This window comes from Drosophila ananassae (assembly GCF_017639315.1).
Source record: "Drosophila ananassae strain 14024-0371.13 chromosome Y unlocalized genomic scaffold, ASM1763931v2 tig00000112, whole genome shotgun sequence".
Lineage (NCBI taxonomy): Eukaryota > Metazoa > Arthropoda > Insecta > Diptera > Drosophilidae > Drosophila > Drosophila ananassae.
In genome coordinates, this window is record NW_025319069.1 from 259507 (window position 1) to 331595 (window position 72089).

Genomic DNA, 72089 nt, shown 5'->3' on the forward strand with positions numbered 1-72089 from the left:
GACCGACTGACCGAAGCAAGCAAAAAGCAGCTATCTAGTCAGCAGACTCAGAGGTGGGTGACCCTGGCATTAACATTAGTTTGAGCACGTCCATAACATTGATCTTCCTTTTATTTAATTATTTATAATTTAGCATCTTATATAAGAATTGTTCTTCTGAAATAAAGATAGTTGCGAAATCAGGAGAATACTTCGAGGAGAGTTTAAAAAAAATAATGCCAAGCTCCATTAGCTAGAACAAAGTCCTGAGAATGAGTATTTCACAAAGGCCAAAGCGCTAGAAGAGCTTGTGAATTAATATGAAGCAATATTTTCGTGGCAATATGCTAATCCTGGTGGGTTGAATCACCACTTTATACCATCAAACTTAATGGCGATCTTATCGTGCTCGATCTTTTTCAGCTCCTCTTGCACGGCTTTTTTCGTGGCTCTGAAGTTCGTACCATTGTCTGAGAATATTTCCGTTGGTGTCCCTCGAATCGCCATAAAATTGGATAGGCACATGATGCATGAACTTGTGTCAAGACTATAGGCGTTCAACAATAACGGGCCAAAATTATCGATGCCTGTGTAGGCGCTTCAGAGCGTTACCGTGGCTCTCTGGCAGTTTGTCGATGCCACCACGCCACGGCAAACCGACTTCGTATTTTCCTGACTTCTCTTGGCACGAGGTCTCTAATATTTTAACTGCCAGCTCATCTTCGGCTGAATATAGCTTACATGGTACGAGCGTCTCGAGGCTGTAATGGTTCTTGATGTCGTCATGAAGCTCCTGCCAATCGCAGTCGCAGTGATACATGACAATGGATCGTTGTGGGTTCGTCGGTCCTTGGATGGTCCATCCTAGCAAACACTTCGATGCTATCGGTTCGTTTCATTTCCCTTCTCGGATCCTGCGAGGGACTACTAGCTTCCAATTATTTGACCCGATTAGCAATGTCGGCTGGGCAGAATAGGACTCTAGCGGTAAGTCTCTCAAATGCTGGAATCTGCTGCGTAGTTCTTTCATCTCGACTGTCTGTTTTGGCAGTGCTAGGTTCTGAACGGTCTGGACGTTATTCAGACAACAAAATCTATTGGAATTGGTTTCCGAGGTTTGGACTGATGCTTTCACGGATTCACTCTCAAATCGGGTTGTTTCTGCGGTCCACAGCAAATATATCGGAGCAGCTTGGCCTTGTCTTTGGAATACAGATGCGTCTTCTAAGGATCCTTCGTCTAGGAATGCATAGATTTCGATCATCCTGCTGCCATTGCGCAGCTTAGCTGAAATGATGCGAAAAAATTTACTTCTGTGGTTGTCGTCTTTATGCGTACTGACGAGACTTTGTGTTCTGCCTTGTTCGATGTATTTTGATGCAGCAGAAACATGCTTTACTCGATGTGATTATCTGCCACCTGTGCTCCGTGTCGAGGTTCAAGAACACCTGACATTGTGGTGGGCGGTGACTGATGCTGCTTGCTGCTGAGCTGCTTCCGTCTGGCTGGTTCACCAATTGTACAATACTCAAAGTAGACCCCGCGTTATCTAACCTACTTCGAGTGGCTTCTGTGTAAACGGATCACAAGTAAAACCCGGGGTTTACCAGTCTACTTCGAATGTTGCTCCCGTGAAACGGACCACGAGTAGGACCGGCCGATACGGAATCAGCCGAACCAGGACTTCAAGTACCCCACATCAACTCCAGCCTGACCACAGCAAGCACCTACCGTTATTACCGCGTGTTCAAGTTTGACGTAGTGGCCGCATAACTCTACGGACGAACATTTGGCGACCCCGACGTGATCCTTTTCTTAAGGATCACAACTTGAACCGCAACGCAATTTAACTCATCGAAAAAAACAAAAAAAAAAGAGACATCGCAACCATAGGATCAGAATCAGACCCCGTAATCCAAATGCTCATTGATGAGCAAATTGAAAACAACATAGCACCCAAAGGCTAATAAGAAACTTCACTAAGGACTCCACAGAGCGAAAACTCAAGGAAGGATACTTCGAGGAGAGACTCCAACAGTTTACCCACTTGTGGACCCAGTTTATAAAAAATGACGCCAAGCTCCATGAGCTACCACTAATGAGAATGAGTATTTAACAAAGGCCAAAGCGCTAGAAGAGCTTGTGAAAAAATATGAAGCTATATTTTCGGATGGAATCCCATCTCACAGTGGTTGCGCCCATAGACCAAAAATAAAAAAAGCCATAACAACAAAAATATAGGAAAAGTAAACAAATCGCATCTAAATTGTCCAAACTTCTTTGTGGCAATTAGGATTGTTTGAAAAATTAACCGTTCTTTCTAAAAATGGAATTGAAGAAAGAGTGCATGTATCGCGGATTTTTCAGAACAAAACCGAACTTTGAAATGGTCAGATAATTTTTAAGTATCCAAATTTAAAAATTTTGTAATGGATTGAAGTTGAAGGTATTTACTAAAATTTGAGATATAATAAAAAATTGTACTTGTTAAACAGTTTTTGTTGTATTAATTTGAAAAAATACATGTTTTTTGTCTATATTTTGAACGTTGTTTTTTATGTTTAGCTAAAGTTTTAGTAGTGACCCCACAAAAATCCACAATTAAGTTGTATACCAATGTGTTCGCCTGGCTCTTAAGGTATTAAACGTGTAAATTTTTTTTGCAGAATTTTGCAGATGTGCTTAAAATTATGAAAATTCTAACACCCTCTTCATTTTTTGAGAGTCAGTTTTGGACTACAAAAATTTGTTTTCGCTCGTGTGATTGTTGTTCTGTTGCTATGTCTTCGTCTTGTCTTCGAAAGTGTCCACACATGTCAGACAACACATGAAGGAGCTATGAAACCCGCAATCGCACCTCCGTTTGCAATACCACCAGTAGAAATTCCAAAGTTTGACGGGGACTACCGACATTGGCTACGATTCTACGAAATTTTTACGGAATGCATCCACAATCAAGACTACAGCGGGTGAAGATTAGGTTTATTGCTTCATGTAACAGGTGAAGCAATAAACCTAATCTCACCGTCAATTGGCGGACAGACCAGTTACCAGGATGCCCGGCAACGACTAAAGAATCGATACCAAAATTAAAGGCTGAGAGCTTTTCGGACACCCCAGAACAAATGGATCAGCGGACCAGCTGCGCAGCTTACATGATACCGTGCTCCGAACGATCGCCACTCTCAACGCACTCAAGGTGTCAACAGATAACTGGGAGCCAATCTTGACACTGGGCAATCGCTACACTGGGAGGAGCAACTAAAAGATCACGAAAAAAGGCTGGTGACCCTATCATCATTAACCACTGACTTCAAAGATCAAATCAACGTCGTTGTACTACCGGAAATAATGCTCAATCAACCATCCCACCCTATTCAAGCGCCAAGAAATATCTCACCTCAGTTGCGCTTAGCCGATCCTGAATTTACGCAGCCCCAGAATATTAATCTGTTCTTGGGCGCCGAAATCATCTCCCAGCGTATGCCAGCCAGGCATATTTAGGAGAAGGACAGCCACTACTAAAAAATACCGCGCTTGGATGGATTGTGATGGGGCCAGTGCGACCGGAATCAGCTCCTAATACCAAGGCAGAACAAGTCGTCGGTAATACGGCGGCTTGGACACTGGAAGCTAACGAGCCACGACAAAGTTTGATTGCATGCATCGGCAAGGAGCAAATAGTAAAATCCGGAAGATTACAAAGCTCCCCACTCATGGCGGATCAACAAGGAGAGCCGCAGACGGACCCCGAACCACAAGCCCAAGGTTTTCATCTCACAACAGAAGAGCACAGAGTGCAAGGGCCAGTAACCAAGGAACTTCAAGGAGTGGAAGTCACGTCCTATTCGGCATGGGTAACATGCATCTCCAAAAGGGAGCCAGAAGCAAGGTCAAGAGAGGACAAAGAGTCCTGTATGCGCATTGACCAATCAGAAAGAAGGCCTAGTACTACATGGTGTAACGAACTGTTTTGCTATGTTTTGCTCGCAACAGACGCCGAACAGACGTTCCACCGAATTTATGAATTCGACGTGATTGCCCGAGCCCAGAAATAACACGTTATTTCTTCTTTTCAAATAAATCCCCTTTATTGTAAAGCTTATCCCAAAGCTTGCGCCCGGCAGGTCGTGCGGTCTTGGTGCCTGGCGCCGAAACGGCTCTCGGTTCCCTTCGTTCGGACTCACGGACTCTGGTTGCGGGGCCTGTGTTCCTGCTTGTCATCTTCTGCTGCCGCTGCCTGGCCGACGCTGCCGCTCCCTCGTCGTCGCTGCTCTACTGTTGCCGCTGCTCCCTCGTCGTCGCTGCTCTACTGTTGCCGCTGCTCCCTCGTCGTCGCTGCTCTACTGTTGCCGCTGCTCCCTCGTCGTTGCTGCTTCTCCGTTTAGGGTGCCGTGGACCTCGGAACCCTTGGCTTGCCTGAATTTGCCCTTTCGCCGTGGCCGGCACCTAACCCGTGTTAACAGACCGAGTGGCTCACCTCCCAGGCATACGCCGGGCAGGATATGCTCCTCGCTGCTTAGCGGCCGGATCAGGGCACGAAGGGCCTTCCTACCATACAGGACACGCCCCAGGTCGCGTTCGCCACTCGCCTCCAAACACCTGCGTGCCTACGCCCCGCAGGATCTATGGTAGGCCCGAGGTTTGGGCGTCGCGTCTCCTTTAACTCCAGGTGATACGCTGCGCATACGCTCCAGCGCCTGGATCAGGATTCTCTTGACTTCCCGGGGTGTCCCTGCCTGGTTTTACTATTGGGCTTGAGTTCCCGGGTTGGCTATCCCTCGCGTTACAGGATCACACCTGGATCGAACGGTCAGGAGCAGACAAGGCGTACGCCAGGCTGACCCGTCGTTGCCGCCACTACACCAGGATACCTGTCGTGTCCGGGAATAACTCCACCCGACTCTTTTAACCTTGGGCCTTAGCTTTGCCGCGGATCCTTGATCCTTTTCCCCTTGCTCCTTGCTCGATTCGCGTACCGCCGCCGGACTTACCCACAGGGGGTCCTTAAGCTATTTGTCGTAGATCCTCGCTCACTCGCTTTAATAGCCCGCACTTAGGACTTTCGGACTTACCCACGGGGGGTCCTTCAGCCTGTACTCCTAACTCTTCCAAGGAAACTTTCCAACTTGAATGGCAGACTTACCCACGGGGGGTCTTTCAATCACTCTCCCAGCTTCCCTAGAAGACTCGGCCTCGATTCGCTCCAGGGGCCCTCCTTATATAGTGCCAGAGGCGCCCGTTAATCCTTGCAAATCTACTTCCTGCCGTTAATCCTCCGCTCATTCACTTTCTCCGTTAGCTTTCTCCAATCCCGCCGTCTTTCTATTGGCGGGCTTTCTTTATTGTCCCTCCTCCGATTGAGCCGCTTGGGCCTCCGATCCGCATTATTTTTGTGCCGGTCATCGGACTTCGTCCCGATACCCCGCGATCCCCCCCTGGACATTCCAAATGCATTTCTGTGTTTTTATGCATTTTGTAAACACAGCTGCGCAGTCGCCGGCCGCTTCGTTCCCCGACGTCCCCGCTGTTTCCTATGACCCTCGAGCGCGGCCGCGGAGGCCCGGCCGGGACCGTTACGTTCCACGGTGATTCCTCCTCCTCCTCCTTCTTTCGTGCGCGACGCCGTGCGAGTTCCTCTTGCCCCCGCTGCTGCCCCCGCATGCCGTCTGTGTCTGCTGCCCCCGCATGCCGTCTGTGCTCGACGCATTTCTCCCTTTCCGTTTTTCTAAACATAGCCGCGCTGGCCCATCCGACGCTGCAGTGCTGACTTGCTTGTTCCTCCCCAGCTGCTGCCCCTCTTGCCACCTGTCTTGCCGTGGGGGAGATCTAATCTCCTCACACTTCCCCCCTTCTTCGGGAACGACAGAAGCTTTGTGGTTCCAGCTTCATGTTTGTTGTTGTTTTGCAAAATTTTTTGTTTTTGATTTTTTTTTTGTTTTTTCCTCCTTTTGCGTGTGGATATTTTTGTGTGTGGATACCCTTATCCACTTCCCCCCTTCTTCGGGTGATTTTAGGGTCGTTCCCCTTCCATTTCCCTATGCTGTTGTGAGTACCGCTTTTTCCTTTTTTTTTGTATATATAATTATATATATGTACTCTTGAACCTTATATATTTTCCACTTTTATCATTTTTTTTTGTATTTTTTCATTTCCCTTTTTTTCAAATATTTTTCCTTCTTTTATATATTTTTAACACATATATTTTTTCTCTTGTTGGTTTTTTCTTGTATTTATTTTCTTTTCATTTTTTTTTAAATTTTTTTTCTTATTTTATATATTTTTACTATGTATATATATTTTTATGTATATATATTTATGTATATGTATATATATTTCCCCTTCCCCCCTTTTTTTCTTGTAAGTGTTTTGTTTTGGAGCTGTTTATTTTATTCTTTTTTTTTTTGTTTATGCTACAGTTTTCGGGTGACGCGTATTCCGTTTTGTCCGCCGCGCACCCGAAAACTCTCTGGCCCGATCTGCCAGACAACACTCCACCTGCCCGGCTTTTCCCTCCTCCTCCGGGCCTCTTCCTCCACCTTTCTTTTCAGTTCCGGCGGCCAATTGTGCTCGGGCAGTGCTCCTCCATCTCCTGCCGATTCTGCTCTTTTGAGCACCGGCCTCGGAGGCCTCTTCTCCGGGCAGGAGACTTGCCTCTCCAGCCCCGGCCTCTCCTTCGGGGCTGGCCACACCCACGGACCTCGCGTCCATGGCTCCTCCTCTGCCTCCTCCTCCTGGCGCTCCTGCGGGTGCGGGGTGGGTGGCCTCGCCGGCTGCCACTTCCGGCTTGGCCATTCCCGTGGCCCCGTCATCCTCCTTATTCGCGCGTCGTGCGCCTCCTTCCTGGCCCAACGGCCCCGCCGGGTGGCCCTGCTCTGCTGGCACCTCCGGCGCGCCGCTCTCTGGAGCATCGCGGCACGCCCTGCCGCTGCCTCCGCCTTCCATTGGCGGACTGCTTCTCCGGCCATCTCCTCGGCCAACCTACTCCTGGCCCTTGCCAGCGCCAGGGTAGCGTCCGCCTTCCGCCGGTCCTGGCTCCTCATCCTCCTCCTTCTCAGCGCTTGAAGTTCCTGGCTCGGCCGGTGGTCCTCCTCCTCCGTCCTGGCTCTGCCCACCGGGATCGCCCTAACTCCATTGGCCCCCCGGGCCATCACCCGGAGGACCCTCCTCGTCGACTGGAGCCGCCGGACGTCCCATCCTGGCAAATCCAGGATCTCCAGGACACTCTCGTCCGAGGAGACCAACGGTGATGCGTGGGATGACGGCGTCTGTGTAGCGTCCATGGTAGTCTTGTAGAAAAAAGAAGAAGGCCGGCCGGTGTCCACCGCTGCCTTTTATAGGCCTGCCGCCTGGAATCGATCCGTTCTTGCGGTTCTTTCGTCTACATCCATGCTCCCGTTGTGGGTCTCCTCCTTTCTCCGGTTGTTCGTGTAATTCCGTGATTGTGTGTGTATTTTCCGTTTTGGAGCTTGACGGGGATTTTTGTTGATCTTTGATTTGTTCTTTTAATACATCTTGATGCATCATTTATGGACTGATCTTTCGGGACGCATTCGTGACAGTTATCAACAATTCCGTAGTTAACTATGTCGGTGATACTTATCAACTCTGAGTTACAGGTACATTTACGGACCGCCAGAGGTCCGTGGATGTGTATGTGTTCTGCAGTTTTTTTTTTTTTTGTGTTTTTTTTTTTTCTCTTGTTGCCCTTATTGGTGATTGCACATTCTCCTTTTCCTTCTGTCCTACGCCTGCGGTGCCGATTCCTCCGCCTGGGCTTTTAGCTCGCTTATGTGGGCTCTCCTCTCTTTCTTTGTGTTCCCGTGACGTAGCACGGCGATCACCAGCGAAATGAAATTCGTTACTACATATGGCCCGTCGTATCTCGGCGGTAGCTTCGCCGCAAAACCTTCGGCCGCTTTAGATAGATGGTCTTCTTTTGCCCACACTGTGTCGCCGATCTTCGGGCTCCACTCCCGCCTCCTCAGATTGTAGTGCCGAGCTTGCTCCTGCGCCGCGCGCTCCATGTTTCTCCGCACCAGCTCGAACACTTCTTGTAATTTTTCCGCATTTTCTGAGGGAGTGGCTTGTGCTTCTCCTGTCCCCAATGCCCCTTGGTCGAAAATTGCTTTCGGCATTCTTGGCTCTCTGCCTTGGGTGATGAAGCACGGAGAGTACCCCGTGGAGTCCGACACGCTCGAGTTCACCGCCAGCATCAATTCCGGCCAGTGCTCGTCCCACGTCCTTTGGTCCTTTCCTGCAAACTGGGCAATCATCGTCTTCACCGTCCGGTTTGCCCTTACCGTCGGGTTTTCCTGAGGCGTGTATGGTGCGGTGAACTGGTGACGAACTCCGAGCTCCTCGAGGAATTTCTTGAAGCTCCGGCTGGTGAACTAGACATCATTTTCTGCCACCATCCCTTTTGGCACCCCGTATCTCGGAATAATCCTTCTCGAATCGCCTTCTGCAGCGTCTCAGATGTGGCCTTCCGCATTCGGACCATTTCTGTCCATTTTGAAAACCGATCGATCATTACCAATAGCATGATATTTCCATGTTTGGACCTCGGCAACGATCCCACGAAGTCACTTCTGTGGGTTTTCTCGCATTTTCCTTTTTAGTGCGTTTATCCAAACGTACTCAACGTCTTTGCTTGCTGTGGCACTCCTTAACTTTTCTACTAACGGCTGGCGGGAAAGTGCATCTGCAACTACATTCAGCTTGCCTTTCCTGTAGCTGATAACATAATCAGATTGTTGCAACTCGAAGACCCATCTCGCGATCCTTCCGAGTGGGCTCTCTATATTATTCATCCACTTCAGCGCCATATGATCCGTGATCACGTCGAACTGGTACCCCTCCAGGTATGACCTCATCTGCCGAATTGCCCATATTATTGGTAGGCATTCTTTCTCGGTTGCCGAGAAATTTTTCTCCGCGCCTATCAGCGTTCGACTGGCGTAGGTGACCACTCGCTCGCCCTCATCAGTGTCCTGCGTCAGAACTGCACCCAAGCCGTAGTCGCTGGCGTCTGTTTGCAGTACAATTTTCATGTCCGTCAAATTAGCGACGCCTAGTTAGCGTCGAAGTGGAACGGTGGAATCGGAACACAGCAACGAATTTTTTTATTTTCAATTATTTTACTGTTTAGCTACTAAATTGATTGAAATAAAGTTTAGAATTGTTAAGAATTGAAGAATTTATAGTATTTTCTTACTTTGGGCGGGATCAGCAACCTTAAAATACCATTAAAATGCATTTGAAAAATTGGCCCCACACTGTTTTGGGTCCTAGCTCAGAAATAAGAGGAGGCCCCAAAAAGCCCGATATTGCAGCTAATAGGTCAAAATATTGAGGGTAATTCCTGAAAGTTTCATAAAAATCGCTCCCTACGTTTTGGAGAAAATCGGATAAAAGTGGGCCAATCTCGTTGACGGCCCATACAAAAATGACCACCAAAAATTGTTTTTAATATTCTGAAGCTCTAAGAGGAGGCCCCCATATGCACGGTAGTTGAGTCGATGTATAACCTTTTCAAGTATATCTGGAGCAAAAATCATTCAAATCGCTCCCTACAATTTTGAGAAAATCGATTTATAGTTCCCCATAGATTTTAATTGATAAGGGAGGCGCCAACTCGTGAACCGGAACCAGTCCACGAACAAGTTCGTTCCACTAGTTCCAAATCTACAGACCGCATGAATATGATTATTGAGTCCTTTACAGAGGATGCCCCATTATGCACGGTATGCCGTTGCAAAGCTAATTTTTCATATAATTTAATAAGACTATTTGCATTAAAATCGCTCCCTACGATTTGACGCAATTTATCTTCAAAAATTTCTGCATTTTCTTAACCAATACTGGACCTTGTTCCCAACACAAATCGCGCCAATGTTAAATTTGAATGGCCCCACATGCTTTCTTTATGGAGGATGCCCCATTTTGCACGGTATACCATTGTAAAGCTAATTTTTTTCTGAATCGAATGAGATTATTTCTATCAGAATCGCTCCCTACAATTCGATGGAATCAAGTCTTGAAAATTTCTGAACCTATTTTACCAATACTGGCCCCATAACCGCTTCACATGTTTTGATGCTGGCCAACATGGCGGCAGCCATGATCGAATTTGAATTTCCCCATTATCTCCCCTTATAGAGGATGCCCCATTTTGCACGGTATATCACGAGAAAGCTAATTTTTTCTTAATCGAATACCGGTCGTTCCATTCAAATCGCTCCCTACGATTCGATGGAATTAAGTATTCAAATTTGTACATGCTTAACAGGTGCTTAACAGCACAATGTTGTAAAAGCTCAACAGCCACATGTGTTGGCCTATTTTCAACACTGAATGGGCGCCATTCCCCATTTCCATTTAACAATTGAGACGATGCCGGTGTACATAAAAAATTGTGTAAGTAGTAATAATACATTATTTAGTATTATTCGATCGCTAATACAATCATACGTTTTAATATATTTTCAGAACGTAGCTTTATACGAATATGTGCCACGCCGTGGTCGCTGGGCCCCGGGACAGGCACGAGGACGGGCCCCGGGAGCCCCACGCGGACGGGCCCCGGGAGCGCCCCGAGGACAGGCCCCGATAGCGTCCCGCGGACGGGCCCCGGGAGCGCCCCGCGGACGGGCCCCGGGAGAGCAAGGAGAACGGGCCCCGGGAGCGCCGCCAGGCCAGCTCCGACGTCGGCCACGGCGGGCCCGCAACCCAGAAGCCACAGAAACAGGAGCAGCAGGTCCAGAAGCAGCCACTGAACCAGCTGCAGCAATGCAAGCAGAAGCAGCAGTGACTGCCGGTCCTGATTCTGAAGATTCTGAAGATTCTGAAAATTAAAATTTCTTAAAAAGTGAAAAGAAAAAATATAAAACAAGATAAAATTAATAATAAACATTTTATTTGTATTTGGGGCGGGCATATTGGAGCGGGTGGGGTTAGAAAAAAATGCGGGAGTGTCAACAGTAGGGATTCCGCCAGAGCGTGGTGCCTCAAGAAGGACTGCAAGGCATTGGCGAAGCTCCGTTGGGCCATGGAATCGGTGACCACCTCGAATTTCTTAGACACGGGTAGAAAGCGCCGGGGTTGCTGGTAGCTCAACTGGCTGGTGCTCACTGCCTCCATGAGCATCTGGAATGAGTACTCTATCTTCTTGCAGATGATCACTGTCTCCGTTTTGAACTCGGCGTCTTTGCTCTTTTCTGGATTCCTCTCCAAAAATAGCCTTCGCAGCAATGGTGCACAGTCCCCAGGGCTTCCCACAGATGCATCGTCTTGATGATGGCTTGCAGGGCGTACTTCGACCGCGTTAGCTTGGCAGTCTTCAGGGTCTCTATTACCGCTTCGTATCCATTCGTTGGCGCTTTCAGAAAATGCGCAATTCCCAGGCGGGTGTCCAGCAGAGCATACACGGCTTTGAGAAGCCGAAGCTTTATGGAGAAGGCTATAAAGGGTTCATGGTACAGCTTGAAGACCGCCTCGAATGGGTCGAATTGGTGCTCCTTAAGTAACTGCTGTAACAGCTCCTCACTGCAGCCTCTGGGCTCTGCCATCCGAGCACCCAGCTTTATATGGCGAATGTTAAAAGCGAGCTGTGGCTGCATGCAGGCCGCTTGGCAGCTTAGAGCGATTTGCACAACATGGGCCGCCTGTCGCAGATGCACTTCATCGTTGCTGAAGAACTGTTGAAGCACAAAGTTGCGTCGCTTGTAGTTTTGTAGAACCTTCGTAGAACTGCAGTGGCTTTTGCCATGGCTCGAAGGCGTTGATGGCGGGAGGAGCTGCAGCCGCCGCTGCTTCCAACTCCCTTTCGTATTCCGCAATCGCCGCTGCGTCCTCTGCATCGTCTTCTTCGTCGTCACCAATGATCTCATCGTCGCTGAGAATGGGCTCGAACTGCTCCTGCGGTGTACACGATCGCTCTTCATCATCCCGATCCCTATCTCCGCAATGAAGCGACTCGGAAGAGTGCCTGTAGTGAGACGCTTGCATTTTATAGTGGAAGCGCGAGTCTTCCTCGTCGTAGTCCATGGTATCAGGAGAGCGTGGTCGCGTAGGTAAATCAATTAAAGCTGGCAGGCGGCGAAGCTGCAAACACTGCGAGCGAGAGCGTTCCGATCGCTTCCTTCGGGACCGATGGCTTCAGTATTCCGGTGATCGTGACCAATCCCTCGAGCCCTTGTCCCGGGAACTGGTTTGAATGACACAGGTTTGAAAGTGATTATAAAGTTATGCTCGTTATATACTCACCATCTTATATATTCCCTATCATTGCTCTCCGAATGGGTGTAAGATTTTCGATCAGGTGGTCATCAGGGCGCCATTCCAGCCGTTGACATCATGATTCTGCAGATAGATAGCTGATGTTGTACACCACCTGGGGTCATAGTCCCGGGAAGTCCCTCTTGATGATGTGATTCAAGAGTTTACAAGAGTTGAATTCTAAAATGAAAGTCACATTAGATGAATTCGAAGTGTAATCTACTAATCTTACCTGACCAAGGTGACCACACGGCAATTTTGTGGAAGGGCGTAATAATGGGCCTCATTCTCCTCCGCTCCGTCGGGACTGGCTCCTTTCGAGATGGCCGTAGCCTGACCTTTACCCGTAGTCCCGTGGCACAGATGTCCAAAGAGCCCGAACTGAGTTTCTATAAGATTACGAGGATTATGATATGAGTTATTTCAAAATTCCATGTGTAGTACTCACCTTATTGGCCAACTCCGCCAGATAGAGCTGACGCAGTGGCTCCTGCAAACTTTGTCTTTCAACGGTAGTGATCCCAGGCAGGTGACATCGAAGCTACAAATGGCGTACTTGGCCACGGCCGTGAAGAGTTGTTCGATCTGGGCCTGCACAATGTTGCTGATCCGCAAGCCACGTCCCCTTGAGCGCCCACTGTAGTGGGATGAAGAATAGTTCGAATCACTGCTACCAATGTGGGATTTCGAGTTGACGGAGCGCTAAGAGCCAGAGAATTCAGCCCAACTGGAGATTGATCCTATGCGCATCAGCTTCTTTTGCCTGCCACATATAATAAATATTTGAAAATCATTTAAAAGTGAATACAAAACACCTTACCTAAAATCAGCAGCTGCTGAGATGCGCGATCCTCGGTTGCGTCGGTTGCTGGCACCTGGAGCTAGTGCTGCCTCCTATCTGGAGGCGTACAGTAGAATCAGTTGCTTAAGGTCACTGACAGCTGCTTCATTTGCCACCGCCTTGTGTTTCTCCATCACGGACAGAATGCGAGTCAGTACTGGTGGTTTGCACAGATCAATTTCCTGGAACTCTAGTAGCTGAGCGTCAAAGATCGAGGATCCGAGGATCAGCGACTCAATGTTGGCGTTTTACTCCACGGTATCGTTATGCAGGATAACCCGCTCCATCTATGCCTGGAACTCTGTGATCTTTGTGATAGAACGTAAAGCAAAATAATAATGGAACTCTGTGATCTTCTGTTTCAGCAGCAGGGCTAGATGGTAGAAGGTAAAGCTGGAAAAATAGTAGAGAAATAAGAATCAACAGTTCTGAGAACACCTACATATGTATAACGAATAGAGAAATTTGTACATGCTTGAAATATACATATGTACATGCTTGGGGAATGGCGCCCATTCAGTGTTGAAAATAGGCCAACACATGTGGCTGTTGAGCTTTTACAACATTGTGCTGTTAAGCACCTGTTAAGCATGTACAAATTTGAATACTTAATTCCATCGAATCGTAGGGAGCGATTTGAATGGAACGACCGGTATTCGATTAAGCAAAAAAATTAGCTTTCTCGTGATATACCGTGCAAAATGGGGCATCCTCTATAAGGGGAGATAATGGGGAAATTCAAATTCGATCATGGCTGCCGCCATGTTGGCCAGCATCAAAACATGTGAACCGGTTATGGGGCCAGTATTGGTAAAATAGGTTCAGAAATTTTGAAGACTTGATTCCATCGAATCGTAGGGAGCGATTCTGATAGAAATAATCTCATTCGATTCAGAAAAAAATTAGCTTTACAATGGTATACCGTGCAAAATGGGGCATCCTCCATAAAGAAAGCATGTGGGGCCATTCAAATTTAACATTGGCGCGATTTGTGTTGGGAACAAGGTCCAGTATTGGTTAAGAAAATGCAGAAATTTTTAAAGATAAATTGCGTCAAATTGTAGGGAGCGATTTTAATGCAAATAGTCTTATTAAATTATATGAAAAATTAGCTTTGCAACGGCATACCGTGCATAATGGGGCATCCTCTGTAAAGGACTCAATAATCATATTCATGCGGTCTGTAGATTTGGAACTAGTGGAACGAACTTGTTGGCGCCTCCCTTATCAATTAAAATCAATGGGGAACTATAAATCGATTTTCTCAAAATTGTAGGGAGCGATTTGAATGATTTTTGCTCCAGATATACTAGAAAAGGTGATACATCGACTCAACTACCGTGCATATGGGGGCCTCCTCTTAGAGCTTCAGAATATTAAAAACAATTTTTGGTGGTCATTTTTGTATGGGCCGTCAACGAGATTGGCCCACTTTTATCCGATTTTCTCCAAAACGTAGGGAGCGATTTTTATGAAACTTTCAGGAATTACCCTCAATATTTCGACCTATTAGCTGCAATATCGGGCTTTTTGGGGCCTCCTCTTATTTCTGAGCTAGGACCCAAAACAGTGTGGGGCCAATTTTTCAAATGCATTTTAATGGTATTTTAAGGTTGCTGATCCCGCCCAAAGTAAGAAACTACTATAAATTCTTCAATTCTTAACAATTCTAAACTTTATTTCAATCAATTTAGTAGCTAAACAGTAAAATAATTGAAAATAAAAAAATTCGTTGCTGTGTTCCGATTCCACCGTTCCACTTCGACGCTAACTAGGCGACGCTAATTTGACGGACATCAAATTTCTTCGAGAAATCCGGACATGCCAGCACTGGATCCTCTGGTAACCGTGACTTTAGCTTCTCAAATGCCTCTTGGTGTCTCGCCGCAGACTCCCACTTTGTTCCCTTCCGAACAAAGAGTCAAAAGACTCAGAGGTGGGTGACCGTGGCATTAACATTAGTTTTAGCACGTCCATAACATTGACCTTACTTAGATTTAATTATGGTCAATTTAGCATCTTATAAAGATAAATAAAGATAGTTGCGAAATCAGAGTGAATTGTCTCTCAGTGTTTGATCCACGGCACTTAAAATCCACCTACTTCGATAGTGTTGCTCCCATGAAACGGACCACAAGTAGACCCCGCGTTATCCAACCTACTTCGAGTGTTGCTCCCGTAAAACTTCCCACAAGTAGTTCCGGCCGATAAGGAATCAGCCGAACCACCATACCATCTGTACTTGAGAAGAACTAGCCCAGGACTTCAAGTACCCCACATCAAGTCCAGCCTGATCACAGCAAGCACCTGGTAAAACCGAGCAGTCTCTTGCAGAAACCAGGTAAATTTAGTCAGAACTTTTCTACGTTCTTTTGACTACGACTCCGAGACCTACCGTTATGCACGCGACTTCAAGTTCGACGTAGTGGCCTCATAACGCTCTACGGACGAACAAACTTCTTGGAGCGGTGGATAGCAGGGGCACTGATGAGACGCAATTGGCCACGTCCTGGCTATCGTGATCGTTGTTTAAGGGGGCATGCGCAGTTGGAGGGCCAAAAAATAGGCATTTTTACCGAATTTTTTTCTCGTAAACTATTGAATTTTTTTTAAATATAGTTTTATTATGTGAAAGTACATTATTTTAACTTAAATTTGAAAAAAAAAAAGTTGAAAATATTTAGGGGTTTCAAGTTATGCCACGTCGAAGTTAGGTCCGTCCGAAAAAGCCAAGTTGCGGTGACCAACACTGTGAAAATGTGGATCGTTTGAAATCAAAAAATGAAACGGATTTATATTTATTAAAAGTTTATCTAGTACTTAATCGAAGGATATAAAAAAAAAAAATATTTGACAAAATGGCGACCTTTCAAAGTTGAAAAATCGTTTTTCGTTAAAAAAAGCGGTAGTTTTTCAGCTGTAAAAAAAAAGTTTTGTATAAAAAAATCAATCCTTCGATTAAGTACTATATTATTATGTAATAAAAGAGCATGCTAAATTTCAAGACAATCGGGTCACTAGTTTTCGAGTAAGAGTGGTCACCGACTTCAAAAACGTAGTTTTGAGAAAAACGTGTTTAAAGGTTCAACTCACCATTACACTTACCGGAGGCCCCTCCCTTTCAACATGTGTAGCTCAGTGTATTTTCACCGGATCATTTCAAAATTTTGTGGACACATTTCTAAATGTATATTCTTTAAGAAAATGCAAAAAAAAAATTCGATTTTTTGAAAATTACAAGTGCGCATGCCCCCTTAAGCTATTAATCTAAACATAAGCTTCTGGTCGCGGTTAATTGGATCATATCAAAAATGTCAGAAGTCAGTCCTATTTGGATCGAGAACACGATCGGTTCATACAAAATATTAGGTGTACAAGTTGAAAACCGCCGTTTTCGACTAAGTGCTGCCATCTTCACAAAACGGTGAGAGATTTTGATCGGGAACGCCAAATGGCGAGCTAAAGTATCGGTTAACAACTCTACATTGCCTCGTTCGTGTATTCTTATTGTCTATCATTTCGTTGGCTCACGAAAATGTAGAAATTCGAAGCGAATAAGCGTCATTTGCGGGAGATTTTGCTTTTCGCGTTCAATTCGAAAAAATCGGCAGCTGAAGCGCGTCGAATGATTATGATGAGTCGTGTATAAGTGAAAGAACGTGTCGAGAATGGTTTGCAAAGTAAAAAAATGGCGAGTATGACGTGGAAGACAAGGATCGACCGGGTCTTGTGAAAAATTTTGAAGACGCGGATTTGGAGGCTCTACTGGATGAAGATTCTTGTCAATCACAACAAAAACTCGCGGATTCCTTGGGTGTGAAACAGCAAAACCTTCGCCTAAAAAGCTTAAAGCCTAAAATTATGAAAAAAACGGCGGTTTTCTACTTGTACACCCAATAATTTAGTACTTAAAAGTGTCTTGTATATTAAGTGCCTTGCATTTATAAAATAAGAGACTAAAGCCAAAGTAAAAAGTTATATATTTTTAATTCATCCAAAAAAACTAAATGTAATTGGCGCCCAAAGTGGGGCCGTGTTAAAAAAAAGGTTTCAAAAATTGTTTAATGAAAAAATAGTTAATTATAAACGGAGCTCACGCGGCCAACAACTTAACATTTTTAGTGAAAAAATTGAAAAATCCACCGACACCGAATCAACGCAACAAAATTACAATGCTGTGACAATGGAAATTAATAAATGAAAAAGGTGAATTTAAAATACTGGTGTGAAATCTTAAACCAAAAAATACAATAACACAAAATAATAAAAAAAAAACGCAACAAAAGTATAAAAATAAAAAATAAAACAAAAAAAAATTAATTAAATATCAAAAATCAGAAATGCATTAAACAAAAGACTTCAATAAGCAAAAAAACAAAAAACAACGTGCTAAAACAGAAACACTAAAGAAGGTAGGAAGGGCAAATCGCCAACAATCTACATTAAATACAGAATGGAAGATCAACACACAACATCACAGGTCTCTTGAGGAATTTGTTTAAAATAAAACAAAATAATAATTATTATCAAAATAATCGTTCAAGTTACTATCGTACAAATCAGAATAGAGAGAAAACTCAAGCCTAAAAAAGTGAACCAGACGGATCAGAAAATCAGCCAGATAATAAAGTAACCACATTAAATAATATCAATGAAGATCATTTTTTAGATCAGAACCTTACAGGGAAATGCCTTATTTAAATAAGATAGACAGAAAAACCAAGGAGCTTCTATTAAAGATTTTAATAGATACTGGGGCCACTGCTTGTTATATAAAAAAGGGAACTTTTGAAAACAAAAATGAGTTATCAATATACAAAAAGGTAACTAAAGTTAATGGGTATTCAATTATTACGAATATTTATGAATATATTTGAAACAAGACAATTATTTTATGAAATCGAAAAAGATTGAGAAAAGCTTGGGAATTAAAAATCCTGGGAATTAAAAATTCCATGTAGAACAGACATAAAGGGTAAAATAAATCTTATTCACGATAGGCCGTATACGAAAAACAATATCCGTATCCTTTACCTGTCATCAATATAATCTTTTATTACATCATAATAATCATTATTAATTATTACATCATAATAATCATTATTATGTAATAAAAGAGGATGCTAAATTTCAAGACAATCGGGTCACTAGTTTTCGAGTAAGAATGGTCACCGACTTCAAAAACGTAGTTTTGCGAAAAACGTGTTTAAAGTTCCAACTCACCATTACACTTACCGGAGGCCCCTCCCTTTCAGCATGTGTAGCTCAGTGTATTTTCACCGAATCATTTCTAAATGTATATACTTTAAGAAAATGCAAAAAAAAATTCGATTTTTTGAATGTTACAAGTGCGCATGCCCCCTTCAGTTTCGTTCGAATTTCAAATCCCGAGAACCCGATTGGATGTCCCGGTCTAGCGGGAAATCCTGACTGCATGAGCGCCGATTTTCCACAGACCATCTTGCACCTTCGTAGCCGCTATGAATGATTCTGTCGAGACGAGGGGAGTGTGCAGGTTCCATTCCCACCTGAATGTCAAAGCGCACATCAGCGACAAGCTGGGAGAACTTCCAGAATAATTCCCAACTCCCAACTTCAACAGATCTCAATCGCTCTAACTCACACTGGAGTGTGGCAAATTTCTTGGGAAAAAAAATTTCCAACGGCTCCAGTACCATGATGGTCAAATCGTACTTCTGCACTGCAGTCTTGACCTTATTATGCAGGGCTTCCAGCTCCTGGTAGGTCACCTCTGCTGTTCGCCGCAAAAGCCTTTCCCTGCTTGCAGGAACCGAGGCACTAACTTGGTCTCCAGACTCCATTATGTAAGTTTTCGTGCAAGGTGCAAGGTAATGGAGAAAACAGGAACAAGTTTTACTTTAAGCATTTTAATGATCAGAAATGAAACCGGCGCGATCACGCCGGGGTCACCAAATGTAGAGCTATCAGCGTTTTGAAAGCGGCCGAATTAATAAGACGAGGTCTAATTTGTATTTCAATGTATTGTAGGTCAATTTAACCCCAAAACAAATGCCGCGGCCGATCCAAAACAATGCCGAGTAACAAGTGCATAAAAACTAAGAGCTTACGCAGAAGCGTATCTCGCGATAATTATTTCGCGAATTGACCTCGGCAACAGTCCCACGAAGTCAGCACATACCGTCCCCCATGCCTCCTCTGGGACCTGTGTCAGCATTTTTTCTGCGGCCTGCATCTGACTTGGTTTATACCGCATGCATGTCTCGCACTTCCTGAGATACTCCCTTATGTCCCTTTGCATCCCTGGCCAGAAGTACCGTGCTACTATTTTCGCAATTGTTTTTCTTCCGCCTAGATGCCCCGCTATCGGCGCGTCGTGGTTCTCCTTCACCTTCTGCTGCCTCATACCCATCGGTACGCACAGCTTTCGTGATGCTACTTCTTCCATTCCAGGGTACACGCGGTGTGCCAGGAAAGACACCTCAGCAACCCATCACCAGAGCACGACATTAACCCAAGGAGAAGAATTCCAGCTGATCGAACAACGAATCGGTCTGGCCATGTTGACAAGGGATGGACATCACAAGAGATTTGAAGTATACGGTCCTGGGACTCTTCAGTAAAAGGCAAACAAGACACAAATAAGAAGGATTTATTAAGTTTAGTTAATCTTAAGAAGCACCACTATCAGTAGAAAGTTTGTCGTTACTGCTCCAAGCCGAACGACGAGTAAGGCGCCGTCGGGCAACGCGGCCAAACGGTCGGAACTGGACGATAATGAGATCGCGATTCGCCATCCCAAGAGAGGCGAGGAAGGATGCGGCCATAATACCAGAAGTTGAGGTCGGAGCTGCTGCAGGATTCTGGAGTCCCGGTCATGACAGGCCCACTCCATACGCCCGTAATAAGGACCAATAATCCGAAAGAAGAGCTTCGACATGATCAACGGAGATACTAATAGTATTGCAAAAATAAAAAATCAGCCCCTATTATTGAGTACCTCAATGGGGGGGGGGAAGAATGTTGGCACCTATTGCCAAGACCTACTACCCAATCAAGATGCATCAGCAGGTCACAATATTCAAGCATCAGACCCACTAGCCTATTGGCACAGCTAGTAATAAATTAGCGATAAGCATAAACCAATATCCAACCTAATAACCCGGCACTAGTCGACGGCACCGGAAGCAGAATCAGCATTATCAGCGGGGAGAATGACCGACTGGCCGAAGCAAGCAAAAACCAGCCAGCTGAGCCGAAATGCTTGTGAAAAGCAGTACATGAACAGACAATCTGAGTCAGCAGATTCAGAGGTGGGTGACCCTGGCATTAAAATTAGTTTTAGCACGTCCATAACATTGACCATTCTTAGATTTAATGATGTATATTTAGCATCTTATATAAGAGTTGATCTTCTGAAATAAAGACAGTTGCGAAATCAGAGTCAATCGTCTCGTTACTCAGTGTTGAAACTACGGCACTTAAAATGGACCTACTTCTTGTGATCCTGTGTAAAACGATTCACGAGGTAGGACCCTCTAAAACTATCTACTTCGCGTGGCCCCAGTATAAACGTACCACAAGTAAAATCCGCGGCATACCAGTCTACTTTAAGTATTGCTCCCGTGAAACGGACCACAAGTAGACCCCGCGTCACTTAACCTACTTCCCGTGTTGCTCCCGTGAAACGGACCACCAGTACACCCCGCGTTACCTAACCTACTTCGAGTGTTGCTCCCGTGAAACGGACCGCCAGTAGGACCGGCCGATAAGGAATCAGCCGATCCACCATACCACCGGTACTTGAGGAAAACCCTACCCAGGACTTCAAGCATCCCACCTCAACTCCAGCCTGATCACAGCAAGCGCCTGGTCAACCCGAGAGGTCTCTTGCAGAATCCAGGTAAATTTAGTCAGACAATTTACGTTCTTTGACTACAACTCCGGGACCTTCCGCTACTCCCTCGAGATCAAGTTATGCGGAACATGTCGGTAAACCAGGCCTGCCTCTTCTACGTACTCTAGACTTCGCTTGCTGTGGCATTCCTCAACTTTTCTACTATCGGCTGGCGGGAAAAAGCATCTGCAACTACATTCAGTTTGCCTTTCCTGTAGCTGATAACATAATCATATTGCTGTAACTCGAAGACCCATCTCGCGATCCTTCCAAGTGGGCTCTCTATATTATTCAGCCACTTTAGCGCCATCCGTGATCACGTCGAACTGGTACCCTTCTAGGTATGGTCTCATCTGCTGAATTGCCCATATTATTGTGCTTAGCAAAAATTTTTCTCAGTTGCCGAATAATATTTCTCCGCGCCTATCAGCGTTCGACTGGCGGAAGCGATCACTCGCTCGCCCTCATCAGTGTCCTGCGTCAGAGCTTCACCCACGTCGTAGTCGATGCCAATTCCCTGACTCGTCATCCAGTGGCCCAGGTATAATAACTCTTCCCTGAAGAAATGGCACTAGTCCGTGTTTATTCTTAAGTTTGCCTCTTTCAGTCTACGGAATACTTCCTTAAAATTCGCCATGTGCACTTCCGTTGTGCGTCCAATCACGATGATGTCATCCTGATACGTAAATGCGTGCGGATCCATATCCGGGCCTATGACCTGCTTTAGAGCCCTTTGGCTGTGTGTCACCCGAACGGCATCACCTTCCACTGGTATAGACCTTGCCGTGTATTTTCTGCTTCCTTCCTCCAGTGGGATTTGCCAATAACCATCTTTAAGGGCGATGCTGCTGAAAAATTTTGCTTCCCTCAATTGTTCCAATATGAAGTTTATCCGTGGCATCGGGTACGCATTCCTTACTGACTTTGCGTTTATTTGACCGAAGCCCACGCACATTCTCCATTTACCCTTCTTTTTCTTTACCATGACGATGGGTAAGCGCTATTTGAAGGCTCGATGCATCCCTTTTCCAGCAGCTCTTCTCCTTTTTCATTGGTCTCCCCTATATCTTGGGGTTCTTTGTACCTTTGCTTTATTGAGATGTCGTCGTTCGAACACCCCTTCTGGTTTGTGAACGCCGCTAGCTCCTCCTCGATTAACCGTTTGTCCCGGTCGCTCTCCCATTACTCCGAGGGTCCAGTTATGGCTATGGACAGCCTATCCTCCAGGCATAAGCTCTATCTTTGTCTTCTCGCGATCGTGACTTGGTGGCCTGCGCAGTTTATTGTTGTGCCGAATTCTGCGAGGAAATCCCATCCAAGCACCGCGCTGTCTCCCATGCCTGGCAACACTAACATATTCAAATTTTGTTCCTTGTTGCCAAAGCTTACTGTTGTCTGGAGTACCATTTGAGACTCTGTGTGGCTCCCGTTGGCCAACTTTACCAGTCTTCTTGTTGTTCTCCGCTCTCCGGCGATTCCCGGATTGTCCACTAGTTTTTCTGAGATGAAACTAGCCGTTACCCCGGTGTCTATCATGGCCTTCACTAATTGCTCCGCCGCCAATTGTTGATCACTAATTGACCGCCGCCAATTGCTGATCGTCCCCTGATAAACCACCTGAGAGGCAGCACCTCGCTATCTCTGCCTTCCTCTCTACGGCTGAGATTGCTGCGCGTTTCCCGCTCTTTTATAGCATTCTGTTCTCCTCAACCCTATTGCGCCGCACATCCTGCAGAACAAAATTCTGAGGTTCCTGCACCCACTGGCCCATGCCTCCGCACCTGTTGCATGCCTGCGCTGGGTTTTTTATATGTTCCTGTGTAGGCATCGCTGCCCACTGCAGATTCGGCTGTCTTTGACTTTGGCTTGCAGTCCATTGTTGATTAGGCTGCTGTTACCTTGGAACTGTCCATTGTTGACTCAGCTGCATCGTTTTATAAATATCTCCTTTATTTCGATAACGTTACAAATGGAGCTCAGCCGCTCGTCCTGCCGTCGATGCCCGATCACCGCTCCGGGTTTGTGCCAATACACACGCCCTCCCAAAGCTTGCGCCCAGCAGGACGTGTGGTCTTGGTGCCTAGCGCCGGATCCGCTCACTCATTGTTGTCGTCGATCTACGGGCGTCGCTGCTCTCTTGTCGTCCCTGCTGCTCCTGTCGTTGGCGCCGCACCTGTTGCTGCTCCCGTTGTCACCTCTGCTCCTGATCCTATCGCTGCTCCTGTTGCTGCTTCCATCGCTGATCCTGTCGCTGCTTCTCCTTTTGCGGGCGCCGTGGACCTTCGGTATCCTTATAACTCCATGTGATATGTCCCAGCGCCTGGATCAGGATTTTATTGACTTTACCGGGGTGTCCCTATTTGGTTTAACAATTGGGCTTGAGTTCCCGTGCTGGCTCTTGTAAAGCTACGCTTTGTCATTCTTCCAATGACAAATTTGAAACCCTCTAACTTGTTTCGCAGGGAATTGCTTAACAAATTACTCGACTTCGGCGAACCATTAACAGGAGTTTGTTTACATTGTGTTCAATGGGATATTGGCACAGAATGTTGCAATAGTTGTGGTTTATCCGTTCGTAATTAATGCTTAACAAATATTTATAAGTAACATCAGAGTAACTTATTCTGCTTAATGTTCAAAGACTCACAATAGTAACGTTTCATGATATTGACAATAAACTTATGCAAATAATATGTTTTAATTCCGATTTAAAATACAAAAAAAAAAAAATTTTAAATTTTATTTTTAAATATCAAGAATGAGTTATAAAGATATTGGGTTGATCATTGATTATAAACTGATTTTACGAATTCAATTTTCTTATAACTATAGCTTTTATCGGTGACAGCGACGGTGGCAGCATAGATGGCAGCATAATTGTTATGCTTACAACTATAAGTATTAGGCTTATAAATACAATCCATTTGTAGACAATATCTTGTTTTTGTTGATTGATTAATGATTCTTTAAGTTTTACAATTGGTGTTGGTTCATTTAGAGTTACATTGGTACTTGACAATATTATTTTATATTCATTTATATTCTTTGAAGTAGTGAATTGAAGCAGAGGAGCAAGCTAACGAACTTATATTAAGTTTCTTGCTCAACCCAGTTTTCTCCTGTTTTGTTTTGCCAGTCTCTTCAGCGGATAGATGCTGTTACCTAAGATTTAATACCTTTTCGAAATCGGACCACAGCGGCAATTCCTCATAATCCAGTGACTCTTCCCATTTTTGCCTGGTCACTGGATCTACTCTTCTCAAAACTAAATATATAATCATAGAGTTTGCAATTTTAGTGTCATCTCCTATGGATAAAAATGATCCATAAATCGATGACACAGTGTCGATGAGACCTCTCAACAACGACGCAGACGACTGGAAAATTTTCGGAAGGCTAAATAATTAACTTATTTGGTTCGCAAAGATGAGACATTCGTTATCATAGACTCTGTTTAGACTAGCGATAGGTTTGTCGTAATTGCTCTCGGTGACTTGGAATGCCTTGATAGTTCCTAAGGCTTCACCAGAGAGGCAAGAAATTAAATGATTAAATTTCTCAATAACAGGACTGTTCACTTCTTTGTGTAACAAGGTCACGAAAAGACTTATAAAATTTTTGAACTACGAGTAATTACCACTGAATTGTGGTAATGCTAAACTGGGAAGTCTAGCCCGAGGTGGGGCTGCAGAAATTGCAGTAGCTGGGTGGGAGTCCTCAGCTTTACTGAAGACATTACATCAGGACATAATCCTTGCCTTGTTTGTGATTGTTAATTCTTCCAACGCGGCTCCAAATTCATCCATTTCGTCTAACTGCTCGATCTGGTCTTGCAACTCATTCGCTTAAGAAACTGTCTCATCTAAAACCTGAAGCCTACATTGTAGCTCGGTTTTTTCTAGAGGAAGTGATCCAGCTTCCAAACGTTTGTCAAGAGAGATGCTGACTTGACAAACTCCACACAATGGCCACAAAATGGTCTTGAGTGTTGCAATAACTGCAAGCTGGTTTGGCGTTAGCTGAGGAGCCAACGAACTTCTATTAAGTTTGTTGCTAAACCCAGTTTTCTCCTGTTTTGTTTTGCCAGTCTCGTCAGCGGATAGATGCTGGTACCTACGATTTAATACCTTTTCGAAATCGGACCACAGCGGCAATTCCTCATAATCCAGTGACTCTTCCCATTTTTGCCTGGTCACTGGATCTACTCTTCTCAAAACTAAATATATAATCATAGAGTTTGCTATTTTAGTGTCATCTGCTATGGATAAAAATGATCCATAAATCGATGACACAGTGTCGATGAGACCTCTCAACAACGACGCAGACGACTGGAAAATTTTCGGAAGGCTAAATAATTAACTTATTTGGTTCGCAAAGATGAGACATTCGTTATCATAGACTCTGTTTAGACTAGCGATAGGTTTGTCGTAATTGCTCTCGGTGACTTGGAATGCCTTGATAGTTCCTAAGGCTTCACCAGAGAGGCAAGAAATTAAATGATTAAATTTCTCAATAACAGGACTGTTCACTTCTTTGTGTAACAAGGTCACGAAAAGACTTATAAAATTTTTGAACTACGAGTAATTACCACTGAATTGTGGTAATGCTAAACTGGGAAGTCTAGCCCGAGGTGGGGCTGCAGAAATTGCAGTAGCTGGGTGGGAGTCCTCAGCTGTACTGAAGACATTACATCAGGACATAATCCTTGCCTTGTTTGTGATTGTTAATTCTTCCAACGCGGCTCCAAATTCATCCATTTCGTCTAACTGCTCGATCTGGTCTTGCAACTCATTCGCTTAAGAAACTGTCTCATCTAAAACCTGAAGCCTACATTGTAGCCCGGTCTTTTCTAGAGGAAGTGATCCAGCTTCCAAACGTTTGTCAAGAGAGATGCTGACTTGACAAACTCCACACAATGGCCACAAAATGGTCTTGAGTGTTGCAATAACTGCAAGCTGGTTTGGCGTTAGCTGAGGAGCCAACGAACTTCTATTAAGTTTGTTGCTAAGCCCAGTTTTCTCCTGTTTTGTTTTGCCAGTCTCGTCAGCGGATAGATGCTGGTACCTACGATTTAATACCTTTTCGAAATCGGACCACAGCGGCAATTCCTCATTATCCAGTGACTGTTCCCATTTTTGCCTGGTCACTGGATCTACTCTACTCAAAACTAAATATATACTCATAGAGTTTGCAATTTTAGTGTCATCTCCTATGGATAATAATGATCCATAAATCGATAACAAAGTGTCGATGAAACCTCACAACGACGACGCAGTCGGCTGGGAAATTTTCGGAAGGCTGAACTAGGCAATCCGCGGGAGGCTGGATTGCCCTAAGCAGAAGAAGAAGAGGGGAATAATCAACGTTCCGTACTCGTTAGGAGAACTCGATTCCCGCTTTGGTCTATTGGGGGAGCAATGCATGGTCAAGGGTTTGGAAGAAGTTGGTGTGCCTTTTTCGCCCTGTGAGTTCTTTATCTTCTTAATGAGCATGCGCTTAAAAAAAGCGCATGCGCTTTTGGGAGCTTGCGTCTTCTTCTTGTTATATTTTGGGAGTTGTCATTGACGGGCCGCTATTTGTTTTATTGCGCGAAATTAGCTCTCAATAAATTGAATATAAAAAATTGAATCTCGTCTTTTTTATTACAGTTTACAGTTTTATCCACCATGTTCATGGACATGGCTTTCTCACTGTTCGGAGGCGGTCAGTGACCAGACCTCTCGAAGACGGCCAGCTATGTTCCCAACAACCCTTAAGGGCTTGTTACAAGGAGGAGTTGGATCACCATCTCCGTGAATCCTCATCACCCGTGGTACCAGAAAAATCCTCTGGTCAGGTTCGTGCAACTAAACGAAGCACTCCCAGTTTTGGCTACCATGAAGCTCGGGGACTGGTAACCCCGGCGGCGGGCGAAAACCCGGCGTACTTTACACACACCTATTCACTCGATCCTGATTCACGCGCCATTCACCCCTAACACATCTCGGCATCTACAAATCAACGCATTTGGGATATGTCAAAGGTGCCCACGGCAAAGAGATTGGAGAGAAATGCCCGGCCTTGAGTCACGTCACTCGCAAGATGGCAGCGCGTTGTACGCCGGAGTATACCACAGTGCGTATGATTGATGTTGTTCAATGCGCTCCTGACAGCACCATTATCTGAGATGTGTGCGCCCGGCGAAAATTTGTGTATGTTTCGAGTGTGTGTGTGCGAGTGTGTAGACAAACAACATCAACAGCAACAATGACAAGAGTCATCAGATCTGCCAATAGTTGAACTGTGCTCCAAGAAAATTGTCTCTACAAAAAGCCAAACCTGTTCGAATCAAAAATATATCCTAATATTGACGTTTGAATTTGCCATTTTTTGTCGTAAGAGGGCACTAAGGCTTAACAAAGCAAGCTGTTGGGCCAAGCAGCCACCAAAGATTGCATATAAAATAATAAGCATGTTTCGTCTCTGTTTTGTCCCCAGTTTCGCATGCGCTTTATTGTTATTTGTAGCGTATGCGCTTTGGGGAGCTTTGGTTGAGCTTCTGCGCAAGCTCTTGGTTTGGCGTTTGTTGTGATTTGGAGTTGATTGGAGCCGCATATATTAGGGTTAAATTGAGCCCAAAATAAATATATTGAAACTATAATTTGAAACGCGTATAGTTATTCGGCTGCTATTAAAAACTATTAATAGCTCAACATTTGGTGACCCCGACGTGATTATCATCCCGTTCAATTCTTGTGATCAGCATTAAAAGTGCCACTAAAACACCGTTGTTGTTTTTGTTGTCGCAAAGTTGCATTTTAATTTAATTGCACAATGGAATCTGGAGCTGAAGCTACTGCATCTGCTGCGTCAAGCCGTGAGAGGATGTTGCGGAGACGCGCAGAGGTAACATGTCAGGAAATGGAGGTACTGCATCGGAAGGTCAAGGCTGCGATGCAGACCGACGATTGAACCATTCTGACCCTCGAGTCTATGGAGAAGCGTCTGCGCGACCGTTTCACCACGCTGCAGGAGGAATTGGAGGAGCTAAACTACAGCGAGATCGGCAGCGATTTATATTGGCGATTCTCTCAGCTGGCTACGGACGTGCACGTTGACATCCAGGTGGAGGTGGCCAAGCGTTCTATGCGGGTTGCTGCTCACTCTACGCTGTTGGATGCTACCAATGGTGCTGGGATTTCAAACGCTCCATATAGGCCTGCTCCCTCTTTGCCCCCGTTGCCAATGCCAACATTTAGCGGCGGCTATGCCGAGTGGCCGGATTTCTGCGCCCTATTTAGGACAACCATTGACAGCCACCCGCACTTGACCAAGATGGAGAAGCTCAGGTGGCTAATTTCCTGCCTGCGGGACTCAGCCCTGGAGACTGTGAGGGCGCTTGAGATTACCGACGCTAACTATGATGTTGCCCTCTACCTTTTGCGCAACCGTTTCAGCAACCGTCGCTTAATCTTCCAGTCTCACATCAACGAGATCCTGCAGTTAAGGGCAGTTGAGCCGGGATCCGTTGCTACTCTTCGAGAATTAGCTGACCGCTTCAATGGACATATGCGGGCCCTTATGAGTTCTGGAACGTCGGCCGAAATTCAAGGATGCCTCCTCATCCAGATCATTTTTCAAAAGCTGGACCCTGCCACAAAGGCCAAATGGGAAGACTCTCTGGCAGGAAACACTGATGGTAGCCTGCCAACTTGGGAGTCTATGGCACGATTCTTAGAGCATAGGTGCCGGACTCTCGAAAGCGTTGACTTTTTTTTTGGCGTATTCATCAGTTAACCAAGTAGGCTGAGGTAGATCCTCCAATAACCGATCCTCGTGCATGGTTATTAACGCCAGTCCTGCTCTATGCGCCCTGTGTGGTGTTTCGGCTCACGAGCTTCCTGCTTGTCCAAAGTTCAGTGCTTTGCCAATTGAGGAACGGTACGACGAAGTGCGGCGTCTGGCTCGCTGTTTTGTTTGTCTGGAGGATGGCCATTTCGCTCGCGGATGATCAGCTTCCCGCTGCTCGACTTGCAATCACCGTCATCATATTCTGTTGCACCCTCGCGGGCAGGTTTCACCCGCACGAGTCTCACGTCCCATCAGTGCAGTTGCTGGTGCGAACCCATCCCGCTCAATTAACACTGTTGTGACCCAGGATCGCAATGCTGAGCTAGTGCTCCTGCCAACAGCAAATGTACTCGTTCGTGGTCGATCTGGAAACTTCCTGCCTTGCCGAGCGTTATTGGATTCCGGTTCACAAGTGCATCTCATCTCGTCGCGGCTGGCGAATGAACTTCAGCTTGGCCGCTCCAAATGCTCCACAACGGTGGCCGGTTTCGGCGGCGCTGGATTTGAAACAGATGGAGCATCCGTTAATGTGTGCTTGAAGTCCCGCCTTAGCACATATTCAGTGGAAATTGAGGCTGTTGTAGCTTCACATATAACGGACTATCAGCCTAGCCAGGACATAGATGCTTCGGGCTGGAAGATTCCTGGCAATATGGACCTAGCTGACCCCAACTTCCACAAAACGCAGCGAGTGGACCTGCTGATTGGAGCCGGCTTATTCTTTGACCTGTAGTCGGCTGGTCAAATCCAGTTAGGTCACGGGCTCCCAATTGCTCAGAACACTCGATTTGGCTGGGTGTTTTCTGGCCACGGTGGACTATCACGGGATGTGTCGGCGCTCTGTGGTAGGGAGGACAACCCATAGAATAACCTCTGCAATAATGTGACTGCTGCCCCTTCCAAAATTCTTATTGAAGGCCCACCCTTCAATGGGGGGAGGATGTTGGGCCAAGCAGCCACCAAAGATTGCATATAAAATAATAATAATATTCTAAGCTGCAGCTGTTGTTATCAGCATGTTTCGTCTCTGTTTTTTGCGCGGTTCCCACTGCATACGTACAGCCCACCTCCCGTCCAGCCGACCGAGGGACGCTGCCGCGTAACGTACGGCTCGAATCGCGGGAATAGATCCGAGATAGATAAGCGAGGATTAGGAGAAAGATATTACGAGGAAGTGTGTTGCATAGATAAGGCGGTTAATATAAGCGATTTAAGATTGTTAGTAGAGCAAAGTGATAAGATGTGGTAGAGACCATTGTAGTCCGAACATAATACCCTGAACGGATCGTGTTGGGCATATGTCGAACTACAATGGCTGAGGAGTAAGAGACAAAAGTTTCTGGTCCTTCTACTAGGAATGTTAAAATTTAAGCGTGTTAGTAAATGCTGGCTGTCTATATTTCCATAAAAAAGATTATATAGAAACATGACACCCAGCATCGTTCTACGATTTGTTAATGATGGTAAATTGATTAGTAAAAGTCTACTATGTTAAGAGGGGAGGTAAAGATTTGCATTCCAATTAATTCCCTAAGAGCAAAAGAAAGGAAGTTTTTTTGTACAGATTCAATGTGATCTTGGTGTACTCCAAGATCTTGAGATCTTGAGATCTGTGATCTTGAGGACTCCAGACACACGATCCATACTCAAGTATCGGACGGACCAGTGATGTATATAACGTTTTAGTTATGTACGGGTCATTAAATTCTTTTGACCATCTTTTAATAAAACCAAGCACACCCATAGCTTTATTAACCATGGTAGATACATGGTCGGTAAATTTAAGTTTCAAATCTAATAGGACACCTAGATCGTTAACCTGAGTTAATCGTTCTAAGGCGTTCCCATAGAGAAAGCCTGGTGAGGACTAGATCGGTAAAAAGACATAAGTTTACATTTCGATCCATTAAGCTTTAGGTTATTTGCTAAACACCAATTTTGAAGTTTATCCAAATCGGATTGAAGTCTAGACTGGGCGCTAGTGAATTTATACTGAAGGCATAGCTTAACGTCATCAGCGTACATAAGTACAAGTGAATTAGTTAAGGCAAGGGGCAAGTCGTTAATAAACAGAGTAAAAAGTAGGTGTCCAAGATGGCTTCCTTGGGGCACCCCCGATGTGGCGCGGACTACACGCGAGGTAACATCTTTAAAGAAAACACGTTGGGTTCTCCCTGATAAGTAGCTCGAAATCCACATAAGAAGATCAGTTGGGAATCCCAAAAGACTGAGTTTACTTATAAGAAGCGAATGGTTAACAGAGTCAAATGCTTTACTAAAGTCAGTGTATATGACGTCTGTTTGTAAGCCATTCCGGAAGCCATCCGTGATAAAAGATGTTAGCTCCAATAAGTTGGTAGTGGTGGAGCGGCGCTTCATGAAGCCATGCTGGCACGGAGTTATTATTGAACTACATAGGTGTTGCAAATGTGGAGTGATAAGTTTTTCAAAAAGCTTTGGAATTGCTGACAATTTAGAGATGCCTCTATAATTAGCAGCGTCGGATTTTTTCCCTTTTTTATGCAGCGGAATAATGAAGGATTCCTTCCACATAAGGGGAAAGATCGAAGTTTCCAGCGATAGATTAAAGAGTTTAACAAGCGGTTTGCACAGTCGGCGCAGTACTTCAGAACACAGCCTGGTACTCCATCAGGGCCTGGCGAATACACGGGCTTAACCTTATGAAGATCCGATAACACACCACTTTGATCGAAAGATGGGCAAAATATAAGGTTGGCTGATTGGATATTATAAGTGTAAGGCTGAGCTAAACTGCTGCTAGGTGAATAGGTAGTTTGAAAAAACTGTGCAAAGAGATCGGCCATTGCCTGATCGGTGTTCGCATAAGAGTTCTCAAACGTAAGCAGTGGGGGAAAAGATACATGTTTACGCTTAGTGTTTACAAAGTTATAAAACTGCTTCGGATCCTGAGTAAACTGAATCCTGCAGCGGCGAATATAACTCCTATAACATTCTGCGTTATGCACAGTGAAATTGGACCGAGCTACTAAGTATCTTGAATAACTAACTGTACAGCCAGATAATCTATGTTTGTTTAAAAGTCTACTCATACTATTCTTTAAATTTATAAGGTGCCTTGTATACCAAGGCGCATTCGTTGAAGCGGACGGATATTTCCACGGCACGCAAGCGTCGAAAAATATGTTCAAAGTGTAATAAAATTTTTGTAATGCGATGTTTATATCCTCGCATGCCAGTAAATCAGACCAATCAAATTCCAAAATTAACTTGTTTAATTTCATAAAGTCAGCCTTACGAAAGAAACGAACTTTCTGAGATTTAACTGTAGACTTAAGGTCAAAAAAGTAATTATTTTCGATTGAAACCTCAAGAGTGGGATGATATGGATCCTCAGGGTTAGAAAGGGGCAAAGTTCTGGAAAGAGTAATTCCATCAGGATCAGAAACAAACATAAGTCCAACAGCCGACCTAAAGAATTTCTAATGTGGTTAATTTGCCCTCAGGGAAGTCATGGTGGGAGTTAAGCTGTAAAGACGGTGAATTATCAACATTTGACCACATAAGTTCTGGGATATTAAAGTCACCCAGAGCTATCAGCTGGTCACCATCAGACAGACGATCGAAAACCGTATTTTGAAAGATGACGTGTGCCTGGTGTAAGAATATTTGAACTTTGTAATATCCACCACCTTTATGTCGGCTTTTGCTTTGGCTTTGATGTAAGCCGAGATATCAATCTCCGAAGTATCAGGGGCAAGCCGGGAAACAAAAATGTGTTTTGATGGTGGGATCACCTGCAAGGGTTTTGGTGCCGCCGTAACTAATACTGCGGCATCAGGTCCGGACGGTTTATTACCCTGTTTGGTGACTGTTACAGGAGTTTGAATTATTGGGTCTGGGATCACTTGAAGCGATACCACAGAGGACGTATCGGACAATTGCTCATTGAGTCCGAGACATTCGGAAGCCGAATTTTTCTCAGGTCCGGCCCTTGGGGTGGCCAGAGATATAAGCGGCTGCATAGTTGTCGGCTGAGCAGGCTGAAGATTATTCGACCCGAGCACATCACTAAAAGCGGATTTCTTACGCTTTGGAGACTCATTTAGTAGTTGAAGACTACTAAACTGTGTATCAAGCGCACAGAGTTGGTCATTGATTTTTCGAAAACCACTAATCAACTCCTTGAAACCGCTTTTAGTCTGCCTCATGAACGACCTCATTTCGTCCTGAACAGCACGACAACCGTCACAGCAAAAGTGAAGTCCAGACCTACGCGAGATTGCATCCGACACTGAGGCCGTGAACCCGGCACACGGCTGGGAAGACGAGATTGTCTTATTGCAAGACTTTAATGCACAGACCAATTTAAAATCCATAATTATTAAAAATTTGAATAATTAATTTATTAAAAATTATTTAAAATTAAATAATTAATTTATTAAAAATTATTAAAAATTTAAAAATTAATTTATTAAAAAAATTAATAATTAATTTAAAAATATTATTTTATTTTATTAATGAGGAACCTTGAACCACTGTACCAAGGAAACGAGAAGGGGAGATTAAAGAGAGCAGTTAGTGCAAGTTAGTAAGATTTAAAGAAATAGAGATAAGAATCTCTATTGAGCGAGAGTAGAAGCAAAAGAATAGCAACAACACCGTAGGAGATGAAGAAGCAGAGCAGGGCTATGTTTGGAAAGTAAGTTAAATAAATTATTATTTTACCTCCAAATATATCACTGCACACGCGAAGCGATACGGATCTAAAAAATTGCAATTTGTTTATATATCAGTAAAGAAATAAACACCGATTGTTTATAGAAAGCTTATTGCAAATTTTACGAAAACGTAGTGCGCACAAAAAAAACACGTCCGTCCGCTTTAAGATAAAGAGAGGATTGTTTTGTCCCCAGTTTCGCATGCGCTTTATTGTTATTTGTAGCGTATGCGCTTTGGGGAGCTTTGGTTGAGCTTCTGCGCAAGCTCTTGGTTTGGCGTTTGTTGTGATTTGGAGTTGATTGGAGCCGCATATATTAGGGTTAAATTGAGCCCAAAATAAATATATTGAAAATATAATTTGAAACGCGTATAATTATTCGGCTGCTATTAAAAACTATTAATAGCTCAACACAAGCCTTGCACTTTTTTAAATGTGAGATTTTAGTATAAATGGAGGCCCCTCGGGCATTCCCAGTCATTCATTTCTGGACTTCAGGTCAATGACATCTCCTCATTTTCTTTATTTATTTTTGTTTTATTTTTTTATTTATTTTTTCTGAAATCTAATATTAATTTTGGATTTTCGGGTTGTGGTATACAAGTTACCGCCCCAAGTCTATTTCTTCTATTTTTTTTTTATCCATCATGATCCCATGGTGGGACTTCTATCTTTTAAATCTTTTTTGTTTTCATTATTTTAGTTACTTTTTCTGAAATCTTATTTAAAATTGTCGATTCTCGTGTTGTGGCATATAAGTTTCCGTCCCAAGTCTATATCTTTTAATTTTATTTTGATTGTGGAACTTCTTCCCTCTTCTTCCTTTAGTTTTCTATCTTCTACTTTTTTTTTATTTATATTATTTTGCTTTTGTTCTTATTGAAAACTGGGCAAGCAATGAGGTTTCTTCTATGATTTTAAACTCATTTTAAACACGTAAGATTTATTTTGAAAGATTTGGCTTATTCTTATTTTTAAGTTTTTCGGGACAATGTGATGAAAACACTGACATATGGCTGAGTGCCTTCTGCCTGGCAACTGGGAAAAGTTCTGCTCCGAACCGGTTTCACCTTCTCCCTGAAGGCCATCTGGGTCCTTGTTTCAATTCCCCTTACCTTTGACAGGCGCCCGACAAAAGTTGAAAAGCGCCTCAAAACAGGAACAGAAAAAGGATACGCTGAAGGGAAAAGGGAACAGGAAAGGAAACACCAAGAGTGCAGGTTGCCCTGCACCATGGCTGCCAAGCTGAGCAAAAAAAAAGTCGAATCGAATGATTATTGCTCTTTTTTCGATACAGTTTTTTGGAAAAATAAATAAATGCCAAATATTATGACATAAAATTATTAAACAAGAATTAATAAACAAATTTAAATCATTACAAACTCTTCCACTTTAGTCAGCATACCCTGTTTAGGAAACTTTCAACTTTCTTTTTCATACACGGGTTGCAGCTCTTCGGAGCATTGCAGCTCGCCCCGAAGCTGCCTCCGCCTTCCAACGTCGGACAGCTTCCTTGGCCATCTCTTGCCAGCGCCAGGGTTGCGTCCGCCTCCCTCCGGTCCTGGCTCCTCCCCCGTCTCCTGCGCAGCGCCAGTAACTCCAAACTGGGCCGGTGGTCCTCCTCCTCCACTCTGTCTTTGCCCACCGGGATTGCTCTTACTCTGTTAGCCCCCTGGGCCATTTTACCCGGAGGACCCTCCTCGTGGCCTGGAGCCGCCGGACGTCCCATCCTGGCAAGTCCAAGATCTCCAGGTCACTCTCATCGGAGGAGACCATCGGCGATGCGTGTGATGACGTCGTGTTTCTAGCGTCCATGGTCATCTTGTAGAAAAAAAAGAAGGCCGGCCGGTGTCCACCGCTGCCTTTTTATAGGCCTGCCGCCTGGAACAGATCCGTTCTTAGGGTTCTTTTGTTCTTAGGGTCATCCTATCTCCGGTTGTTCATGTAATTCCGTGATTGTGTGTGTATTCTGCAGTTTCTTTCTCTTTTCCCATTTTTTTTTTTTTGCTGACATTAGTGTTGTTTGTACATTCTCCTTTTTCTGCCCTACGCCTGTGGTACCGACTCCTCCACTTGGGCTGACTAACGTGTGTCCTCTTCTCGTGCCAACGAGACGTAGCATGGAGATCACCAGCGAAATGAAACTCATAACAGTGTACGGCCCGTCGTATCTCGGCGCTAGTTTCGCCGCGAAACCTTCGACTGCTTTAGACAAATGATGTACCTTTGCCCACACCGTGTCGCCGATCTTCGGGCTCCACTCCCGCTTCCTCAGGTTGTAGTGCCGAGATTGTTCCTGCGACGCGCGCACCATATTCCTTCGCACTACTCGAACCCTTCCTGCAACTTTGCCGCATTCTCTGAGGGAGTGGCTCTCTGCCCTTAAAGCATGGTTACGAAGCATGGCGAGTATCCCGTGGAGTCTGACACGCTTGAGTTCACTGCCAGCATTAATTCGGGCCAGTGTTCGTCCCTTTGGTCGTTGCCTACAAACTGGGCGATCATCGTCTTAACCGTCCTGTTTGCCCTTTCTGTAGGGTTTTCCTGCGGAGTGCATGGTGCGCTTACCTGATGACGTACTCCAGGCTTCTCGAGACATTTTTTGAAGCTCCTACCGGTGAACTAGACATCATTGTCCGTCACCATCACCTTTGGCACCCTGTTTCTAACGATGATCCTTTCGCGAATTGCCTTCTGCAGCGTCTCTGTTGTGGCTTTTCGCATTGGGACCATTTCTGTCCATTTTGAGAATCGATCGATCATCACTAGTAGCATGGTGTTCCCATGCTTGGACCTCGGCAACGGTCCCACGAAGTCTGCACATACCGTCGCCCATGGCTCCTCTGGGACCTGTGTTTACATTTTCCCCGCGGCCTGCATCTGGCTCGGTTTATAGCGCAAGCATGTCTCGCATTTTCTAACATAGTTCCTCACGTCCCTTTGCATCCCTGGCCAGAAGTACCTTGCTGCTACTTTCGCAATCAGTTTCCTTCCGCCTAGATGTCCCGCCGTTGGTGCGTCGTGGTTCTCCTTCAGCACCTGTTGCCTCATGTTCATCGGCACACATAGTTTCCACGATATCACTTCCTCGCTCCCAGCTCTGTGTGGAACATGACGGTAAATCAAACCGGCCTCCTCAACGTACTCCGGGTACTTTTGTGGGTTTTCCCGCATCTTCTTTTTTAATGAGCTTATCCAGATGCATTCCGCATCTTCGCTTGCTGTGGCACTCCGCAGCTTTTCTACTATCGGCTGGCGGGAAAGTGCATCCGCGACTACGTTCAGCTTGCCTTTCCTGTAGCTGATTACGTAATCGTATTGCTGCAACTCGAAGACCCATCTCGCGATCCTTCCCAGTGGGCTCTCTATGTTGTTTAACCACTTCAGCGCCATGTGATCCGTTATCACGTCGAACTGGTACCCCTCCAGGTATGGCCTCATTTGCCGAATTGCCCTACGCCGTAGTCGCTGGCGTCCGTCTGCAGCACAAACTTCTTCGTGAAGTCGGGGCATGCCAGCACCGGGTCCTCTGCTAAACGTGACTTTAACTTCTCGAACGCTTCTTGTTGTCTCGACGTCCACTCCCACTTTTTTCCCTTTCGCAGGAGATCGTTCAGATGTTTTGCGACCCCAGCGAAATCGGGAACGAACCGTCGATACCACGACGCCATCCCTATGAACTGCCGTACTCCTTTCACGTTTGTCGGTGGTTCCAATTCCGTGATCGCTGCAACCTTTCCAGGATCCATACCAATCCCCTGACTTGTTATCCGGTGGCCCATGTACAGCAGTTCTTCCCTGAAGAAATGGCACTTCTCTATGTTTATCCTTAGGTTTGCCGCCTTCAGTCTTCGGAACACTTCCTTCAAATTTGCCATGTGCTCCTCCCTCGTGCGTCCGATCACTATGATATCGTCCTGGTACGCGAATGCGTGGGGAGCCATGTCTTGGCCTATGACCTGGCCTAAGGCCCTTTGAAATGTTGCCGAGGCCGAGTGTAGTGCGAACGGCATCACTTTCCACTGGTACAGACCCTTCCCTGGTACAGTAAAGGCGGTGTATTTCCGGCTCTCTTCCTCAAGTGGGATTTGCCAATAGCCATCCTTAAGGTCGAGGCTGCTGAAAAATTTGCCTCCCTCAATTGCTCCAAAATGAAGTTTATTCTTGGCATCGGGTACGCATCTTTCACTGACTTTGCGTTTATCTGCCGAAAGTCCACGCACATCCTCCACTGACCCGTCTTTTTCTTCACCATGACAATGGGTATGCTGTATGCGCTGTTTGAAGGTTCGATGCATCCCTTCGCCAGCAGTTCTTCCACCTTTTCTTTGATTTCCCCCTGTATTTTGGGGTTCTTTCGGTAATATCTTTGTTTAATTGGCTTACTGTTGTTAGGAGTACCATTTGAGTCTCTATGTGGCTCCCGTTGGCTAACTTCACTAGTCTCCTTGTTGCTTTTCGTTCTCCGACGATTCCCGGGTTCTTCGCTAGTTCTTCTGAGATGAAGCTAGCCGTTGCCCCGGTTTCCTCCATGGCCTTTACTTCTGCTCCTCCGACCTTGATGACTGCCGCTAATTGCTGATCGTCTCCTGTTAATCCTCCAACTAGCTCTGAGAGGCAGCACCTCGCGATCTCCGCCTTCCTCTCTATGGCTGAGATCGCTGCACGTTTCCCGCTCTTTGGCAGCATTCCGTGCTTCTCACCCCCACTGCGCCGCACATCCTGTCCTGGATGGCTCTGTTGCTCCGGTGGTTTATGGTGCGATTCCTCTTTTGGCCATCTTCTGTCTACCGCTGGGGTTTGTCTATTGAAGACCTCCTCTTCCAAAGCCAGCTCCTCGAATTCTTCGGCTAGACCCATGACCTCCTCGAGTGATGCACATGCGTAGGGTCTCATGAACATTTTCATGCGTGGCATGCAGTTCTCCACAAGCCTATCAATGACCTCTTTTGTGGACTTTCCTAACGGCTTCATTAGCGCCTGAAGGTCCACCATGTACTCTTTGAAAGGCTCTGCTCGTTGTTGTTTCCGTTGCTTTACCTGGTCTGCCAGTTTCTCGAAGTATCCTTTTGGCAGGAAAAAGGCCTCGAAGCTCCTTCTGAATTCCTTCCATGTAGGCCACTCCTCGTCGTTCATTAGGAACCATTTTTGTGCTCTGCCCTGGAGTAGTTCGGGCATCGCTCGCGGGATTGTATTTATATCCATCCCGTATGTTTTGGCAGACCATGCTATTCGGTCCACGAACTCGAGAGGATCCCCTGTTCCGTCGAATCGGAACGACCACTCTCGGACTTGTCTCGCCACTTTCGCATAGTCCATCTGTACCGGGACTGGCTTCCGCACTTGTGGCTCCATGCTCCTCATGCTCTTCATTTCTGGCCCTGCCAGACTTTGAATGAGCTTTTCCTTTGCGCGAACTTCTCCTCGAATCCCCGCGCGACCACCATCACTTCATCCTCCTTTGTTTCGTCGACCCACCTTGCCACCAGTGCCCTCATAATCTCCACGGTTCCATCCGCTGCGAGACCGAGCTCTCTGCACACTTCGCACAACTCTTCTTTGCGCGTAGATCCAAATTTTCGTCCCCATCTTGAAACAGTGTTACTCCTAGACTCTAAAGCAATCACGTAGTTTGGGCGCCAGGTGTAACGAACTGTTTTGCTATGTTTTGCTCGCAACAAACGCCGCGGCTAGCTCACAGAGGTTGAGGGTACGTTCCACCGAATTTATGGATTCGACCTGATTGCCCGAGCCCAGAAATAACACGTTATTGCTTCTTTTCAAATTAATCCCCTTTATTGTAATTAATTTACAAAGGAATAAAGAGAATCTCACCGGCTGTCTGGCTCAGCCGACCGACCGCTCGCCCTCCCGTCGATCCCCGATCCCCGCTCCGGGTTGGTGCCAATACGCACGCCCTCCCAAAGCTTGCGCCCGGCATGTCGTGCGGTCTTGGTGCCTGGCGCCGAAACGGCTCTCGGTTCCCTTCGTTCGGACTCACGGACTCTGGTTGCGGGGCCTGTGTTGCTGCTTGTCGTCTTCTGCTGCCGCTGCCTGGCAGTCGCTGCCGCTCCCTCGTCGTCGCTGCTCCCTCGTCGTCGCTGCTCTACTGTTGCCGCTGCTCCCTCGTCGTCGCTGCTCTACTTTTGCCGCTGCTCCCTCGTCGATGCTGCTCTACTGTTGCCGCTGCTCCCTCGTCGTTGCTGCTTCTCCGTTTAGGGTGCCGTGGACCTCGGAACCCTTGGCTTGCCTGAATTTGCCCTTTCGCAGTGGCCGGCACCTAACCCATGTTAACAGACCGAGTGGCTCACCTCCCAGGCATACGCCGGGCAGGATATGCTCCTCGCTGCTTAGCGGCGGGATCAGGGCACGAAGGGCCTTCCTACCGTACAGGACACTGCCTGCCTGGTTTCACTATTGGGCTTGAGTTCCCGGGTTGGCTATCCCTCGCGTTTCAGGATCACACCTGGATCGAACGGTCAGGAGCAGACAAGGCGTACGCCAGGCTGATCCGTCGTTGCCGCCACTACACCAGGATACCTGTCGTGTCCGGGAATAACTCCACCCGACTCTTTTACCCTTGGGGTAAGAGAGTACCCTTTTACCCTTGGAAAGCTAAGGAGCTTTGCCGCGGATCCTTGATCCTTTTCCCCTTGCTCCTTGCTCGATTCGCGTACCGCCGCCGGACTTACCCACAGGGGGTCCTTAAGCTATTTGTCGTAGATCCTCGCTCACTCGCTTTAATAGCCCGCACTTAGGACTTTCGGACTTACCCACGGGGGGTCCTTCAGCCTGTACTCCTAACTCTTCCAAGGAAACTTTCCAACTTGAATGGCAGACTTACCCCCGGGGGGTCTTTCAATCACTCTCCCAGCTTCCCTAGAAGACTCGGCCTCGATTCGCTCCAGGGGCCCTCCTTATATAGTGCCAGAGGCGCCCGTTAATCCTTGCAAATCTACTTCCTGCCGTTAATCCTCCGCTCATTCACTTTCTCCGTTAGCTTTCTCCAATCCCGCCGTCTTTCTATTGGCGGGCTTTCTTTATTGTCCCTCCTCCGATTGCCCCGCTTGGGCTTCCGATCCGCATTATATTTGTGCCGGTCATCGGACTTCGTCCCGATACCCCGCGATCCCCCCCTGTACATTCCAAATGCATTTCTGTGTTTTTGTGCATTTTGTAAACACAGCTGCGCAGTCGCCGGCCGCTTCGTTCCCCGCCGTCCCCGCTGTTTCCTATGACCTTCGAGCGCTGCCGCGGAGGCCCGGCCGGGACCGTTACGTTCCACGGTGATTCCTCCTCCTCCTTCTTTCGTGCGCGACGCCGTGCGAGTTCCTCTTGGCCCCGCTGCTGCCCCCGCATGCCGTCTGTGCTCGACGCATTTCTCTCTTTCCGTTTTTCTAAACACAGCAGCCCTGGCCCATCCGACGCTGCAGTGCTGACTTGCTTGTTCCCCCCCCCCCGCTGCTGCCCCTCTTGCCACCTGTCTTGGCGTGTGGGAGATCTAATCTCCTCACAATGGGATGCCCAAGGAGACGGTCCAACAACAACGCTTGAAATGAAACCATGAAAAAAGCTTGAAAACCATTAACTGTTGGCCCTGAAATTATTAGATTCAAGCTCTTGAACTTTTGCTAAGGCATTTGGAAGATCTGATGGATTTAATGAGAAGAGAGTTTCTGAAATTGATACGTTCAGACCGGAGATAAAATTTCAATATATGGTAAAATATTGAATAAATATTTATTGAATAAATAAACTCCCACCATAATTTTCGGTAAGAAGGAAGAACCCCCTAGGCAACCGCCAGGGATAACATTCATTACCCGCATCTGAAGACATCGTCATCTGCAATGGACCAACAACTACTACCACAAACTAAATTAATTTAGTTTATATACTGCAGTGTTTATATCGTTTGTATCAGATTTTACATCAACAGCGTGTTTAATGTCGGAGGACCCTGAACCACTTGAGGGATAGTTGTCGGAAATCTGACTTTCGGTGCATTTGGATCTTGAGTATGCCAAATTATTTGTGTCAGAATGAGCATCGGCGTGTTTGGGTTTTGTATACCCCAAACTGTTTTATTTATAGTTGTCAGAAGTATCGCTCACACAGTTTTTGGACCCTAAGTATTACAAAGTGTTAATATCGGAATGAACATCGACGTCGTGTTTGAGGCTTATATACCCCAAACTTTTTATGCTAAGTGAATTCTTGCTTGACAAATTTTCGTGTTTAAAATATTTGTATAATTTTTATTTTTTTAGTGGAAGTATGGTTGTTTCTTTGTTTAGTTCTAATAAATAGTATATCGTCATAGTGTAATTTTTCGATTTTTCCCTTTCATTTTAGTGTTTCAATGTCTGCTCCTATCTTTTTGAAACGAAGTTTCTTATGGCGCGGTATGAGCTTGGCGGAGGAGGGCTAGCCGAAAAAATCGTAACGAAACGTTAAACGGCTATCTGTCTGCTTCTTCTTCGTAGAGTGAGAGAATATAACCATTTCCTCACTCTCTCGCTCTTCACAGACGAGCGTTTCTCCACTGCTCATGCTCCCACTACGCGAGATTCATGAGTATGCTTATAGCTAAATTAGTGAAATTTTCGTACATGTGTCGGCTGTCGCGTCGCCGCAATGAATTTAAAATGTGACCCTTGTAATAGTTACATTTACAGCGTTGATCAACCAAATATTGAAAAACAAGAAAGGAAAGCTAACTTCGGGCGGAGCCGAAGTTGATATACCCTTGCAGTTCAGTCGCAGTCCGCTAGGTGGCGCCACGCATCTTATATTATTAGATATATAGCTATAGATACATATATATTATAGATAAAATTGGCAGATCAGATTGATTTTCCAAAATAGAATCTGTACCAAATCCCATCTTTCTAAATTAAAAAACACCAAAGTTATGCCGATTTCGATCGTTCTATGACAGCTATAGGATATAGTCGGCCGATCCTTATGAAATTGTACATAAGATATTCTAGTCAAATATAACATGTGTAGAAAGTCCCAACCCTCTAACTTAAAAAACACCAAAGTTATGGCATTTCCGATCAATCAGTTATATGGCAGCTATAGGATATAGTCGACCGATCCCGGCCCTTCCGACTTATATACTGCCTTCAAAGGAAAGAAGGATGTGTGCAAAGTTTCAACTCGATAGCTTTAAAACTGAGAGACTAGTTTGCGTAGAAACAGACAGACGGACATGCTCATATCGACTCAGGAGGTGATCCTGATCAAGAATATATATACTTTATAGGGTCGGAGATGTCTTCTTCACTGCGTTGCACACTTTTGACCAAAACTATAATACCCTCTGCAAGGGTATACAAATTGGAGCAGAGCCATTGATTTGTAATAATCAGAAGTCAATGCAAAAAGGACCAAAGCCAGGGGTACCAAAAACAAATTCACCAAAAACAAAATTCAAAAAAACAGCGTCAAAAGGAGTTTAGGGAACGCAGAAAAAGGCAACATATCGAAGCGCAGGTGTTGCAATTACCAAAAACCTCTAATTTGCGAATCAGTTTGGATCCAGAATTATTGGAAATGGAGAAAACTCTTCCACATACCGACAAGAGAAGTAAGCTCTTCGACAAGAGAGTGATATAACTAGAATCGTAATGCCCAACATGGAGATGATTCGCTCGACATACAAGCGTTGCGGACCTTTGTGCGGCTCAGTGTGTATTGGAAAACGGTATTACAGTGGTCCTGGTAGTCATCTACTTTTCACCGAATCAAAAAATTGTGGATATTCAAGAGTTTATACATAGAGTACTATTAGAATATACTAAAGAAGGTTCTCGACTTCTTCGGAGATATAGTACTACAAATTTGTTGATTCCCCTAATTTTGGCCGGTGATTTTAACATCAACTTTTCTGATAAAAAATCAGAGCCACTGACACAATTTCTTCTTAAAGAATTTGATTTAAAAATTAATAACGATTCAATACGATAACAAGATTCAATACGACTATTGATGCATTTTTTTCGAGATACTTGGACAAAGTTGAATCTCAAATGTTTGTATCTTACTTTAGTTATCATAAGCCAATTATCACTATATTTTAATGAACTGATTAGATTTATATACCTATAATAAATAAGTAATAAATAAAAATCATTTATGTATAAAGTTGGTTGTTGTTAATCATTTTTCGCCTTCATTCAGTCTTGTCTTTCTTTCATTGCCAAACATGCCAAAGGAACTTCGTTTCTCACGCATGTCCTTAGACACACACTGTTTTTTAGTAAATTGTATCCTATTAATGAATCTGCCGTTAATCCCTCTATTTTTTAAAAAATTAGTTTTGCTTGAAAAATTTATATGTACTGGCATATTTTTATTGTTGAGTATACATTAACTGTTGATCCTCTTTTATAAACGGGCAATACTCTTCCGTTTTGGTAAGTACCTTTTTTTATATAACCGGCTGTGGCTCCTGTTTCTATCAGAACATTAAGTTTTTATTATTTTTTTTTTTCAAATCTTAATCTGATTCAATCGTATTCTACTCCTAAAAAATGTTCCTCTTTGATATTATTTATGCGCATTGGTTTGTTTCTAGGTTGAGCAGATGACTCAATTTGTGCGTGTTTGACTGTTCTGCTTGCTGGAATGACTTTATATCCTGATTAAATGAATTATATTGGAGACTATTTTGTAGTTGTTCTGGGAATGGTTGGTTACTATTTCTATTTCTGGATCTTTCAGGATCAGGATCAGGAATTGGTTACGGCCGCAGGATAACAGTATTATGATCCCTTTTCTCCAAACCTCATAGCTATGCAATTGAAACTTGATGGTGTACTGGTTGAATGTACCATAGGTAGTACATACATATAGATGCAGCGATAATATTCTCGTTTTCGTTTCCCACAGTTGTCCGATACTGAATGTATATATGTGTGGCGAGTCAACCGACACAATTTAAAATAGCAACGAATAAATACTTCTTCGCCATGGTATCTAAAATCCCTTTGGGCATACTAAAAGACTACTCGCTACAAGAAGCTTCACTCTTCAAGAAATCATCTTAATATTGGCAACATATACATTCAACCAAATCTTTGTATCCACACTATTCATGCAGTTATCTTTAATACATATTAATAATTATTAACCAACGTGGTTATATTTATTTGGAGCATATAAGTCTCCATAATTGGTGACCCTCGACAACTAGAACAATTCACATCACATCAAAGTCTGGAGTACATACACACAAGTATTTCACAACATGGCCGAAAACGAAGAGTTCGCTGACGCCCATGATTCAATCCGTATTTGGAAAGATGCCGTTTCCAAATTTACAATCAATCACAAACATAGAAATGTTCTTCACGAAGATAGAAAGTTGGTTCGCACTACAAGGACTTGGTGCACGAAAAGAGCAGGAAAAGTTCGCTGCCGTCATCGCCTACGCAGACCCCAAATACCTGGAACAAATACACGATCTTGTGAACAATCCACCCAAAACAGCCCCTTATTCCACCTTAAGGGAAGCAATCCTTTCAAAGTTTACTGACTCGGAAATGGTACGTTTGGACAGACTCGCAACTGGAATTCAACTCGGCGACAGCCGCCCAGCCACTTACTCTGCCAACTGGAGTAACTCTACTGGATCAAACGTTTGCCTCCTATCGTGCGCCCGGTAATTGTCGGTATGATAGGATGCTCACCGCAGACCAAACTCTCACAACTTGCAAAAGCAGCCGATGCAGTTATGGATTCCTTAAACGACGATGCGGCTGACCACGTATATGCTTTTTCAAAAAACAAACAATAGCAGTCTTATCAAGAAGAACGCGTCATAACGCTGACCAAACGACTCCACGATAACGACAAGGCTCTGCAGCAGATTAAAATTTTTAGTTGATACAGGAGCCGACGTTTCGATCATTCCATCCAGTACTATTCACAAGAATATACAAAACGCCAATCGCCATACACTCTTTGCAGCGAACGTCACAGAAATAAAAACATACGGCTCCATCCGCTTGACACTGGACCTAGGACTAGGTCGTACTTACACTTGGAACTTTGCTACTAAGTACTAAACCTAAGTACGAACTAATACTCCAATCATTGGATGCGATTTTCTACACCACTACAACCTCCTGTCAACATCCAGGAGGCTAAGTTAGTTGATGCCAAAACACGCTTGACATGCTGTCCACACACACATAAAAATTCATCAATTATTAACACATTCAACACATCCAACGCATTCGCTCAACTGTTGGAGGAATTCAAAGACAACAAAATTCAACACAATCACACATCGCCTATCGTCAACGACTAGCGTCACCCACTAGCGACACCAAAGGAGCACCACCCTTCGCGCGACCTCGAAGACTGACCCCAGAGAAACTCCGAGCAGCAAAGAATGAGTTCCAATATTTTATGGACATGGGAGTATGCAGACCTTCCAAAAGCCCATATGCTTCACCTTTACACATGGTACGAAAACCTACTGGTGAATGGAGACCATGCGGTGACTACCGCACCCTCAATTACATAACAAATTCCCCCTTACCCAAGGTGGCCAAAGAAGTACGAAGATTCCTCGCTATGATCAACTTTTACAGACGATTCCTATTCAACATCAAGTTCCACTGGTGCAGCTTATACCAGGTAATAAGAAAAACGATTCCACCCCAATTAACTGGACAAAAGAACAATCGACAAATTCAACAGTTACAAAAATTTGTTTGCACAAGCTGCACTATTGGCACATCCTGCACCGAACGCAAACCTTTCGCTAAGCACAGACGCGAGCAACATAGCATAGTGGGAGCGGTTCTACATCAAGTCATCAGCTCGGAATACCAACCAATGGGATTCTTCAGCATTAAGCTCTCAGAAACACAACGAAAATATAGCACATACGATCGGGAACTCCTAGCAATTTACCACGGAATAAAACATTTCCGCCATATGCTGGAAGGCAGGGTTTTTCACATCCGTACAGACCACAAACCCTTAGTATACGCATTCGATCAAAAACCCGAAAAAGCATCACCGTGGCAACTTCGCCAATTGGATTTCATAGGACAATTTACCACATCTATAACACACGTAGCAGGAGACGAAAATACAAGAAGGTGGCCAGAAGCCATCGCTATTGAAGACATGCAAGCCGATACCGTAGCATCCGCCCTCATCCGCTCCTGGATCTCCAGATTTGGCATACCGGCTCGAATCACAACGGATTAAGGCAGACAATTCGAATCGAATCACAGTAGCCTATTCTATGAATTATCAAGGCTACTGTGCAAAAACCAGGCGAATTGGCCACAGAAACTACCAATAATTCTTTTAGGACTTCGCACAGCTTACAAACCGGACATTCAAGCAACACCCGCACAGCTAGTATACGGAACTACGCTCAGGTTGCCGGTAGAGTTTTTCCACCAATCAAACAAAATACAATCCCAAACGGAATATGCCAAAGAATTGGAAAAAATCATGCAAGAGATCCGTACAGCACAAACAGCTCATCATGAGACCTCCAAACCATAGCTTGCAAATAACTGTTAACCGATTCGAGCGGTCTCAAAATACCATAAGTGTTTGTCACTGAGACTGAGCAAAAAGTCTGAGAGCAACCGATTGAGTTGCTCGTATAAAAATTTTGCTCGCGCTCACCAAAGCACACTTTTTTGTGTTTTTGTTTGATCTGCTCATTGTAGGACCGTTTGCTTTCGTTCGACGATTCAAAAAGTCTTTTGTGCATGTATGTGTATGTGAAGTTTCGTGGGCTCAACCTCAAGTGCATCAATTTTGTATATTTAACAAAATGGACAACAAATCGGTGTGCAAAGTTTAAAACGCCATTTGACATCGAAGTATAATGAAATATTTAAAGACTGCGACAGCGAAGAAGTCACCGAAACTCAAGATGTGAAGAAAACAAAAATTTCATTTGAAACTGGTGAAGACACAATTATAAATTCACTGTTGAAAATTGTCACAACTGATGGAAAGCCATTTATGTTCTTGAACAGCGAGGGATTCAAAGAAATTGTTGACCCAATTTATAATGCCCTTGGTATAAAACGGAATAAACGGAACGGAATTACATCGAGGAACATTATGAGTTTCGTTTCTGTAAAAGAACAGGTCATCAAAGACGGCATAAGGGCGTTAGTTAATGGAAAGCTGATATCGTTAAAAATCGACGTGGCGACTAGAATGGAAACAGCAGTTCTAGGTGTGAATCTGCAAATGATTCCCACACATATTAATAAAATGGAGATTGTTATAAAGACATTGGGAATGATCCAGCTCACCCATGCACACACTGGAGTCTACATAAAAAAAAAAATTTTGGAAATTCTTTACGAATATGGCATTAATCTTAATCAAATCTTCAGGTAAAATTGTGTTTTTAGTTAGTTTTTAATATGTTTGTTATTAAAGAAAAAAATGTATATACACCGTGTTACTTCTGATAATGGGAGAAACATGGTCAAAGGCGTAGAACTTCTTAATGACGAAACGGAGAAATCTCTATTTGAAGATGACACAAAAGAGCTAGATGATCTTTATTTGGCGAATATTCATTCGCGAGATTATCGAAAACATTAGTTTCTGCCGCAAATTATGCAAAAAATTGCGCACTGAAACTTATAGGTAAGTAAAGTTTAAATATAAATCTATTTTTTAAATACATGTATAAAATAAAAATATAACCTGCGCAGACACGTCTTAATCGAGCACAACAAAACTATACCCTCGCTCGACGTTGTCACTAGGTGGAATTCAACGTACTTAATGGTAAAAAAACTACTTGTCCTAAAAGAGTTTCTGGCCGCTCAATGTATCATTGATACTGCAGTAGAATGGGACTGGATGGAGACGTATGTCGACGCTTTCAAGGACGCATATGATGCGACCATAAAGCTGCAAAATACAAATTTAGTTTACAGTGAATTTTTCATTATTTGGATGGAACTTAAACTGAAGTGCGATAACAGCCAAAATATTATAACAAAAAAATTATTTGCACAAATCAAACTTCGAGAGTGAAAGTTGTTAGAGAACGAAGCTTTATTATCTGCAATTTATATGGATCCACGAGTGAATTGTATTTTAACAGAACACCAGAAATGGTTGGCTAAACAGAATTTAAAAAAAAATTGCTTTTCGACTGTTTGAGCTGAAACATGTAAGATGAAGTATGATTGAAGTTTGAGTCCTGTGTCCTTTATGTTATAGCTGCTTTTAGATACGTGTTCTTAGTTTTAATAATTAAAATTGTCCTCGTCAAACACTAACAGCTCTTCTAAGTTGTTATTGAAAACAATAAAATTTAACATTAATTTTTTTTATTATTAAAGGATCATTGGGCCGTCAGCCAATCGGGTACAACAGGGGGAGAAACGCATGAGCTCATGTGCCGTAACTGTATACACCGATGATAGTGCGACTATACTCTCCACGTGAGGGCGGCTGGTAACAGGTCCCGGTAAGGTCATGTCTCTACCGAGGATGCTGGCTAATTGTAGTCGGGCGGGGAGAAGAAAACTCCCTTCCTCAAATCACCCCAATCCAAGGTGGAACAGCATATGCCGAGGGATGCATGTCCGGGGGATGCACGGACGTTAATATGCGGACTCTGGGGGACCGGCCGACCCCTCAGTTTTAGCCAGGCTTATCATGACAAGCGGGCTATGTCATGATGGACGAACCCCTTCCCGCCTACTCGTGGGTCCAAAAAATGAACGATAACAATTTAAAAAGAAAAACAAACAGTGGAGAACGGAACTCCCTAAGAAAGTCCGGAAATGGGATATCGGATCCGTCAATCTCCAAGGCAGATAGAGGCCAAAGAGATGCTGGGATGGCGAAGCTCCCCACTGAGGGACAACATCCGGAGGCGAGCGGCGCCGGTGTAGGGGGAGATGCCAAGGCACCGACCCCCAAAACGGGGCCCACTATGGGAGCACCGAACGGGGTGGGGGGTAAGATCCCTGGTCCGACGACTGCTGGCCCCCTGCAGCGGAAGGGCTCCTATAAAGATAGGAGGAGAGCGGCCTTCATCCTGATGAGGGCAGACCCATCGGCGGAGTCCAATCCCGATCAGGCTGAAATAATAAAGTGGGCGAGGGAAATCCTGCCTGACTTTCAGCCAGCAAGAGCGGGAGCCAGATTGGACCCAAAGAAGCCGACAGGAGGAGGCGACTCTGCCAAGGAGAGTGCACAGAGTGCGAAAAGGCAGAGGTCGACCGACGGTGGAGCGCCCCTAGCTAAGAAGAAGAAGGTGCAGACACAGAGTAACAGATCCTTCGCCGAAGTTACCAAGGCAGGACCATCATTGGGGTCATTGATAATGGCTCCAAAGATGGCCTGATCCTCAAGGAGCTTTGCCGTAAAGTAGTGAATGAGCTGCATGGGCGCTTCATGGAGGAGATGCTCAAGAGCGGAGGACCTCCACCGGACTGCGAAGACGGTGGACCAGGGTAGCATCAAGGTGATAGCGTGCCAAGATGCGAGGTCTGTAAACCTCTACAAGCGAATGATTGCGTCGCTTGGGGAGGTCTACCCAGGAGCCAGACTGGAGGCGGTGGACTCGGACAAGATCCCCAGCAAACCGAGGGCCCGCGTATGGCTGACAGGAGAGGATCTACAGTCGGATGCGAAGAGTAAACCTGGAGGCATCGACTTGAAGATGGACGCACAGGAGCTAGACTCGGAACCAACCGAAGAGGTCCGCCCAGAAGGAATGTCAGATATGGAGGAGGACATTCTGGAAGGGTACACCTCAGAGGAGAGTGACCTGGCGAGGGCTCTTGGTGGCGTCGGCATGGAGGAGGACTCACTGCTGGGCTCCGACACCGAGGCGGAGGTTACTGTGGTGGAGAATCTAAAGGATGTCCCTGACATTCCTGCAGATAAACCTCCATCACAGTAAGGTGGCTTCCGCCGCCCTCCTGCTCCATCTTGCAGAGGATGGAGCTGACGTGGCCCTCATCCAAGAACCCTGGATCCACGGAGACAGGATTCTCGGTCTGGGGGCGTCGGACTTCAGGCTGTACACAGCCGATGTGACAGGTAAAAAGCGAGCATGCATACTCGCAAAGAAAAGCCTTAATACCTTCTTGCTACCAAATTTCAGCAATGAAGATCACGTAGCCGCATCGATAGAGGGCCCAGACGGCCATCTAAGAATATGCTCGGCATATATGGGTCACGACCACCAAGGACCTCCACCCCATTCGCTACTCAGGCGGCTTGTGAAAGACAGCGAAAGGAAGGACATCGACCTAATAATAGGATGCGATGCCAACGCTCTCACAATCACTGGGGAAGCACTGACACAAACGAGAGGGGTGAGTCAATCTTCGATTTTATCCTCAGCTCTAAGCTTCTAGTGGGTAACAGAGGTTCAGAACCCACCTTCGTAGTCAAGAACAGAAGGGAGGTTCTTGATGTCACATTATTCTCGCACTCCTGGCTGATGCAATCACCAGCTGGAGAGTCCTTGACAAACACTCATTTTCAGACCATCGCTATATTGAGATAGTAGTAAATTTTGAAAACTTCACCAAGCAAGCAGTACGAAATCCTAGAAAGGCAAACTGGGAGCTCTATAAAAATATACTAGATAGATCCTTAGGCGAACCGCCTTCGGAGACCATCGAGACCTATGAGGGGCTCAACGCCAAGCTTATTGCGTTGACAAGCCTATTGCGACTAGTGAAAAAGCTTACCACAAGGCCTGCCCCAAAAAAAGAATAGGTAGCAACAGATCGAAGAAGCCTCCGTGGTGGACCTCGTCTTTAGCCCCGTACAAAAAAAATGCACGTAGGGCCTTCAACCACGCGCACCGTACCAACACAGACGAGGCGTGGGAAACCTATAAAGCTGAACTTAGGCAATATAACAAAGAATTGCGCAAGGCAAAGAGGGTTGCCTGGGCCAATTTCTGCACCAACATTCAGGAGACATAAGAGGCCGCCCTCCTAAGAAAGATTCTCTCTACTACAGCCCCCATCGCAGGTTACATTAAGAACACGGAGGGGTGCTGGACAACCTCAAGCCTGGAAACCCTGGAGACCCTTATCAACGCACACTTCCCGGGTTGCTCTTCGGAAGGAACAACCCAGGTGATGCGTAGCCAGGGTCACCAGGGCCCGCTCAACTACCTACTTAGTGACAGAAACCTGAAATGGGCAATAGACAATTTTAAACCCTTCAAATCACGAAGGTTGTATTCATACCCAAGGCGGGGAAACCATCCCACTGTACCCCCAAGAACTTCAGACCTATAAGTCTGTCTTCCTTTCTCCTTAAGACTATGGAAAGACTCTTAAGTCTCCATCTACAACTTAACATTAACCCAAACGACATTTCATGCTCTCAGCATGCTTACAAAAGGGGCCGATCAACAGAAACAGCCCTGCACGATATCACTATGATCGTCGAACGAGCGATTAATTTCAAGGAATACGCACTTGTGGCTTTTCTAGACATAGAAGGGGCCTTCAACAACATCTTACCGTGCTCAATAATCGACGCACTGACGGGACTTAGAATAGACAATCGATCAACTCACCTAATACGGCAGATCCTGGTTAACAGGAGTGTCGAGGCTACACTTGTAGGTTCGACTATTCGAAGATACGTCAAGAGGGGCACCCCACAAGGAGGTGTACTCTCACCACTACTATGGAACGTGCGGTTAACAGCCTACTACGATCCTTAGAGGGTGGCGGATGTAAGATCATTGCGTACGCGGACGATGTTGCTATTGCCTTCGTGGGGAAATTCCCACAGACGCTATGCGACCTAATGACAGGGAAGCTCGAAGTTCTGTCGGCCTGGGCGCAAAAGAACGGGCTGGGAGTCAACCCGTCCAAGACAGAGCTCGTGCTGTTCACCAGGAAGTACAAAATACCTAACCTAAGACTTCCGTAGCTCCTAGGAGAAACACTGGTTCTTAGTGATAGTGCGAAGTACCTAGGTATCACACTAGACAGGAAACTGGACTGGAAGCTGAACACCGCTGATAGGACTAAGAAAGCGGCAATAGCACTCTATACCTGCCGCAAGGCGGTAGGCCTGAAATGGGGAATGTCCCCGAAAATGGTCAGATGGTTATACACAGCGATCATCAGACCAATTCTATTCTATGGTGTTGTTGTCTGGTGGCCCGCCCTAGACAACTCCACATGCAGGGAAAAGTTCAGGAAGATGCAGCGCATGGCGGAAGTCTGTATAACAGGCAGTCTACGCACTACGCCTAGTGATGCCCTAGACACTATACTTGACCTACTACCAGTTGAACTGATGGGGGTAAAGACAGCCACTCTGGCAGCAATAAGACTGCGGGAGGCAAACCTATGGAGCAAAAATAGTTTCGGTCATACCAGACTGGACCTACAACATTTCATGCCTGAGGGGGGTACGGATTACTGTGTGCCCGTCGACCAACGCACCACTAACTACAAAGTCTTAATCCCCTCGAGGGAGGAATGGGATGCCCGGATACCGGGACCGGAGGGCTCCATTCATATCTATACAGATGGATCAAAACTTAACGGCCAGGTGGGAGGCGGTTACTTTTGCGAGCATCTGAGCCTAAAGGAGTCTTTCAGACTCCCCGACCACTGCAGTGTTTTCCAGGCTGAAGTAGTAGCCATTAAGGAAGCACTTGAATCCCCAGCTCTAAGGGGCAATCGGGGTACGATATGTATCTTCTCAGATAGTCAAGCAGCGCTCAAGGCACTTGACGGATTCTCATCCAACTCCAGGACAGTCAATGACTGTCGCAGATCTCTCAAAAAGATGGCTGAACAGCTTGACATCTACCTCATCTGGGTCCCCGGTCACAGGGACCACGAGGGAAACTGTGCTGCAGATGAACTAGCTAGGGCAGGGACTACCAACCCTCTCCTACCGGAGAAAGAACTTGTAGGCATACTCTTGGCTACTTGCAGGCTAAAGTGCAGGGAGTTTTTCGACCTGGCAGCCAATAGGAAATGGAGAAATCTCCAGACCTGTAGAACATCACGTTTGATCTGGCCGACACGCTCTCAGAAAAGATCGGCGAGACTTATTGCTCTGACTAGACCGGAGCGCAGCCTAGCGATTGGGGCAATCACTGGGCACTGGCTGATAGGCGAACACGCGGCCAGGCTTGCAGTCCCCCACAATGATTTCTGCAGGAGTTGCAGGGATGAAGAGGAGGTGGAATCGGTATCGCACCTCTTATGCCACTGCCCGGCACTCGGACGCAGCAGACTCAAACCCTTCGGGTCCGAAGAACTCTCGGACCTTAGCGATCTCTCAGAGATCTCTCCACGCGGATTGGTTGCCTTCATTAAAAAAGCAGGCTGGGACCATGGGCCGCCATAGGTAGTCTAGGCATATATATGCACCCTGGTAGACAGGAAGGGGGGGGGGGTAGCATCTCGGTGAAACCCTTGCTCCAGCGGCAGCACAAGGAGCCCTAGCGGCTCAAGTGGAAGCGAGGGGGTATTCTATGACCCCCTTGCATCACCGCCCTAACCTAACCTAACCTAAGGATCATTCCACAGAAACTGTTGTTTCGCAGCCAATTGATGATGTTGAACTGGATAAGGACTCATCATTTTCATCCCCACCAGAAGAAAAGTCGCTTTTATCAGCATTTTTGGATGTCGTACAGACTGTTCCAGAAGCAAAGGATGAGCCTGTTTCGGACCACTTGTCAAAATATATTTTGAGGTGGATAACTTCGACAAAATGTACCGTCGCTTACCTTTAAATGACAATGTATTAAAATTTTTTTAAAAATGTCAAGGTGAAATCGCCACATTTGAGTGCGCTGGCAAAAGTAGTACTAGCCACACCGTCTACTCAAGTATCGGTGGAAAGAGCATTTTCAACTTTACATTTTATTTTAAGCGAACGGCGTAGTTCACTAGATTCCAAAAACTTGAATTCTTTATTAGTTGTTAAGCTTAACTCAAAAATAAATGAATTAAAAAAAAAACTATTCATTATACCCTTGCAGAGGGTATTATAATTTTGGTCAAAAGTATACAACGTAGTGAAGGAGGCATCTCCGACCCCATAAAGTATATATATTCTTGATCAGGATCACCTCCTGAGTCGATATGAGCATGTCCGTCTGTCCGTTTCTACGCAAACTAGTCTCTCAGTTTTAAAGCTATCGAGTTGAAACTTTACACACACCCTTCTTTCCTTTGCAGGCAGTATATAAGTCGGAACGGCCGGGATCGGTCGACTATATCCTATAGCTGCCATATAACTGATTGATCGGAAATGCTATAACTTCGTTGTTTTTCAAGTTATTTTCAATGGGTTCCTCTTTGGACAAAATAATTCGATATGCCAAATTTCATACGGATCGGCCGACTATATACGATCCGTTATATATCTAATAATAAAATATGCGTGGCGCCACCTAGCGGACTGCAAAGGGTATATAAGCTTCGGCTCCGCCCGAAGTTAGCTTTCCTTTCTTGTTTTTTAATTAAAATAATCAATATATTAGTTTGAAATTGGAAAAATTCACGTTTAAAATTTTAAGAAGTTTTTTCGTGAAAATTGCATGTACCATGTACCACTTTGCAGCGAAACGAAAACAAATTATTGAAAAGACTTTTTGCACTGACTTTTTCAGTCAATCGGTCTTTTACTGAGTCTCTCTCGGAGAGCGTCACTCGAATCTCTCATTGAACGATGCTCAGTAGACGAGAGTTTCATGATTTGCTCATCGTAATTCGTTCAACAGAAAACCGAAACAAAACAAAACAAAGCCTGCTGCTCAGAGAGGAACCGAAACGGCATGCTTTGTTTCGGTTGGTCTCGCAAACAGAGCGTAAGCAAAAAAACGGTTAACAGTTATTTGCAAGCTGTGCTCCAAACCATATATATTTAAGGAATTGGAAACCACCTCACATGTATTCCTACGAAATGATGCCGTACGCACTTCACTTCAACCTCCATACGACGGTCAATTTGAAGTCATCGAAAGGTACGACAAACACTTCACCCTATCCGTCACGGTCGTGCAGTCAAAATCTCAGTGGACCGCCTCAAGCCCGCCTTCGTAATAATGCAACACCCAATAAAAAAGCTCAACGCTGGAACCACCAAATAAAGGACCAGACCTACAGGCTCTTGGAGAGTCACCGGAAACAACCTCACCTCCAAGATCCCGGCGTACAATTAGACTCCCTGCTCGCTTTGCACCATGAAGTCTAGGGGGGAGTACTGCGGCGAGTCAACCGACACAATTTAAAATAGCAACGAATAAATACTTCTTCGCCATGGTATCTAAAATCCATTTGGGCATACTAAAAGACTACTCGCTACAAGAAGCTTCATTCTTCATGAAAAAATCTTAATATTGGCAACATATACATTCAACCAAATCTTTGTATCCACACTTTTCATGCAGTTATCTTTAATAAATATTAATAGTTATTAACCAACGTGGTTATATTTATTTGGAGCATATAAGTCTCCATATATGTATATGCATTTTTTGGCGCGTATAGTTTAACGGAACGCCAAGTGACGCGCTCCCCTACAAATCCTGCACAAATCAAACTTCGAGAGTGTAAGTTGTTAGAGAACGAAGCTTTATTATCTGCAATTTATATGGATCCACGAGTGAATTGTATTTTAACAGAACACCAGAAATGGTTGGCTAAACAGAATTTAAAAAAAATTGCTTTTCGAATGTTTGAGCTGAAACATGTAAGATGAAGTATGATTGAAGTTTGAGTCCTGTTTCCATTATGTTATAGCTGCTTTTAGATACGTGTTCGGATACGGAAAGAAGGATGTGTGCAAAGTTTCAACTCGATAGCTCTAAAACTGAGAGACTAGTTTGCGTAGAAACAGACAGACGGACAGACGGGCAGACGGACATGCTCATATCGACTCAGGAGGTGATCCTGATCAAGAATATATATACTTTATAGGGTCGGAGATGTCTCCTTCACTGCGGTGCACACTTTTGACCAAAATTATAATACCCTCTGCAAGGGTATAAAAATTAAAGAATTCTCCGCGTCGCGAAACAAACTTCTCCATAGCTGCTACTGGAAGGATTCGTCGTCCCCATGCCCTGCACCTGCATCGATTGTGAAAGGAAAGTGGCCGCAGGATTAAAGGATCCGAAAGCAGAACCCCAGGTATTTGTGCAAAAAATTGAAAGTTGAGATAAGACAAATTAAAATCCGTCTTGTGCTGGAATATTGCACCCTCCTTTCAATTCTTGGCGCATACGTACGTAGAAAAAATAGTAGAGCAAAAATAAATAACAACATATATAAAAATTCTAAAATTTTAATTATAAATATATGTGCTAACCTAAATGTACTGCCTGTGGATAAAATAAAAAAGAGAATATTTATATTATTTGCAATCACTGTCGCCCCCTACCCCTCGTTCTCGAATTTACAAATCTTCCAAATAAATACTAAAGTGCAGCCAAAAATTATTATATTTATTACAGATAAAATGAAGGTGCATATATATTTGGTTTACATACATACAAATAGATGCAGCGATAATATTCTCGTTTTCGTTTCCCACCGTTATCCGCTGCTGTATGTATGTATGTATATGCACTTTTTGGCGCGTATAGTTTACCGGTCTGCCAAGTGACGCGCTCCCCTACAATTTGGTCGAGCATATTGGTTTCGGTGTCATTGGCGACGAACTATTTTTTTGGATACTCTGTGCCTCGACTATCAATAATTCGTTATCAATTAATTAATCAATTTAGATTTGGTTAAATTTAATAAATTATTTATTATATTTAAATAAGATTAATAAATTATTTTCGTTTTCGCATTTTCTTGTTGTTGAATTAAATTCAATAAATTTTCAAATAAATTTTAGAAAAATTTAATAAATAAAAATTTAATAAATTTTTAATATTATTATTTTAAAATTAATAATATATATAATATATTATATATATATATAATATATATATATATATATAATAATTTCATCATCTTCGGCCGACTGTCGTCGCATGCAGACGTGTTTTTTTTTTGTGCTCCGGGAAAAAAATATTCAATAAAATCATAAAAGTGCAGTGACTGGTCTAAGAAATCTACAATAACGCGAAAAGACGCTTTTTGCGATGAAATCGCTAATGTTTATATTGATTAATTAATTAATTAATATAAAACACAACTATCAAAACTCAAACTAAATCAACCTCGACTGCAATGAGCTCAAACGACGTTCGCACACAACGTCAACGTGAGCAAGACGAGAGACGGCTCTCAGTACAAAGAAACAACGCGTACTTCTCTTTTAAAGCAACCGAAAACCATGCAAGCTCCGATCAAGCGCGGTCAATTACCCCCAACTTGACCGAATTCTTAAACGTAGAGAGCGAGAGAGCGCGTTCCTGCTCCCCCTCGATACCATCGATGTCTCTGCAGCCAAAGAGTGCAGTAACTAGCACCTCAATTTCTTTGACAACGTCAACAGTAACAACAACAACAACCGCAACTGTATCGACAGCGCGTTTAACGACGTCATCAGCTAGCAGCGCAAATAGTAATACGTCCGCGCTGCCCGAAAACCAAAACAAAAACAATGATTATATTAAGCCGGCTGTGCAGACTGGCATGAATCGCTACATCCCAATCAAAAGGAAGCTGAGCCCCCTCAATTCCAAACGCAAAATAACCCGTGGCAATGCTAGCCTAGCAGCAAAAGAAACGCCCATTAACTCAAACCGATTTAAAATCTTGGCAGATGCCGATGAGGTTGAGGCGGGCGAATCCACTGAAGTTGAGAAAAGGAAGCCAAAACCTCCGCCTATCTATATACGCGAAAAAAGTTCCAATGTTCTTGTCAACAAAATTATTGAGCATATTGGTAAGGATAACTTCCACATAATACCCCTTGTAAAGGGCAACATTCAAAAAACAAAAGTTCAAATGAAGTCTGAAGATAACTACAGAGTATTATCAAAATATCTTACCGAGAATAAAAAGAACTTTTACACATATCAGCTAAAAAGCAGCAAGGGCCTGCAAGTCGTACTGCAGAGATAAAAAAGGCGCTACAGGAGAAGGGTTTTAGCGCCAAGACAGTCTTTAATATCCCTAACAGGGATAGAAAGCCGCAGCCACTCTTTAAGGTTGAGCTCGAACCAGAAACCAAGCTCCTGAAGAAATACGAAGTGCACCCAATATGCAATCTTCAGTACCTGCTGCACCGCAGAATTACAGTTGACGAACCGCACAAACGCAATGGCCCGGTACAATGTGCGAACTGCCAGGAATATGGCCATACAAGGTCATACTGTAAACTGCGCCCGGTGTGTGTAGTTTGCGGAGAGCTTCATGACTCCGCACACTGCCCAGCGAGCAAAGATGACAGCAACTCGAAAAAGTGCGGCAACTGCGGTGGCAACCACACTGCTAATTATAGAGGATGCCCAGTCTATAAGGAGCTGAAAAGTCGCATCCACCAGAAAGGAACAGCAGCCCGCACCCAAAATGGACAGTTCACGGCGTCCAGATCAAACCCTGAAGTCTTCTTCTCGACTGCAGCCAGATCCTCACTAGGACCCATTAACTCTTACAAAAATTTGACATACGCAAGCGCCTTAAAATCAGGACCGGCGACACCTGCCTCAAGAAGCTCATTTCTGCAATCAGCATATCAAGAACCGAACACGGCTCAGCAACATCAACCAACAGAGCAGCCAAAAAGCAACTTTGAAGCTATGATATGCAGCCTACAACAAAGCCTGACGGAATTTATGTCGTTTATGCGCACAACTATGCAAGATTTAATGCGAAACCAAAATCTATTGATTCAAATGCTGGTTTCACAACAATCCAAATAATGGCTTTCCTACGGATATCTACGTGGAACGCTAACGGCGTTTCGCAACATAAACTTGAGTTAGCTCAATTCCTACTCGACAATCATATCGATGTAATGCTGCTTTCGGAAACACACCTTACAAACAAATACAATTTTCAACTACGAGGATATTCATTTTACGAACAAATCATCCAGATGGTAAAGCACATGGTGGGACTGGAATTCTAATCAGAAGCCGCATAAAGCACCATTATCAAAACAAATTTGCTAAAAACTACCTACAGGCCACTATAAATATACAACTAAATACTGGCAACCAACTTACACTAGCCGCCGTATACTGCCCCCCTCGCTTCAATATAGCTGCAGTTTTTCAACACACTTGGAGACCACTTCATAGCAGCAGGAGACTACAATGCCAAGCACACACACTGGGGATCCCGTCTCGTGACTCCAAAATGGAAGCAGCTCTATAATGCAATTATCAAAGCCAAGAACAAGCTCGACTATGTTTCTTCTGGCACACCAACATACTGGCCGGCAGACCCAAGGAAACTACCAGATTTAATAGACTTTGCGATTACCAAAAACATCCCTAAAAATCTGATAAGCGCCAATTGCCTATCGGATCTCTCATCTGATCACTCGCCTGTCCTGTTTATTCTACTGCGACATCCAGGAACATTGGAACAACCATTAAAATTGACCTCACAGAAAACCAATTGGGTTAAGTACAGAAAATATATCAGCTCACACATTGAGCTAAGTCCTCATCTCCACGATGAAGCCAACGTAGACAGCTTTGTTAATTCACTTGAGTCTGTACTCGTCTCTGCAGCTCGAGCCTCAACATCGCAAACCATAAATACACAAAGCAATAAAAAGACAAATCTACAAATCGAACAGCTCGTCGTCGAAAAGAGGCGTTTACGTCGCGAGTGGCAACTCCACAGATCGCCATCTTCTAAGCAAAGCTTTAGACATGCCTCACGTCAACTTACTAAAGCCCTACAGCAAGAAGAAGATTATGTCCACCGCCGCTATATAGAGCAATTGTCAACTTCTAGTACAAAACACTCACTATGGAGAGCTCACCCAACTCTAAGCTCACCGAAAGAAACCGTGATGCCTATTAGAAATCCCACAGGCGGCTGGGCGCGCAGCGATGCAGACAGAGCCAGCACGTTTGCCAATCACCTTAAAAATATCTTCCAACCAAATCCGGCCACTAGTGCCTTTTCTTTGCCGACTTTACCATATGAGCCTCAGCTTCAACATGAACCAATCGAGTTTCGCCCAAACGAAATCGCTAATATCATCAAAAACCAACTAAATCCGAAAAAATCACCAGGCTGCGACGTCATAACTCCCAAAATGATCATTGAGCTTCCATATTGCGCCGTCTGCACTATCACCCAGCTCTTCAATGCCATCGCAAAACTTGGCCACTTTCCAGCGAGATGAAAAAAGTCAATTATAATATTGATAGCAAAGCCCGGAAAAGACCACACAATTCCCACGTCGTATAGACCTATAAGCCTACTTTCATGCTTATCTAAACTCTTTGACTCGAATAAACACATACCTAAGGATCCAGGAAGGAATCCCGTCACATCAGTTTGGGTTTCGTGAAAAGCACGGAACAATTGAGCAGGTCAACCGGATAACAGCAGAAATTCGGAATGCATTCGAAAAACGCGAGTACTGTACCGCAATATTTCTAGATGTCTCTCAAGCATTTGATAGAGTCTGGCTAGAAGGTCTAATGTACAAGATCAAGACAATGCTCCCTTGTAATACCCACAAGCTTTTAGAGTCTTACCTTTACGACAGAAAATTTGCTGTGAGGTGCAACACAGATATATCTGACGAATTCACTGTTGGAGCTGGAGTTCCTCAAGGAAGTGTACTCGGACCAACATTATATGTTCTCTACACAGCAGACATCCCGACAAGCACACGACTAACAACATCTACGTTTGCTGATGATACAGCTATTCTTAGCCGCTCAAAGCCGCTCAAAGCCGCTCGTAGCTAGCTCTTCATCTGGTGGATGTTGAAAAATGGCTATCAGACTGGCGAATTAAAGTAAACGAACAAAAATGCAAGCACGTTACGTTCACCTTGAATAGGCAAAACTGCCCGCCCCTTACGCTAAACAACACCCTACTCCCGCAAGCAAACGAGGTAACATATCTAGGAGTACACCTCGATAGAAGACTCACATGGCGTCGGCACATAGAAGCTAGAAAGAACCCACCTAAAGCTTAAAGCCAGCAGCCTTCATTGGCTTATCAACGCTCGGTCTCCCCTTTGCCTTGAATATAAAGTCCTGCTGTATAACTCGGTACTTAAACCTATATGGATGTACGGCTCCCAGTTATGGGGGAATGCCAGCAATAGCAATATTGACATAGTCCAGCGAGCTCAGTCGAAGATCTTGAGAACAATCACCGGGGCACCGTGGTACGTTCGCAACGAAAACATACATCGCGACTTAAACATTCTTCCAGTCAAAGATGTGATCGCAGAACAGAAGGAAAAGTACTTTAGCAAGCTATTGTCGCACCCTAACCAACTGGCGAGAGGTCTAACAAGGTTGAGCAACCAATCACGACTTCGTCGCAATGACCTACCCACCCAGCGACCGTCTTGATGAACGCGCAACCATAATGCAGTCTTAGTCTACTGTTAGTTAAATGTTAATGTTAAGATTTGAAAACTTATTGTTAGTCTCAAAATTAAGAGAAGATCCAATAAATAAAAGCAAAGTTTAATTAAAAAAAAAAAAAAAAAAAAATTAATAAAAAATTTTAAATAAATTATTAAATCTTAAATTTGCATTGTTTTCGTTTTTGTATTGAAAAAACAAGTTTTTTTTAAAATGGAAAGTACTAAACAAAAACTTAATTCCACGACTCTTATTGACTTAAAAAGAAGATTAAATGTCAAAGTTAAAAGCATTCGCCGGTTGGAGGAACGTTTGGAAGATGGATCACTTCCTCTAAATAAAACCGAGCTAGAGTGCAGGCTTCAGGTTTTAGATGAGGCAATTTCTAAAGCAAATGAGTTGCAAGACCAGATCGAGCAGATAGGAATAACTACCAAGGCAAGGATGTAATGTCTTTAATTCAGCTGAAGACTCCCGTTCAGCTACTGCAATTTCTGCAGCCCCAACTCGAGCTCGACTTCCTAGTTTGGCATTGCCAAAATTCAGTGGAAATTATTCGGATTTCAAAAATTTCATAAGTCTTTTCGAGACATTAGTTGACAAAGATGTGAACATTCCAGTTATCGAGAAATTTAATCATTTAATTTCTTGCCTCTCTGGTGAAGCCTTAGGAACTGTCAAGGCATTCCAGGTCACCGAGAGTAATTACGACAAAGCTATCGCTAGTCTAAAGAGAGTTTATGATAACGAATGTCTCATCTTTGCGAACCAAATACGTCAACTGTTCAGCCTTCCGAAAATTTCCCAGCCGTCTGCGTCGTCGTTGAGGGGTCTCATCGACACTGTATCATCAATTTATGGATCACTATTATCCATAGGAGATGATACTAAAATTGCAAACTCAATGATTATTCATTTAGTTTTGAGTAGAGTGGATCCAGTGACCAAGCAAAAATGGGAAGAGTCACTGGATTATGAGGAATTGCCGCTGTGGTCCGATTTCGAAAAAATACTAAACCGTAGATACCAGCATCTGTCCGCTGAAGAGACTGGCAAACCAAAACAAGAAAGAACTGGGTTCGGCAAGCAACTGAATAGAACTTCGTTGGCTTGTTCTTCTACCAACGCCAAACCAGCTTGCAGTTATTGTAACGCGAACAACCATTTTTTGGCCCAGTGTAGTCCGTTCGCTCGCCTTGCTGTAATGCAAAGGTTTGAGTTTGTTAAGTCAGCCTCCCTATGTTTGAATTGTCTGCGAAAAGGTCACACGGTAGCGAATTGTAAATCGACCAGGTGCCAAATCTGTTCAAGATCGCACCATAAACTTCTGCACCGATTTACAGTGACCGAAAATAGCTTAGCATTACCACCACCCACACAAAATCCCCCTCCAGAGTTAACGAATGATGGCCCTTCAACTTTACATGCTTTGCATGCGTCGTCTGTAGAAAGGGTTTTGTTAGCAACGTCGATCGTAAGCGTTTGCAAAAAAAATGGTGAGCACATCTTGGCCCGAGCATTACTTGACTCAGGGTCACAAATGAATTTTATTACAGAAGATCTTGCTCAACGCTTACAGATCCGTAGGGAGGAATCGTGCATCAACTTGCTTGGAATTGGTCAAACTAATTCACAAGTCAAGAAAAAGATACACACCGTGGTGAAGTCGAGAGTCAATGGTAGCGAGTTTCCGTTCGACTTTTGGGTTTTGAAAACCATTTCAGGCTATCACCCTGACCAGTCAGTGAACGTGAAAGATTGGACCCTACCAAAGAACTTGCCGTTAGCAGACCCATATTTTTACAAACCTCAGCGGATAGATATGCTAATTGGAGCTGAGTCATTTTTCGAACTGTTGTCCGTTGGCCAAATAAAACAAGGTCCGAACTATCCCATCCTTCAAAAAACTCTCCTTGGGTGGATAGTATCGGGAAAATATCTGGCAAATTCCTCAACTCCTCCACAGCCGGTCTCTAGTCTGAATTGCCAAGAGGAAGTATTAGAGTCAATAGACAAAAACTTGAAAAAATTCTGGTCGTTGGAAGAAGTTCCATCTTCTAAAAAGATGTTGTCGCCAGAACAAGAGCTATGTGAGGAAAATTATCGGAAGACTACAAGAATACTGCCTTCAGGTCGATTTGAAGTTAAACTTCCATTTAAGTCGGATCCAAGCGTTTTGGGCAATTCATTCGAGATAGCCAAACGCCGATTCCTGTCGCTCGAGAGAAGATTATCTCGAGATCCGAACTTAAAGAAAATGTATTTGGAATTTATGGAAGAATACGAATCCCTAGGCCATATGTCCCCTGCAAGCAATGACGTTCTTGCTTCTCCACACTACGACATTCCCCACCAGTGTGTCTTACGGCCTCAAGGTACAACGACCAAACTCCGAGTCGTTTTTGATGCGTCCTGCAAGACATCCACACAGAAGTGTTTAAATGAGTTGTTAATGGTGGGTCCAACAATTCAGGAAGAGCTTTACTCAACTCTTCTTAGATTTCGGCTAAACAAATTCGCTCTGGTAGCCGACATAAAATAGATGTATCGTCAAGTGATGGTAAATGAAGCAGATCGACGATACCAGTTGATAGTGTGGAGAAAAGACCCGTCTGAGTCCTTGAAATTGTGCAAGCCAACACCGTTACTTATGACACTGCACCTGCCCCATTCCTGGCCATAAGGTGTTTGAAGAGGTTGAGTGAATCCGCGAAAAAAATACATTCCCTCGAGCTGCTAAAGTTATTGGGTCTGACTTTTACGTCGACGACATGTTAACGGGTGCTGGTTGCGTGGTTGAGCTAAAGACAATTAAGTCTGAAGTAACTCAGGTTCTTCAAAACGCTGGGTTTGAATTGAGCAAGTGGTTTTCAAACTCGCCTGAAGTTACTGCATCCGAGAGCACGGTTAAGCCAATAACACTTTCGGACTCAGAGCTGACAAAAACATTAGGAATCGTTTGGGTTCCTAAAGATGATGTATTTAAATTCGAAATTGATATGTCAGTCATGGGTCAAAGGGCGACTAAGCGGAATATTCTTTCGGTGACGTCGAAGCTTTTCGACCCTCTTGGCTTATTAAGCCCGATCCTTATTAAAGGAAAGATCCTGTTAAAGGAACTTTGGATCAATAAGCTAGATTGGGATGAGTCCATTCCACTGCACTTGGAAACCGCATGGAACAAGATTCAGCTTGCCTTGTCACAGTTAGAATATATCTCAATACCGATATTTGTGATGAGTGAGCCAATGTCACCAATTGAAATTCATGCCTTTTCTGACGCATCGATGAGAGCCTATGGAGCCTGCGTCTATATCCGTTGCAAATCTGCAGAAGGTAGTAAAGTCTCATTGTTGACTGCAAAGTCGAAAGTAGCGCCGCTCAAGACAAAGACGCTCCCCCGTCTTGAGTTATGTGCCGCTCACCTTCTCGCGGACCTCTGTCGCAAAATAAAACCTCTTATGTCTTCGTTGGATTCGTTCCCATCGATCGTCGTTGTCAACGTTCGTATCAAATAGAGTTGCTGAGATTCAAGAGTGGTCAGAGGATAGCACGTGGCGGCATGTACCAACTAAACAGAACCCGGCAGATATTGTGTCAAGAGGTGGAGACGTAAAGGAAACGATAGAATCAATTTGGTTCACAGGTCCATCGTTTTTAACGGAGCCGGAAGATAAGTGGCCAACGAGCCCTCGGTTTGATCCGTCACCAGAGATTTTGCAGATGGAAGCAAAGAAGAGTGCGGTCGGACTGACTGCAATGGTCTCTACCTCATATTTGTTGGAAGTGATAGAAGGATTTTCCTCTCACTTAAAACTGCTGCGAGTGTTCGTTTACATGGTCCGCTTTATAAAGAAGTGTAAAAAAGTAGTAGTTCCTTCTGATAATGTACCTTCCCCTGTCGAATATCGAGACGCGTTTAATAAAATTGTCCAGATAGTCCAAGAGCACGAGTATCAAGAGGAAATTAAAAATGTTAGAAAAAATCTTGTTGTTAGCCCAAGCCTACAGAAGCTAAGTCCGTTTGTCCATGAAACCTCTCAGGCTGGGCTTACCTTTTCGTTGTTGCGGGTCGGGGGGCGACTAGCTAATGCTCCTATTTCGTACGATGCCAAGTTTCCAGTATTGTTGACGAAGCGCTCTCAATTTGTTCAGAGCTACGTCCGATACTTGCACGAGTCGAATTTTCATGTGGGTCCACGAGCACTAGTGAGTCTCTTGCGACAGCGCGTTTGGATAGTAAACGCGCAGGAAGTCTGCAGTCAGATAGTGCGGTCATGCATACGCTGTTTTAAATGCCTCAAATGCCTCAAATTTACCCTTAGATCGAGTTCGTGCTCTCCGCCCATTTTCCATATGTGGCGTGGATTTCTGTGGCCCTATTGAGACGACCTTGAAAATTCGTGGTAGGCCACCATACAAGTCCTACATTGCCTTGTTTGTTTGTTTTTCGTCTAAAGCAGTACATTTAGAAGTAGTTTCCGATCTGTCAACTGATTCCTTTCTATTGGCTTTTCAAAGGTTCGTTGGGCGCCGAGGATGTCCGCAGACCGTGCACTGCGACAACGCGACGAACTTCGTCGGAGGGAGTCGCCACTTCGCGGCACTGCGGCACCAGATCGAGAGCGAAGCGGACGAGCTGCGACAATACGCATCAAAAATAGGATGCGTATTTGCGTTCATACCGCCGTGGGCTCCGCACATGGGCGGACTATGGGAGGCAGGTGTGAAGTCTGCAAAACACCTACTCCTACGAGCGGTGGGCAGCGCAAAGTTGACCGCAGAGGAGCTGCAGACCGTCCTCGTTGGAGTCGAGGCCGTCCTGAACTCGAGGCCCCTGGGCGCCCTCAGTCAGGACCCAAGCGACGGCGAGGCGTTGACTCCCGGGCACCTGTTGACAGGCGGGCCGCTCATCGCCCCACCAGCACCGCGGACCCCGGACCAGCAGGGTCTAACGTGCTTGCGGCGATGGCGGCTTGTCTCGTCAATCAAGCAAATGTTTTGGCAGCGTTGGTCCCGGGAGTACGTCTTGGGCCTACAGGCGCGGTCGCAGTGGCAGCGGGAGCAGGAGGACGCCAGGAAGGGCGATCTGGTGCTGGTCGCCGAGGACAACCAGCCGCCCCAGCAGTGGATCACCGCTAGGGTCGTCGAGACTCATGCCGGCGCGGACGGAAGGGTCAGGGTCGCCGACGTCAGGACGAGTAGAGGAGCAGTATTTCGGAGAGCAGTCCAAAAGCTGGCAAGGTTGCCAATAGTTGAAGCCTAAGGAAGGCCTTCAACGGGGCCGGTGTATAATTAGATGTAGATAATTAAGTGGAATTGTATGAAGTCTAGTATAAGTTAGTTTAGGGCGGAGCGGGAGCGCAAGTGAAACTCTCACTTGCTCTCTCCCATGAATTCGCCCCGCTTCACCGCATTAGATAAGCTAAGCTTAAGCTGTTGCTGATTGAATATAATCGAATTTATAACGTCGAAGAGTGCACGCATTTTCGTTTCGTTCGTTTTTCTTTGCAATTTAATTTTCTACAGCCACCTTTTTTTCTTTCGTGTGTTTTCGCGAAGAGATAAAATAATCTCAATAAACACCTTTCTTGTTTTTTAATTAAAATAATCAATATATTAGTTTAAAATTGGAAAAATTCACGTTTAAAATTTTAAGAAGTTTTTTCGTGAAAATTTCATGTACCATGTACCACTGTGCAGCGAAACGAAAACAAATTATTGAAAAGACTTTTTGCACTGACTTTTTCAGTCAATCGGTCTTTTACTGAGTCTCTCTCGGAGAGCGTCACTCGAATCTCTCATTGAACGATGCTCAGTAGACTAGAGTTTCGTGATTTGCTCATCGTAATTCGTTCAACAGAAAACCGAAACGAAACAAAACAAAGCCTGCTGCTTAGAGAGGAACCGAAACGGCATGCTTTGTTTCGGTTGCTCTCGCAAACAGAGCGTAAGCAAAAAAACGGTTAACAGTTATTTGCAAGCTATGCTCCAAACCATTTATATTTAAGGAATTGGAAACCACCTCACATGTATTCCTACGAAATGATGCCGTACGCACTTCACTTCAACCTCCATACGACGTTCAATTTGAAGTCATCGAAAGGTACGACAAACACTTCACCCTATCCGTCGCTGGACGTGCATTCAAAGTATCAGTGGACCGCCTCAAGCCCGCCTTCGTAATAATGCAACACCCAATAGACAAAAGCTCAACGCTGGAACCACCAAATAAAGGACCAGACCTACAGGCTCTTGGAGAGTCACCGGAAACAACCTCACCTCCAAGACCCCGGCGTACAATTAGACCCCCTGCTCGCTTTGCACCATGAAGTCTAGGGGGGAGTACTGCGGCGAGTCAACCGACACAATTTAAAATAGCAACGAATAAATACTTCTTCGCCATGGTATCTAAAATCCATTTGGGCCATTTGGGACACACTATTCATGCAGTTATCTTTAATAAATATTAATAGTTATTAACCAACATGGTTATATTTATTTGGAGCATATAAGTCTCCATATATGTATATGCATTTTTTGGCGCGTATAGTTTAAAGGAACGCCAAATGACGCGCTATTTTTTGGATACTCTGTGCCTCGACTATCAAATACTTCGTTTATCAATTAATTAATCAATTTAGATTTTTTTTCGGTTAAATTTAATAAATTATTTATTATATTTAAATAAGATTTGTTCGTCCGTAGAGCGTTATGCGGCAACTACGTCAAACTTGAACTCACGGGAGTAACGGGAGGTCCCGGAGTCGTAGTCAAAGTCCGTAAATAGTCTTGACTAAATTGACCTGGATTCTGCAAGGGACTGCTCGAGTTGGCCAGACGCTTGCTGTTATCAGGCTGGAGTTGATGAGCTTGAAGTCCTGGGGTGGTTTTCCTCAAGTGCCGGTGGTCTATACCATATGGTTCGTCTGATTTCTTATCGGCCGGTCCTACTGGCGGTCCATTTCACGGGTCTACTGGTGGTCCGATTCACGGGAGCAACACTCGAAATAGACTGGTATGCCGCGGGATCTCCTCGTGGTCCGTTTCATGGGAGCAACACTCGAAGTGGTTAGGTATGCGGGGTCTACTTGTTGTCCGTTTCACGGGAGCAACACTTGAAGTAGACTGGTATGCCGCGGATTCTACTTGTGGTCCGTTTACACTGGAGCCACGCGAAGTAGATTGGGTTTAGAGAGTCCTACTTTGTGAATCTTTTTACACAGGATCACATGAAGTAGGTCAATTTTAAGTGCCGTAGTTTCAACACTTAATAACGAGACTATTGACTCTGATCTCGCAACTATATAAGAGGCTAAATTATACATACTTAAATCTGCGGAAGGTTAATACTAATGTTGATGCCAGGGTCACCCACCTCTGAGTCTGCTGACTCAGATTACTTGTTTATGCATTGCACATGCTTGGGTTTTACTTGGTTTTTGGTCAGTCGGTCATTCCTCTGCTGATAATGCTGATTTCTGCTTCTGGCGCCGACTACTAGTGCTGGGTTATTAGGTTGGATATTGTTTTTGCTTATTGCTAATAAGTTAGTGGGTTTGTATATTGCGACATGCTGATGCATATTGATTGGATCAAATTACTAAGTGTGCATATAGGGTAGTAGGTCTTGGCACTAGGTGCCAACATTCTCCCCCCACCCATTGAGGGACTCAATCCATTGCGGCTGTGCGTTGTTGTTGGACCGTCTCAGTGAACCTCAGTGTACCCTTGCACTAACACAATATTGTGGATCTTAAAATTAATTACTAAACTAACTAATTAATTAATATCATGTGGGTGAGATCTCCAACATTGATACCAACGATAATTATATCCGACCTGTTGTCTCCTTCACCTTGTTGCGCGCCCTTGTAACCATTCTCCTTGGGCATCCCATGAAGTACTAGACCTTCTTTCTGATTGGTCAGTGCGCATACAGCACTCTTGGTCCTCTCTTGACATTGCTTCTTGCTCCCTTTTGGAGATGCATGCTACCCATGCCAGATAGGAGGTGACTTCTACTTCTTGAATTTCCTTGATTATTGGCCCTTGCACTCTGTGCTCTTCAGTTGTGAGTTGACAACATTGGGCTCTTGGTTTGGGGTCCGTCTGCGGCTCTCCTTGTTGATCCGCAATGAGTGAGGAACTATGTACTCTTCCGGATTTTACTACAGTAGAACTCCAATTATCCGAATCCGGGACCGGATCCGGGGACCGGGACCCATTCGGATAATCAATTATTCGGATAATCGGATTTTCGTTTTCTTTTCGAAGCCATGGTATAAAAACAATACAGTATTGTACACTCACAAACAAAAGTAAGCCGTAGCGAAAGAGTAGCGTCCTCGAGCAAGGTCAATAGCACACCTTCTAATCAAAACAAACAATCGCGGGGGAAAGTCAGTGTAGGCACAACGGCAAGTTAAGACAAGTCAAGTCAATCGGCTCATGATAATCGGCTATTCGGATAGTCGGAGCTCGGATAATTGGAGTTCTACTGTATTTGCTCCTTGCCGATGCATTCAATTAACCTTTTTCGTGACTCGTTAGCTTCTGGTGCCCAAGCCGTCGTATTACCGACGACTTGTTCTGCCTTGGTATTAGGAGCTGATTCCGGTCGCACTGGCCCCATCACAATCCATCCAAGCGCGGTATTTTTTAGTAGTGGCTGTCCTTCTCCTAAATATGCCTGGCTGGCATACGCTGGGAGATGATTTCGGCGCCCAAGAACAGATCAATATTCTGGGGCTGCGTAAATTCAGGATCGGCTAAGCGCAACTGAGGTGAGATATTTCTTGGCGCTTGAATAGGGTGGGATGGTTGATTGGGCATTATTTCCGGTAGTACAACGACGTTGATTTGATCTTCGAAGTCAGTGGTTAATGATGATAGGGTCATCACAGCCCTTTTTTCGTGATCTTTTAGTTGTTTCTCCCAGTGCAGTGATGTTCAGGGTTGATGGCTTCAATTGTAGTCCAAGTGTGTCAGCCATCCTTCTAGAATCTAGGAGTGTGCGGCATTGCTGGGGGGGTCCGGCTGGTCCATGTATTGCCACTTGGGCGGTTGGTAACAGAACGGTGGGCTTATCTGTAAGTAGGGCTGTGGCTGAACACACACCGACGTATTTTTCTCCATTGTTACATGACTGGTAGCCTGACGCTCAAGGTTTTCTAACATCTGCTTCAGAAATTGTCGATTGGTTGGATCGGTGACGGCTAGTTCTAGAGATGACAGCGAGTGTGGGTCCAGTCTTTCCTCAATCATGTGTATCAAGATTGGCTCCCAGTTGTCTGTTGACACCTTGAGTTCGTTAAGAGTGGCGATCGTTCGGAGCACGGTATCATGTAAGCTGCGCAGCTGGTCCGCTGATCCATTTGTTCTGGGGTGTCCGAAAAGGTCTTGGATCGCGAATTTAATCAACAGCCGTTCATTTTAGTATCGATTCTTTATTGACGCCAATTGACGTTGAGATTAAATTTTTTGCTTCACCTGTTACATAATTCTCCAAATGACGGAATTTTACAGCATCGCGGTAGTCTTGATTGTGGATGCATTCCGTAAAAATTTCGTAGAATCGTAGCCAATGTCGGTAGTATCCGTCAAACTTTGGAATTTCTACTGGTGATGTTACAAACGGAGGTGCGATCGCGATTGTGATCCTTCGCTCAGAAACGAAAAGTATTCTGCTCGTACCACCTGAAATCTGTCATCGGTGTGCCCATCATTTTTTATGGCTGGTTCCAGGTCGATAAGATCATGGTATCCAGTGACGATTTCCTTCCATAACTCCTTCATGGGTTGTCTGACGTGTGTGGACACTTCCCGACCTTCCGAAGTTATTAACCGCGACCAGAGTAGTGGGGAGTGTACACCTCCTTGCGGGGCGCCTCTGTTGACGTATCTTCGAATAGACGATCCTCCAAGAATCGCCTCGACACTCCTGTTGACCAGGATCTGCCGTTTTAGATGAACATCGATCGTCTATTTCAAGTCCCGTCAGTGCGTCGATGATTGAGCATGGCAGGATGTTGTTAAAAACAAAGTCTAAAAAGGCAATAAGTGC

At 44.7% G+C, this 72089-nt stretch overlaps 1 protein-coding gene across 1 annotated transcript; it reads right to left on the minus strand.

Moving 5' to 3' along the window:
• Positions 1–11620: 11620 nt before the first annotated feature.
• Positions 11621–12628, minus strand: LOC116655204 (protein virilizer-like). The gene is made up of 3 exons (XM_032452738.1): positions 12491–12628; positions 12247–12438; positions 11621–12187 (listed from the first exon to the last, which is right to left on the minus strand). The coding sequence occupies exon 3, from the start codon at positions 12025–12027 to the stop codon at positions 11662–11664; it is 366 nt and encodes a 121-aa protein (XP_032308629.1). The 5' UTR covers positions 12028–12187; positions 12247–12438; positions 12491–12628; the 3' UTR covers positions 11621–11661.
• Between the last annotated feature and the right edge of the window lie 59461 nt (positions 12629–72089).

Coding starts and splice junctions, on each gene's coding strand:
- LOC116655204 (XM_032452738.1), bottom strand. CDS start 12,027: ATGGACTACGACGAGGAAGACTCGCGCTTCCACTATAAAATGCAAGCG.